At 36.2% G+C, this 55,573-nt stretch overlaps 4 protein-coding genes and 1 pseudogene across 4 annotated transcripts; 2 read left to right on the forward strand and 3 right to left on the reverse strand.

Annotated features, from left to right (window-relative positions):
* The window catches only part of LOC114533755, a 14,294-nt pseudogene extending 9,006 nt beyond the window's left edge, over positions 1 to 5,288 (reverse strand).
* Positions 5,289 to 8,701: 3,413 nt separating this feature from the next.
* Positions 8,702 to 13,143, reverse strand: LOC114533756. Its single transcript, XM_028555349.1, has 5 exons — positions 13,062 to 13,143; positions 12,376 to 12,482; positions 12,248 to 12,303; positions 11,468 to 11,643; positions 8,702 to 9,061 (listed from the first exon to the last, which is right to left on the reverse strand). Exons 1-5 carry the CDS (start codon positions 13,074 to 13,076, stop codon positions 8,702 to 8,704), a joined length of 714 nt encoding a protein of 237 aa, XP_028411150.1. The 5' UTR covers positions 13,077 to 13,143.
* Positions 13,144 to 34,236: 21,093 nt separating this feature from the next.
* On the reverse strand, positions 34,237 to 42,103 carry LOC114533776. Its single transcript, XM_028555371.1, has 7 exons — positions 41,996 to 42,103; positions 37,448 to 37,668; positions 36,772 to 36,865; positions 36,631 to 36,675; positions 35,858 to 36,033; positions 34,809 to 35,157; positions 34,237 to 34,634 (listed from the first exon to the last, which is right to left on the reverse strand). Exons 2-7 carry the CDS (start codon positions 37,538 to 37,540, stop codon positions 34,591 to 34,593), a joined length of 801 nt encoding a protein of 266 aa, XP_028411172.1. The 5' UTR covers positions 37,541 to 37,668; positions 41,996 to 42,103; the 3' UTR covers positions 34,237 to 34,590.
* Positions 42,104 to 45,865: 3,762 nt separating this feature from the next.
* LOC114533778 lies at positions 45,866 to 46,986 on the forward strand. The gene is made up of 2 exons (XM_028555373.1): positions 45,866 to 45,992; positions 46,349 to 46,986. Exons 1-2 carry the CDS (start codon positions 45,938 to 45,940, stop codon positions 46,771 to 46,773), a joined length of 480 nt encoding a protein of 159 aa, XP_028411174.1. The 5' UTR covers positions 45,866 to 45,937; the 3' UTR covers positions 46,774 to 46,986.
* A 5,657-nt stretch (positions 46,987 to 52,643) lies between these two features.
* On the forward strand, positions 52,644 to 54,830 carry LOC114533775. The gene is made up of 3 exons (XM_028555370.1): positions 52,644 to 52,789; positions 53,032 to 53,143; positions 54,229 to 54,830. Exons 2-3 carry the CDS (start codon positions 53,047 to 53,049, stop codon positions 54,651 to 54,653), a joined length of 522 nt encoding a protein of 173 aa, XP_028411171.1. The 5' UTR covers positions 52,644 to 52,789; positions 53,032 to 53,046; the 3' UTR covers positions 54,654 to 54,830.
* Positions 54,831 to 55,573: the final 743 nt, after the last annotated feature.

A 55,573-nucleotide genomic window follows, 5' to 3' on the forward strand; every position in this document is an offset into this window, starting at 1 on the left:
AAAAATGCCTTTGTGTTATTTTTGTCATTATTATGTTACGTCTGTTTTTGCGCAAGTCTGTTTTGGCGCAAAATATATTTAAATAAATCTGCCAATTCTTCAACAGGCCCTCGTACCCAGGGCCTATCTCCCATTAATAGACCTTTTGCATAATAGACCAACTTTTGATTTAGGCGACAAAAAGGAAATTTCCGAAACGTTCATACTAAACTCAGTAAAATTGCCAATTGTTCAATTTCCTAAATCTATAACAACATGCAGTCTTTGCATGAAATATGTTTATTTACAAACTAACCGTTTCACTGTTACATAATTTTTGAATACATTAGTCTTCTTACAAAAGCAAAATTTTCTTAAATGAGGTAGTTCTTTAGCAATACAATCTGGTTCATTACCGTACTTGTTAACCCGGCTAATAGCTTTGCTCACAATAAACCATTGTTTGTGGTAGCGAACAGTTGCTTCATAAATCCCATTATTTGGCGATGTCGTAAATTGGATTTGATAGCGACAAAAATCTTGATGGTTTGGTCGTGATTTGTTGTTGAACACAGGTAAGAGATCGTTTGTCTGTTCAAATGACATCAGTTTATCATTTGGCCGTTCTAACACAGCATAGTTTACACTTTTTAGTGTTAACTTTTTACAGTATTTGGCGCTCTTTTTATGTTTTTCGTTGGCATTGTTTATGAATTCAACTGCGGCAAGTGCAGAATTCTTCACATGACTGTGTCCAAGATCCACGCTCGCCCATTCTAAACATGGACACCAATGTTTTTCCACCCCAGCCTGGGAACACGTACGAGAAATAGGAACTTCTTTAAACAAACTTTCACCACGTTTTAGACCCGTCGGAACGTTTGGGTAACTTATCATGTGACGAAATGTGGCATAAACGTCATACCAAGATGTCAGACGGTCGGTGTTTATCTTTAAATTCTTTGAAATTTCCGGATGTTTTTTCATAAACCACGAAGGAAATGACATTGAAAAAAGTGGAAGTCTCTCCTCAAGTTTTCCCTGCATCAATGCACGTGCTTTGCCATAACGAGGTCCATGATCTCCCATTATTACAAGTAATGTATTATTTAGATGATTGCTCTGTTGTAAGTCTTGAAGAAGTGATAATAGATCTGGTTCAATCTTTGCTGCTTCGCTGTTGGAATCGTGCGCTGAAAAACGATCTAAAAATACAACAATCATTAGTCAACATGTTTTACTCTCATCAGTCCCTTCAATGTTGCTATACACGTTTAGTTTCTGCAGACCTTAACTTTGGTAAAACAAATTAGCCAAAAATTTAGCTAAATTTTACAGGGTGCATACTCATATATTCGTCTTATGCCCGATTAATTTCTTGTTATTGCGATGTTTTTATGCATCAATATGTATGATTAAACACTCCCCACCACCACCAAATTAAGTTGCGAAGTTCGAAATTATTGTAAAAAATTGAAAGAGCTTTCTTTTTTGAAGCTATTGTCTTTTCGTGTTTCAGTTAGTAATAAGAAGACGGGTCTGAGTACCAAAATACATCTCCGTTCCCGGTTGGGCTTATAACGACGGCCCTAATGGTTTCACTTCAACTTACCGTTGAACGAGAAAAAAAACTTTAATTTATTCTTGAACTTTGCAAACACATCACGAATATAGTCAAATTGAACCTTTGATATAGTTTTGGAGGACAGGCACCTGTGTTCTCCTTTCAACGAGCTTTCTGCCCTTAAATAAAATGGCCTGGGATAAAAATCTGTCGGTGGATCTTTGAATCCCATCAATCGCAATTGCCAAGTACCATAGCTGGGCATATCAGACGCATAACCAGTTAAATAACCTCGTTCTAAAACAAAAAATCCGGATATACTATGACGACGCATGGTGCACTGATGACTTATTTACATAACTATACTAAGATAATGAATTTAGACAAATGCTTCGTTGTCAAACGAGCTATTTTGTTAATCTAAGATACATCATCCACCAGTTGGCAAACGTGCCACTTGACAAATTATTGTGGATGAAAATGGTAAAACGCCGATATTTCAAACCTTTGAGTTGTTTGTATATCCACGTCCAGTTGTCTACCGGCTTAGGATTTTTGTGATGGCGTCTTGACTCATACTGTTCTAGTTCTCCTAATCCAGTTAACATAGCGGTCAGTTGTTCTGTAGTACCATCTCCTACTATAGAAAGCCCATTGAAAATAACGGATCCAAGTTCGTGTTTGAGATATTGGTAGACTTTTGGGAGCGTCCGTCTTGCATTTGCATGAGAAAGTGAATCTATACCAATTATTAAAATATTCAAAGGTATTCCTGGAGGTTGTTTAGCACCACGATTTAACAAGTGTTCATGAGGTACTGCTTGGATAAAGATTTCTTTAACACGGTCGTTTTTGTTTTTCACCAAATACTCCACTTCAATAAATTCGTCGGTAATTTTCTCAGCCGTATTAACACCAGGTACAGGTTTACTTGCACCGAGAATATATTCATAATCCCCTCGTCTAGTGATCCCGCGGTAACTGGCTGAGATAATATTCGGATCTAAACAGACGTAGATTATTAAGAATGATTGTTATTGTAAGCATAATTCAACTAGGAAAATCATATTTAAAAATTCACGTAAAAATTGGGGGTGCACAGAGAATCTTATGGTACACAGCACCGTATCATGGTACCCACCGTATTATGTATACAGCACTGCATTATGGTACACAGCACTGTACCATGGTACACAGCACTGTATGATGGTAGGCACTGTATTATGTACACAGCACTGCATTATGGTACACAGCACTGTATCATGGTACACAGCACTGTATCATGGTAGGCACTGTATTATGGTACACAGCACTGTATCATAGTACAAAGAACTGTATCATCACAAGAATAGTGACCATACCTGGGTGATATTTCGAGGAGGAAGTATTCTTACGAGGGTTTGGGGGAATTTACCCTAAGAAGATTTTTAAATTTGGAGTGATAGATTTTCATCTATCACTTTCCTTCTTTTTGGAAATGATATTTATCAAACGCCGGAACTTATCTTAAATAATTTTTGAAAACCTCCTATCAAATATAATAGAAAAAGTCTAACAAATGAACATATAATATACCTCTAACAATAGTGTTTTATTCCTTAGGAGTATCTCGGGGCACTTTAAACATGGCGCCCGAGGCCGTGCAATCTTGAGATAGCCGCGATAATATTGAAATACTCACCCAAGAATTTTATCTTTCCATTTACTAATTCTCCAAATGATTTTTCATGCGAACAACTTGGGATAGAGATTTCATGAAGTAATTTCAACATTGATTGGTGAAATGGATCAATTTTCGGTATCTTGCATGCAATTTCCGAATACTTTGGTTCTTCTTTGAGCAACAGTGGACACTCTCGCTATATTAAAGGATTTTATTAAAAGGTAGAATGCGACTATCGCATATGCAATCGCCACAAAACTTTATTTGGTACCTTTGAATCAATTATACTTCTGCTTATCCATTCATCCAGCCCAACTGCTTTTTCTATATCTTCAGGAACTTTCAATAATGTTATCTGAATAGCATAGTCCCATTGGTTTACAAAGATTCACTTTACAAAACATTACATATTGAAATTTTTAAAAAAATATAACGATAATTATTTTGACGCAAAACAAAATGGTACAAAAAGTTTAGCAATTTTTTGATAATATAATTCTTATATTGACTTACTGAATTATTCACGACTTCGCCTGCATCAAAATCCTTCACATTTTCCTCATCCTTAATATAAAAAACACTCAGTTTGTAGCATTTCGAACTAAAATAGTTTCCTTGTCATTTTATCGATCTAGATTTGTAATTTTCCAAACGCTAGCTCGGTTGTCATGGAAACTTCATTAGTACTATAAATAATTGTAAAACTAAAATTGTAAAATCTCTGTTGATATCGAGCGTTATGACTCGCCCCAAGTTAAATTAAACGGCATTTCGCACTGACTTTAGCCTTGCCGTGCCGATAAATTAAGTGTAGTGTAGATGGGGCTAATGTGTATGTGAAATGAGTCAAATGAGCGACAGCTCACGTGCAGCTACGAATATCGATGGAAGAAAATCTTTGCTTCTCAAACGTGCATGAAACAGAGCATTTTTGACTTTTTGTCTGAAGGTATAACTTGCGTTTCAAATAGTTTTAGAAATTCCAGAAAAAGTGCACTTTTCAAGCCGTGTACATCCAAGTCGTCCTTGTAACAGTTTTCGTCCGGCATGCATGCATGCATTCAAAAGTACTACCAGCGTTCAAATAGGTTTCTTTATAGCTAGTGCTAGTTTCCTCGTAATTTCCGTAAATATTGTCAAGGTGGTTAATGTTAGAATATTGCGGTGTGTTTTTCCAACAATGATAAGTCAACAATGATAATTTAGAAACAGGGAATAAAGACAAATTTTCACCCGTCCCCGTTCACATCGACCATGTGGCCCTAACATATAGAACTAAAGTGGATCGTAAATTATGTAAACCTATATAGTCTAACGTTGAATACGTTTATTCCGAATTTTGTAGCATATTATTTATATATATATATATATATATATATATATATATATATATATATATATATATATATATATATTATATACTTTAATTCCTTTAATTGTCGGGCCGTATATTAAGTCAATGAACTAATGCCGGTTTTCCACTAGCGATATTTTTCGCGCGAAGCGACTTTATTCCTTTGTATTTGAGCAATTTGTTCCAGATGGTTGCAGTTGATAGCTTTGAAACAAAAGTAAAATGTCGCTTCGCGCGAAAATAAACGCTAGTGGAAGACCGGCGTAATACTGACCTTAGGACTGGCATTTTCATTTACAAAATAACATCTTTTACTTTGTCTTCGAACCAAATATGTAACTGCAACGATTGTAACCAATAACATAGCGAGGAAACGAATTCGCAATATTTTTCTCTTCATTGCAATTGTCGTTGTACTTTGTGTTCAGCACGAGACAGTGCGTGCGTGGCGCAAAATTAAGACGTATAATCAGAAGCTCCAGCACTTTAAAAAATGATTAACACAAACCTGTGTGTACAATCTGGAAGCAAGAAAGCTTAATGAATCTTTGTGGCTTGACTGTGGCAGTATGGAAATAAATAAAAAAGCAATAATAATCATTCGCATGCATGCATTGTTGACTTTTGTAAAACGACAATAATGTATGTATATATTATTATATTACAGCGTTTAGTTGTAAATTTACATTGACATTGTGACAGAATACGTTTGTGCCAAAATAGAACTCCATGACGACCCGCAACTTCTATAAAGGCTGCAGCCGGCTGCATTCATTCGTAATTTGAATATTTACTGAATACACTAAAAGTTGAATAATGAAATGCTGTATCGTGTTTAATGCACGGGAACACAGAGACAAAACCGTAAATTTTAAAAATAGCTTTTTATCTACCGCGTTGAATACTTTTATTCCAAATTCAGTTGCCATTTCAGTGCACTTTAGTGTACATTTATCAAGTAAAACTTGAATATCTTTGTCGCGTAAACCTAACTCCCAAATCTTTCTCGCGATTTCGTTTCCGTTTCTCTACTAGAGGGCTATGAGCTAATATATCTCATTTTATTATATACACAAGCGCCAGATGTGAGGTATGCTGCAATCTCATTGGTTGGCTACTAGACAGATATTAGCTCATATCTGTCTAGTAGAGAAAGTAAACAAAATGGCCGAAAGATTTGGGGAGTACAAAGTTTGTGTATATAATCTTTTTCTATCAGCTCATATACGACTCGAGTTCGCAGAATAACTGTTAAATATCTGTCTAGTATAGAAACTATCAGATTGCACATTAATTTGACACACAGATATAGGAGTTGATTGAATCCTCTTACAGACGAGCAAGTTTTCTATGACAAGTTTTTATGTGACAAGTTTTAATTGGCAATTGCACGTGTGTATGTACAACAAATTTTCTATGACAAGTTTTTCTTTGCATGACAAGTTTTATTTGCTCGTGTGAACGTGCAACAAGTTTACTTTGACAATTTAGTTCCCAGCCATCGATGTAATCGTACAGCGGACAACGTGAGCCCGCCATTGCAAAATACTATAGTCCGCTGGCAAACCGCATACAAGTGCTCACATTATGTGACAAGTCTTCTTTGTTGACAGCAAAATTTGAGCAAAATAACAAGTGTACTTCTCATAGAAAAAATTGTCAAAGTTGTGCGTACAGGCGAACATTTAAAACTTGTCATATAAAAACTTGTCATAGAAAACTTGTTCGTCTGTAAGAGGCTTGAGTTCCAAAATATCACATCGACCCGGTCATGACCTTGTCGCTCAGTTGGAAAAGCATTTGGATTAACAAACCAATGATCGCCAACTACATGATAAAGCTAAAATTTTAGCTTGCACGGGACCAGCATGCACCCTCCGCCGAATAGTGATTTTTATAACGAGTGCAAAAATGCTTGAAAAGTAATAAATTGTAGAAGAACTCATGTTCAACAATGCATCAATGTATTAAATAACTTAGCATCGAATGTGGTATAACAACTGCCTAAATAGACAAAACACTTCTCGACGTTTCGACTTGAGGGCCTTTCGTCAGGAGAGTACTATTAACTCTTCTGACGAAGGCCCTCAGGTCGAAACGTCGATCGAGAAGTGTTTTGTCTATTTAGGCAGTTGTTATACCACATTTGATGCTAAGTTGTTTGAAGACGCTGCCACGCTGCTCCTTGGTTGTATTGGAATGTATTAAATACTTAGGGTTTACCTACAACCTCATTTATAGCCTGAACACAGACCTTCGTTTCGCCCGCCTTAAAATTCGCGGGGAGACGCAAAGGTCTGAGAAAAAAGTGCTCGAAAGCGTATGGAAGCGGTCGACAAAGCTGATTGGCTAATTCACAGAAAGATGGAGTTTCACAGAAAGGATATTTTGAAAGATCGTTGGCAATCTTCAGCACTTAGGTGAAATTGAAAAGTATTTATGCTTCTTATATTTGGGTAGAGATTTTACGAATCACAGAAATGAATGTTGCTTGAATACGATCATGCAGTGGTCGGGCTGTGTCTTTCGAATTCGTTTAATACAAAATCCAACCTTACCTCATCCAATCCTTATAATACAGCAACAATTATTATTGCTAGTGAACACTTCTGTGCATGTAAACTAACCAAAAATTACCGGAACAAAAGCCAAGGAGGCGCACTCGCCCAACATACTCCGCGAATGTTTACAAGAAACTCTGGTAAGCATTGAAAGAAGTGTGAATTAACTGTGTCAATCATCAGTGAAATTACTAAAAACAGCAAAGTGGGAAGAGCCTGCTTGAGAGCACTTTTTTCTCAGACTTTTGTTTCGCCTTTCCGTCTCTCGCGAATTTTAACGCGGGCGAAACGAAGGTCTGTGTTCAAGCTATAGCCGCTAGCTAATTTACTGATATTTTTATATCACCATGCAAAATTACAAGGATATTATATTACACATTTTTTTATTTTTAAAACTCAATACTTATAACTATAGTCTATGCTTGCTATGACATAATGGTAATATAGCTATGTATACGGGAGATTAGTGATTATATACCTGGCCCCGTAATCCTCTGAAGATTTGTGGGTTAATCCACAATCAAACAAATTATATAGGTGCAGTTCATGAGAATATTATACAAACTCCGCAATCTAAACACACGTCAACTATCAAAAACTTCGATTCTATGATAAAAATTAAACTGTTTTCTAAGTTCGACACACAAATAGTAGAGCACATCTACTTCACAACAGCCTACACGTCGCAGTTAACGCGAACACGTCGTTTTCGTCGTTCTCATGCAGGACTAACGAAGATAAACTGCGAATACTTCAGAAGAACCAACATTTACTAAAAGAAAATTTAAAAACAAGTAAGTACTTTGTAAGAACAACTGTGCATGGGAGGAATACGTCAGGTCAGATTAAAGAAAAGAAATTTAAAGCAACAGAAATATTGATAGGATAGAAAATGAAAATTAATTGAAAAGTATAATAAGTGTAAATATTCATAAATTCGTCTTATGTCCCCTGCAATGATTTCTTTTTTTGTCTTAAAAATTAAGTAAACGTTAATAGGCACACCCTAATTTTTATCGCTTCTAAATAACACCCATTAAACTAAATTAAGAGCAGAGACTATGGGGAAATATGCAACAAAATTAATAAGCGGCAAAATATGTTGATTGAATGCACTTAGGCCGCCACTAAGGTATTTCCAACGTTACTCCATAGTTAACAAAATATACATGGTATGGAGACTACATTACAATAGAGTTCATTATCTATGTCGGGGGACATTTATGCAAAAAATTGTTCCTTATTCGTCACGTGTCTATTGTATTTTGAACAAATAAACCAATAGTAAGGTCTGAATTAACATGTTTTACAAGTCGCGGTTGAGGAGCTAAGCCAAGCCATTGCTATTGGTTAGTTGGGCTAAAATACAATAGACGTGTTACAAATAAAGAACCATTTTTTGCATAAACCTGGACAATAACATATAATAAAGTGGCCTTCCTACTTAAACTTGAAACATATATAATGAGTTGTATTGTACTTCCATCTAGTCTCCAAACCATGTATATTCTAATAACTGTGGTTACACTGAGGTCTCAAGGAATATAATTTTGCAAACTGTACATGCAAAGAATCTAAAGTCACATTTTTTTACCAGCATCACTCCAGGTAACATTAGTTTCTTTCTTGCTGTAAAGAAACGAAGTCTTTCCATATATTCTCTCCCAGTTACAATCATAATCTCTATTTCCTATAGTTAACCAGCCGCGGTCACCAGGACAATTGGCGTGAAGACGACTGATATAGAAGTCACGGCATTTTGTTTTCTGAACATTACAATCTCCTATAAGGCTGAAACTATTCTTTGGCGTTCCATAAATATCTTTCCAAGGGGAGGATTCAAGATTTGCTTCCTGAAACCAGTGCAAGCTGCCTTTGTTCTTAGCATTGAATGTTAAGACCAAGTCTTCTTTTCCTTCAGAGTACAATACAATACGAGCCTTGTAAACAAATTCAATTAAATAATTAAATACCTTTCATGATTTGATATATATATATATATATATATATATATATATATATATATATATATATATATATATATATATATGAAGGTGTTTTGGTTGCCATGCCTGGTATTAATGTGAAATTCTGTTAAAGAGGATGACTTCTTCAGGCATAAAATAATATATATTTACTCCAAACGTTTCGCCGGTTAGGGCTTCTTCAGTGGAGAATAAAATTTACAATGATTGTGATAGGTCTTATATGTACATTTTAATCAGAGACTACATGTACATATAAGACCTATCACAATCATTGTAAATTTCATTCTCCACTGAAGCCCTAACCGGCGAAACGTTTGGAGTAAATATATATTATTTTATGCCTGAAGAAGTCATCCTCTTTAACAGAATTTCATATATATATATATATATATATATATATATATATATATATATATATATATATATATATATATATATATATATATATATATATATATATATACAGTCACTGCTGAAAAGGTTGTCCATGGTATATACCATTATATGTATCACGTGACTAATTGGTATGCATCAACACGCGTGTGTTTTGTCGGGTAGTTTGCGTGTTTACTCTGGTCCATAACAAAGTGCGCTCGTAACTGCAATAATACGGAAATCACTGCAATAGCCAAGTATCTGCCTCCTAATAATTATTTTCAATGCATGATAACAACAATGGTTGATGGCATTAAATTGGGTTGTGGGTACTGGTACTGGTTGTTTAAATTCGTGCAAAGTTTGCAGTTCAGTAATAGGGCATCTTCGTTCATGTACTGCACTATCGTCTTAGCTGGCTGCATTATGTTATTCGTCGTGTGCCGATTGATTTGAATTGCTCTTGTGAAACAGATCGCCGTGTGACACAGTCACACAGTGATATTATGTTCATGTTATGTATAATACCTTGATTATAATCGCATATACCAAGTATAGAACACGGGGCTTCCTGCGTTTATATGCGGCAAGTGCTAGAGGTAGTCGAACGTGTTCACATTTCAAATAATCGTTAACCAGTCGTAGAATCATTTTGCACCTTGGCGAATAAAATCAGCGCTTCCCGCTCTACATCCGTACCGTATATATATGGCAAAGCTTACATAGCTTAGCACGACCTGATTTGGCACGGTAAAGTACGGCTGAAATTGAAGCTCCCGTTATACGCCTTATTACGTAAATTTTTGCATCGGATCACCGATCATCCGTTTTTTCAAGTAAACAAGCTGTAATGTCATCAAGGCGGTAATGTCCCACGAGTCTTGCAAATACAGGTTACGCCGCTGCATGAGACGTTTGTGCATGATACGGAAAGTACTGAGTTGTTTTCATGATGGATTCAAACGTTGAGGCAGAATCAGTGCATGATTCCTGTTCTCGAAGTTCGTGTATTGGACATTACCAGGAAAACCATGCAGTTTTCGTCTTCAATTTCAGCCGTACTTTACCGTGCCAAATCAGGTCGTGCTAAGCTATGTAAGCTTTGCCATATATATATATATACGGTACGGTTGTAGAGCGGGAAGCGCTGATTTTATTCGCCAAGGTGCAAAATGATTCTACAACTGGTTAACGATTATTTGAAATGTGAACACGTTCGACTATCTCTAGCACTTGCCGCATATAAACGCAGGAAGCCCCGTGTTCTATACTTGGTATATGCGATTATAATCAAGGTATTATACAAAACATGCACATAATATCACTGTGTGACTGTGTCACACGGCGATCTGTTTCACAAGAGCAATTCAAATCAATCGGCAGACGACGAATAACATAATGCAGCCAGCTAAGACGATAGTGCAGTACATGAACGAAGATGCCCTATTACTGAACTGCAAACTTTGCACGAACTTAAACAACCAGTATCAGTACCCACAACCCAATTTAATGCCATCAACCATTGTTGTTATCATGCATTGAAAATCATTATTAGGAGGCAGATACTTGGCTATTGCAGTGATTGCCGTATTATTGCAGTTACGAGCGCACTTTGTTATGGACCAGAGTAAACACGCAAACTACCCGACAAAACACACGCGTGTTGATGCATACCAATTAGTCACGTGATACATATAATGGTATATACGATGGACAACCTTTTCAGCAGTGACTGTATATATATATATATATATATATATAATATATATATATATATATATATATATATATATATAATATATAATATATATATATATATATATTATATATATATATATATATATATATATATATAATATATAATAACATAATTTATATATCATTCTCACTAATATTCATCTATAGTTACTGTCAAATTGGTATATTTTTTATGTATCATAAAGACCGCATCCTGTCCATTGAAGCCAACATAGTCATGTCTACCTGGGCTGGATTAAAAGTGTTCCATTCTTTGACAATTCTATTTTTATAATGACTTTTGAAGTTATTCTCTTTATTCAAAGCTTCAAATGACTCCTCGTTAAATGTAGATTGACTCTCCCAAATTTTATGTATAACTCCAGAAACACCTGCAACGCCTTTAAATATTAGGGTCCAACCTGAAGAAAGTCAGAAGGAACAAATTTTGCAAAACAATTCAACACAATAATATTTAAAAAGTGAACAATATAACCAACGAATCTCGTATCTGTATCGCTCAGGAAAAAGCATTGTCTCACCCCCTTCTTTGTTGTGCATGTGTGTTGTGTGTTGTTATGCATATTTTGGTGTTTTAAGTTTTAAGTAATTAAGGCATATGCCATTAACGGCGCAAAGTATACACCATTTTTTCGTTTTATTATAGTAACAAATTAATAATGGCATGCTATATCGTTTTAACACATTTAAATTGATAATTTCTGTTATGGTTGTAAAATGACATCCAAGCAATCTGCTCATATACTTGCATGTTTGCAAAGTTTAGTCAAAGGCATTACTGACTTGCGCATAAAATGTCAATAAATCCTGCCTACATTAGCTAACTCAGAACATAAAGGTGCCTGTAAGGTCAATTTCTTTTCATTTTTTATTGTATTTCATTATTTCCCTGTTGGAGAATGCAGGCAGGATTATATGCGAATTGTTTAGTTTCAACATTCGAAAAGGAATGTTCACTTTGAAAAATAATTTGCAGAATTTGTAATAAGATCGAGTAAAATATACCTCCATTCATCATATCACACAACACAGGAAATATGTTAGATGCATCTGCAACATGAAACGTTTTGGTAGGTAATAATTATTAAAAAGGAATAAATAACTTCGCATGAATTCTGGTGTAATGTCTATACCAAGTTTGCTTACCCGAATTTAGCGAGATCCAATAAATACCATTGTCAGTGCAGTTTCTGGTTAAAATGTCACGACAAGACGTTCCAGGATGTTCTTTGCTTCCATACTACAGGAGAGATTGCCAACATGTTGAAAGCTGCCGGAAGCATTTTTCGGAGTTTTAGAGCAGGGCATGCACATTCCTTTTACCTTGAAACCACACGAAGCTTAAACCAGACTTTTTAATGTATTAGGGAGCTTTAGCGTTCACTATACCAGTGCGACTACGAGTACAAGATTCGTCATTTTCGCGCCAAGCTCGGTGCTTTCGCCTACGCAATCTGTCGAAACTCGTAGCCGTTTGGTTTCGAGTATGAAATTTACCAACAAACTCGTATTCAAAAGCTCGATGATTACGAGTTTTGGCTGATGGCGTCAGCAAACAACGCGCGAGAACGAATCTCGTACTCGTAATTCCATGCGTGACTGCCCTATATATTTCCAAGGGCATGCATCATAATTATAAAAATAGCCTTTACATTAAGAATTAATACCAAATAGTGAACTCAGCAGTCCCCGTAAGCAATCTGTGGGCAGTAAGAACAGCTTAGGGCCTGGAAAATTTAGACACATGCTAAGACCACTCCTTGGAGTCTCTTGTTGAGCCGTAGTTTTTGTTTTTAAATTTTCACATAATAATGCCTACCTGACACCCAGACATTATCTGATAAAACTGCCATGATTCATCCTTTTCATTGTCCTCAGATGCTAGTGGGATGTCTGTGAGTAAGCAGTTCATTTCATTTTTCTTCTTCGTCTTAAATGAAAATCCTGAACGACATCTTTTTTCCAGACAAAAATGCGCGCAATCCAAGCTTGAATAAACGGAGTAGTTTGATATTATATACTCCCAGGGTAGACGATAACCTGCAAAGCGTTTAGGACATCATTGGTTTAAACATCTAATTTCACAACAGCTGATAAAAGTTAAAGCACCAGATATATTGACTGTTTCATGTACTTTTTTAGCCCGTACGATCATCAAAATATTTAGGATTGTTTCAAAAATTAAAAATTTTTGGTTCAATATTATAGTTTTATATCACATATGCATGAATTCCATGCGATGTCGTGTTTTTTCGAAAAGTTTTAAATGGCTCCAAATTGTTATTATTTCAAAAATAGTCCAACAAATGCATATACTAAGAAATGCATATTTTTCGCATGCGGAGAACTAAATTCTTTCGATTTATTCGCCTGGCTTTTTCAAATATGACATTTACAAGGCTTCACGACTTTTATACTTGCGTGTACGTGCGTATGAAAAACGCGACAGTGGAAAGCATGCAGCCCTTACTATTTATTTTAACCCCGGACTCTGGCCTTTTTTATATATCATCCGGCAACTCATTAAACCTTCACTCGCCCGACACTTCATGAAAAAGTTAAACATTTACAACAACCAGTTTATAGAAATGCCAAATAACCGAATAAGGTCATTAACGGTACGTTTCTCGTAGATGGTAGTGGCACGGCTGTCAAAGGACAATATAATTAACATGCATACATGTGCAACATGCAGCCTTCGGTAATAATCATTTCAGTTTTTAAGCAAATATAAGATGATCAACCTGCTGCATGGGGCAGTTTATAAACTCATCCCACCGCAATGCATACTATAGTGACACTTAAAGACTTAATTTAGCCTTTAAAATTGAAATGTCGAGACCTTTTTATGTCTTCTTAGGCAGCTGTTACATGCATGCATCATGCACATTTGCAGTGAACTTGTTATAGACTGAAGACGCTGCCCCGCATCTTCTTGCATGGTCACGCATAATATTGGTTATACCTTGCAACTTGCGGTTATAGTTTATTTATGTATAACCTGTAGATATGAATATTAGTTAGCCTATACTACGTTGTTATACCGTACTTGCATTTGTATCAGTGCCGTCAAAAGCTAGAATATTTTGCCCGCTGTATGTGGCCGAATGAAAGTGTATCGTAAAATGTAAATTAAGTTACTAACAATAACTTCTCTTCAGATGTTCTAAAATAACTCTCTAAAATAGAAGAAAATCTGTTTGATCATGAGCGCTATGCGTCAATTATAAGACTGCTATCTCTTTGGCCAAATTCCCATGTTCGAAATGTTAGGAAATTTTTTGCGGTTGGCGACCTCTGCATGCACGCATGCATGGATATTATACGTTTTTAAATCGGCTCACCTTTTTGTATCTTGAAATACATTTGCCTTTGTAATTCCCCATAAATCAGTGTTGAAATGCAGAATGCAATCAATATTTTTAGCGTGATCGAAATAAACGACATCTTCCCTTGGTATCGAGAGATGAACATCTGCGAGATCGTAGTTTAATTGTTTGACAGTTTCCTTTATCATGCAGATTGCTTATATACGTTGCCATGTAGGCGCGGTTAAACTTTAACATATTTCTGACCAATTTAATAAAACGTTAAACATGCATTTTTCAAAAATGTTAAACCTAATTTGGAGAACCGCCTTTGGTTGATTATTAATACTTATTTTCAAAACAAAGGACTAATGGGCCAGTTTATTAACAATATACGCCGTCACGAGACGCAATGAAAGCTGAAGTATACTTCTACATTCATTCGTTGTTTTAAAAATTGAAAAAATTAATCTCACTGAGACTGTTGAATTTCTCCTCAATGTGTCGTGTTTCGACCTTGAATTCATTTTGAGGAAATTTATTAACGATATGTGCACTGAAATAATGAAAACTGTAATTCAAATTTGTTTTTACTTAAAATTTTACTTGAAATCTAAATATGAATAGTTTTTCAATTGTTTACATAGACTTAATGGAAAGACATCTAAGAATAAGGAATCGTCTCTATTGCATGATTACCATGCAGCCTGGGTTTTCGGCTGCATGAGCTGACTTTATTACGAACGAATAATCTACTATTCAGAACAGAGTCCAGGGATATGGGGCGATGTGACAGCCCTAATTCTATAAATTATATAATTATGCACGTTCACACAAGCGTCGTTTTTGAGCGTTTTCAAAATCGTTTACACGATCCAGGGAAAAATCTGCTAAATTAGCTTTATTGCCTTGCTTTGATCTTCAATTCATTTTGAGGAAACGACATGTGCATTGAAATAATGAAAATTGTAATTTAAAATTGTTTTACTTAAAATTTGCATTTTAAAGCAATAAATAGTTTTTTAATTGTTTTTTTGACTCAGTGGAACACCTGCATGTAACAATTAAGGAATCGCCTCTCTTAGTAAATAACCAGCCTTCGTGGATTTTGCTGAATTTTCTACTCAATATACTTACGAATATTCTACTATTCAGACAAAAATCTTTTGTCTATTTTATAGTTTAGACGCCCTGCATGTCCACGCGATTCAGGAAAAAATATGTTTAATGTGCCAAATTAGCTTCAACGTCTGTTGTAAATTAACGGTGTTAGAACTTTTTTTGCGTGAAAAGGAATGTGAAAATGCTCGAAAACGTCTTAAAGTCTGTCCGAAGACCATTAATGAGACTATCAAAGTCGGTCTGGAAACCCGTTCGGGACGAAAGGTGTTAATAGAGACCTTCCGCAAACAGGACGGCACCTAAATTCGTAATGGCGTGTAAGAGATGGCGTTGCTTCCGCTTTTGCTGACCATATATATGCAATAGATTAGCAAAAACAGAAGCAGCGCCATTTCTTACGGAGTCTGACGTAATAATATTGGAAAACACGGAGTCACAAATTATGGAAAACACGGAGTCTGTTAAAAATATGGAAAACACGGAGTCACAAATTATGGAAAACACGGAGTCTGTTAAAAATATTACGTCAGACTCCGTAATTTTGACTCTGGAACTCCGGCTCCGAAACTCCGGCTCCGGAACTCCGACTCCGTGTTACCCATGTTGTGATGTGGCAACGTTGAATCAAAGCTAGATATTTATTTTACCCGCTCCCTTGTTGCAAAATAAAGTCATCCTATTGGCTGAACACTCCCGGCCCGACAGCTCAACATTGCTTCTGATTGGACGAGTATAGTAATTTGAATAATATGATTAATTCTTTTCTTTCATTTCTGATGTTCAGGCTCAGGAGAAGAGAATTAATCATATTATTTAAATTACTATGAACGTCAAATCAGAAGCGTTGTTGAGCTGTCAGGTCGGGAGTGTTCATCCAATAGGATGACTTTATTTTGCAGACACGAGGAGCGGGTGAAATGAATAATATATGTGCTTTTGATTCCAGTTTGAGACATCACTTCAGCGCCGGTCTTCGAAGAATGAAAATGAGTCTCCTCCATGCCATGAAAATTGCAACAGAAATTGCTGTCAGATTGCTATCGTCTTCAGCAGAAGAGAAGTTTAATAGAAGTTTACTATCTTTGACAGACTGTCGTTGGTGTAATACCAGGTAATATGCCTTTCCCTTTGCGTGTTTTATCAGCTTGTTTCATCGTGAGCTTTTGGGCTGAGGTTCCACGTGTCTTAGTTCACGTCTAGTAATGCCTCTCCCGTGTTGTGTTCAGCTTCAAATACAAACTTGTATAGCACTAACGTAGCTTTTATTCTTTTCATGCAGAATTTTGACGTATTAAAGCGAAGTTAAACGATGAAATTTGTGAACAAGAGATTGACGACCGATGAATTGTGGCTGAACTGGCTCAAGATAACTCGCCTTTGAAGAGAAAGCAAGTCTAGGCTTTTTCTGGGGAATATTGATGATATGGGAGAGGTAATATACGTCAAATCTTACCGTTGAGCCGCTAACCTTCCCTCTAACCACACGCAAATTACGTTTGAATTGATTTCTAAAGACCTAAGCAGTGAACTAATGCTGCCTTTTATTCTTCCAGGTGGAGTTTGAGAGCCTAAAACCAAACTGAATGAAGTGAAGTGGGCAAAAAGTCCGTTATCGTAGCTGAAATTGCCCGAGACGACTCGCATTTGACTCAAGATAACTCGCCTTTGAAGAAAAAGCACGTCTACGCATTTTCTTGGGACTTGTTGATGATATGAGAAAGGTAATAATTATACGCTAAATCGTATGTGAGCCGCTAACCTTTGCTCCAATCGCAAGCAATTACCTTTGAATTGAGTTATAAAGACCAAACCAGTAAATTAGCATTGCCTTTTGTTCTTCCAGGTGGAGTTTAAGAGCTAAAACCAAACCGAATATAGAAATGAGCTGGGAAAGAAAACCCAGAGCTGAAATTCCCCGAGATGACTCGCATTCAAAGAGACGGCAAGTCCAAAGCTGCTCTTCAACACTTGTTGCTGAAATGAAAAGGTAATCTTGGGTCTATTTTATTCAAAATAGGATGGGAAAACTTGAAACGCTTGATCAGGCATCATGCGTCCTCTCAACTGAATAATCACACCGCAAGTTTTCTCCCGATATTTAAGCTCCATCGAAGGTAAATCCTTGAAATCGCTGTCTATAACAAGCATTCTTTTGGTTTTATTGCAGGTAGCGATTTAGCGGGTCAAGCCATTTGAAACAACGACAAAACCTGTTCATAATAAAACGTGAGTATTAAGCAATTGAGCATTTTTAGATAAACCGAACAATGGGGAGTTTATGCATGATTCAGGTCAAGAACGACAACGACCGCATGATAATTTAATATGAATAATGGCAAGGAAATACTTGAAATCCCAGAGAGGTTTTATAGATGTTGTTTTGGGTCTGTTTACAATCCCGATTTTACGCGTGTTTCTTCTCAATAAAAAATGCAGTTTGCTTATTTCTTTAATCTTATTTCAGGTTGATGGGCTCTGTTGAGCTATTACCGACAAGCCAAATCGACGGCAAATCTACGTCTAAAGCATACAATCTCGACGGCAAATCTACGCCTAATGTAGGCAACCTCGACGGCAAATCTACGCCTAATGTAGGCCAACTCGACAGCAAATCTACGCCAAATGTAGGCAACTTCGACGGCAAATCTACGCCTAATGTAGGCAACCTCGACGGCAAATCTACGCCAAATGTAGGCAACCTCGACGGCAAATCTACGCCTAATGTAGGCAACTTCGACGGCAAATCTACGCCTAATGTAGGCAACCTCGACGGTAAATCTAATGTAGGCAACTTCGACGGCAAATCTACGCCTAATGTAGGCAATCTCGACGGTAAATCTACGCCTAATGTAGGCAATCTCGACGGCAACTAATCTACGCCTAATGTAGACCAACTCGACGGCAAATCTATGCCTAATGTAGGCCAACTCGACGGCAAATCTACGCCTAATGTAGGCAACTTCGACGGCAAATCTACGCCTAATGTAGGCCAACTCGACGCCTAATATACGCCAAAACTACGCCAAATCGACGCCAAAAAGCAACGTTCAGCGATGCCCGGGCATCGTTACAGGTTAGAGTAGCCTGGTGGTCAAAAAATGTGCATGCAGGAGTTAGTCTGTGCATGATTAACTTAACGAAGTTAACTAATTTAGTTAACGAACTTAAGTTAAATAAAGTTTTAGGTTCAGTTAACTAAGTTCTGGCCACCAGGAACATAGCTAATGCATGATGCATGTGAGAAAAGGTTTCTTAAATTCGGTTAAATATTTTAATCGGTTTTGCGCTTAGGACTGCTCGCTTGTGCTTAGGGCTGCGCTAAGGTTTAGGTTGATAATTTGTCTGTTAAAACTGAAAACATATCACAACTGTTACATACACCCATATTTCACCTAAGAAATGGCTAAAAAGCCATGCACATGGCAGACATAATCCCATAGGTTCTTTCCTCTTTCTCTCTCCTTTCTCTCTCCTGTCTGATTGAAATCATCTTCGGCTCTTGAAATCCGGTCAATTGCGGCTTTCGGAATTAACATTGTAAAATGATAACTGCAGGGTCACTATTCGGTCTGGTTGTAAAATCATTTATGTGTAAATACGTTTTTGATTTCTCAGCAAACATTGTAAATATACTATTATATCTTGCTTTACTATATTTTGTAATTAAACATATAATATTGTGTAGTGTATTTATGAAAAAACATGATTTATATCAAAATATGAACAGATACAAAACATCATGCACTATACCTCATGATCTTGTAGCTGCACATAAAATAGACACGCAGACGAGTAAATACATTGATGCAAGCCATGGCCTATAATTATAATGGCTTCTAGTTTATATCTCTTATCTCTTTTATTCACTTAAGGCCACAGTTAATATTCAAGCCAGAAACATTGATTTTACGGCATGTCTTATACTGTCTTGCTATTCTGAAATACATGAATTTATGCAATCAAAGTTAGCACACAGTCACACACATGCTCTCAATTAATGAATTTGGATGTACTTGAAGAAAATAAGGAATGGGTGGGGGGGTGCATGCTGTTATCTTGAAACGATATATATGCTTTATTTCTACTAGAGTTAGAAACCAATTACGAGACAAACATTGGCGGTGGCATTGTAACTTTATTATTTTTCTAAGGTCTCTGTGAGATTTCCAATCATTTAGCTTCGTCGAGCAGTGCTTATGAAAAGTAAGGCGCCACTTTTTGTCTGTACTGTTTGACTTTGCTATGTGGTTCGAAGTGTTAGCAGGTATCTTGGGATATCTAATAACGTTGCAGTGTTATTTTCATTCAATGCTGTTTCTATAAGAACAGCTTGCTTTGGCTATATGCCTTAGCTCTAAAAGTTTTTAAACCAGATTTTGAAAGAAAAAAATGTACTCCTGTGGCTGTTTCTATAAGAGCAGCTTGCTTTGGCTATATGCCTTGGCTTTGAAAGTATTAGTCCATGTTCTCTGAAAAAAATTGTACTCTTGCATGGTGCTGTTTCTATAAGGGCAGCTTGCTCTGGGAATATCCCTTGCATGGTTCAAAAGATGTTGACTGAATTTTTGGAAAAAAAAATTTACACTTGATGCTGCACTTGGTTTCCACAGTTCGTTGCTTTGGCTATATGCCTCAGCCCCAAAAATATAAAGTCAATTTATTGTATTTTTTTCCAAACCTTGTTTCTACAAGGGCGGCATGCTCTGGCTATATGCCTCAGCTCTGAAATGTGCAATGAAGTTTTCAAGGACAATTGTGTATGCCTTCATGCTGTTTCTATAAGGACTCATGAAATATCTTCAAGTTAACTCGATCCTTGAAATAGCTATGTGTGCACAGTTCGACAGCTTAAAACGAAACTATTAGGAGCACTGCCTATGATTTGTCAGCGGAATAATTTTAGTTTTTGGACGAACGTAACTTGAATCTAAGCGCTCTGAACTCAGGCATTTTTATGTATTACAATATTAGTTCGTCGATCTCATAAGCTTTATTCAGCTCTCTACCAGAGTTAGTGGGTTAAGTCTATAATAGAACAAAAAATATATACACGATAACTTAGAAACACTTACTTACTCACATTAATGCATGTTTTACTGATCAGTCTTGAAACATTACTCAAACACAATAGCACACTGTAAAAAGACATGAACAATTTACACTAAAGTATGCCAAAATAGCATTTAACCTGCACTGTTCTATAAATTTAAATGTCAAGATCTTAAATGCACCTACTTTTGTAACCGGTTTTAGATATAATAGTTTAATGTCTTCGTATATTAATGATGTACTATGTAAAGAAAACACACACGCTTTGTAATACATGTTTAGTGAAGTATTAATAAAAATAGGACCAAAATTGTCCGTCTCCTCTCTCTTGATTTCAATATCTTTAACACACATACATTTTGTTGTAATACATGAATTTGTTTTAATAAAATCTCAAACTTGTGTACTTTGTGTTTAATTCCGGCTTTCGGTGAGGGTTTTTCTCCAGGCACTCTGGTTTCCCTCGTAAAAAAACAGTGTCCGTGTGTTCGGAACCGTGTTTACGGTTGGTTCTCTATACGAAAACTAAACTTTTCATGAGTAAAATTGCATGAAAGCTAAACATTTCTGTTAACAATTTATATCCGCATAATTGGTGTCTCGTTATACTCGATAAAAAGTTTAGAATATTTTTGCAACCCAGACTTTAATGTCTGACGTAAACGCCCTCAGAATAGAAAACATAATGGTCTAATGGAAGCTGACTTGTACACACGGTTATTGGGTTCAATTCCCAGAACACTGTTCTTTGTCACGATGAACTTCATGTTCTTCAATTAAAGCATGCAAAGCTTCGTCTTTAGACTATAATTTCACTTGACGTATTGCTGATGAGCACTTTACTGATTTTGAAAAACTAGATACAGCCAAATTGCAATGCAATACTTCCTCATCCTGGTGCTTTATAAAAGAACGACCACATTCGCCAGATACGTGACTTTAAACGTGGAATATGTGTTCAAGACTCCAAGATGTTCTCTTAATCACCACCTCATCCGTATCATTTGGCTAATTCTCAAGATTAAGACGAGATAGTTAAATATCAATGAGAACGAAGAGACAATCCGATTGGCTATAAAGTGATGCTGAAGATTCTTTAGCGACAAAATGATGCGAGCTTGTTTAATCCTCACCTTACCTCCTGCACCTACTGTGAAGGGGCTTCCTTCTAGAACCAGCGCCTGATGCACTGAGATTGCATTTTAACTTTATTAAATAAATATTCTTTTTAGTCCGTTTTGTCACATCAAATCTTGTCTTTATTTATGTTGTCAACTATGACCGCAGGAAAACTGGACGGTAATTGTGATTATTTAAACTGATGATATTTGTACTGGCATATGGCATTTTATTTTCTTATGTTGACGATCTCTGTTGCGGCCATGCTAGCCTTCCTGGACGAAATCTGTCATGCAGTTCAAGTTAACTTTGAAGAGTTTAGGATATCATCGTACAATAACACAGACCTTTCAACACATGCCGTGTTTTATTAGTGTAAGATAAGTTCGAGACGTGCGAAGTGTTTGTGGACATAGTATATGCCTAGACATGTTTCATAATTGGCTGTTAAATCTGGACACGCCCGGTCAGTATTTGCGAATTTGTTTCTTAGACTTTAGCAAGGCCTTTGACCGCATTAACCTTAACATCTTGATCACCAAGTTGTTTCTTTTGGGTGTACGAAGGTCACTTTTGCCCTGGATATGCAGTTTCTTGTCAAATCGTAAACAACGGGTTAAGTTGGTAAATCTTTGTCGGAATGGCTCACGGCGAACGCTGGTGTCCCACAGGGCACAAAATTGGGCCCTATATTGTTTCTTGTTATGATCAATGATCTCGCCCTACGAACCTGCGATTATTGGAAATATGTAGATGATCTCACTGCTTCTGAAGTCATACCCAAACATGGCAACTCAACAATCCAGTCAGATCTTGATTATATATCCTCTTGGGCCTCCGCAAATTATATGAAGTTAAACGTGAAAAAATGTAAAGAGCTAAGGACTTGTTTCTTCCGTGATACGCCTATGTTAGAATCGCTAACTATTGACGGAACAGCAATAGATGTTGTTGACTGCCACAAGGTTCTTGGTACCGTATTAAATAGTTCGCTAAAATGGGCTGATCATGTTAAAATGATTACAAAGAAAGCAGCTAAGCGGCTTTACATTATACGCACCTTAAAGAAAAGTGGTATGACCGCAAATGATTTATTAACAATTTATACTGCACTTATTCGTTCGGTCTTGGAGTACTGTTGCCCAGTTTGGCACACAAACCTACCATCGTATCTTAGCGACCAAATTGAACGGTTACAGAGGAGAGTTCTAAGAATAATTTACCCAAGTTTATCGTACAGTGAAGCACTGTCTGCTGCAGATTGCGGGCGGCTGGATGAAAATAGACAACGTCTGTGCTTTAATCTCTTCCAAAAGATAAAGTTAAATAGTGATAACAAACTCAATGCACTTATACCTAATTCAAGGCTCAGTGAACATGGTCGATCACTCCGCAACTCGGATAGCTTGTCTATTTTTAAATGTAGTACGGACCGATTTAAACGCAGTTTCTTTCCAGTGTTAACCCAATATTCAAATAATATATCCAGTTAATTATAATATTTTATAACGTATGTAGGACATATAGTATATATCCAAATAGTCAATATTTTAACAATATCTATATAGTTATTTATAATCGTTACAACTTTTTGTAACATTTAATGCATGTATGTAGGAGAAAACATGTAAATAGAATATTTATATTTAATTATCCTGCTACTATATATTTGTTTTTAATAGAATTACAATACTTGTAAATATAAAGTATTTCACTTCGGTGCAATTTTATATATTCAATAAGCCTTTAATAATAAACCTTTAATAATAATAATATAACAGTGTCGTAACTCGGTCTGAAATCGCATTTCGTTTGGGCTTGTTTGGTCCAAAATTGTCTCTGACGTTCAGTTGCATTAGTCGTTAGTGGTCCCTTGATGCACACTCTTACAGCTTTCTGGAAAGGGAATTTCTCTAATCCGTTGTCGATCTCATTCGTTTCGTCGACTGCAAGTGCGAATACTTGTTTTACTGTTTTAGCTTCGGCATTACTTTCTGCTGTTGGCTCGGTCACTATGTTTTTTCTGGCCAACGTTCTGTGTTAGGCAGCCAGTCTGGACCCTTCCACCATAAGGTTGCTCCGTCTCCTCTTTTTCTACTTGCAAGGTCAGCTGGGTTTGAGGCTGAAGGAACGTGTCGCCACACAACTCCTTGGTGTTCGTTGATCTTGTTAACTGTGTTTTCCACGAATTGCTTGTACACTCCCCGCTTCCTGTAATCCAATGTAAAATACCGAACTGTCTGACCAACATTGAATGTTCGTTACTGGAAAACCGATCAACGCCGCCTTCACATTTGATGCCAAATTGACTGCCATGTTCGCCGCTACCAGCTCTAACCTCGGTGTCGTTAATCCACGTTTCGGTAACCTTGATCTCGCCGCGACCAGGCCCTGGTTAGTTCCCGATTCTCGTTCAACTACCGCATAAACACACGCAGCAACCCCGTTATCGGTCGCATCTGCGAATGAGTGCAGTTGAATGGCTTTAATTGGCTCTTGATAAACTACCAGGGATCGTGAAGTTTCTACTTGCACTGGAAGTGCACTGTTCCTCTTATTCCACAACCTTGCGAGGATATCTGAGAGTGGTTGCATCCCAGGCGAGCATGGTGTCGCATGCTGCACGGTAGATAAGTTTACCTGAGAGTATTAAAAGAGATATGAAACCCAACGGGTCATATATCTTTGCCAACTTCGCCAGGATGCCTCGTTTAGTCAACACTGTATAATCAGTGGGCATTGTAACCGTCAATGTATCTCATCCCCCTTATTCCACGCCAGTCCAAGCATGCTACTGTCTCCCCCTTCTGGGGTCCCTAATTGCTGTTTCGCGTAGGTAGGATCACCATCTTGAACCTGGGTCGTTTCCAATTCTCCCTCATTCGAGTGCCATTTGTGAAATTTAAACCCAGCATCCTCGAAGATATTTGTTGCTTTCTCTTTAACTTCCGCCGTCTTTCATACGGTTGTTGACCCTGATATCAGATCGTCCACGTACAACTCCTCGCGAAGTTTTAATGCTACTTCAGGCTCCCTTTCTTCCCAGCTACTCAGGTGTGTATCGATAACTCCCCCCAGCAAGAGAGAGATGACACCAGCCCGAAAAGAGCCCTGGTAAATCGCAAGGTCTCTAGTTCTACTTGCGGGTCTTTACGCCAGTGGAAGCGAAGCGCGTCTCGGTTGTTTTCACGAGTATGTAATTGCAAAAAGGCCTTTTACAAGTTGCCCGTTAGAACCACTGGATGAAAGCGTCCCCTCACTAACACGTCTCACAATTTATTTTGCAACGGGTGGCCGGGGTTTAGACACTCATTCAGCGATGGAATGCCGTTACGTGCTTTTGCCGTCATTATTATTATTATTATTATTTGAGGTTTATTAAAACTTCTTGCAGCATAAGCTGAATTACAAGTTGAAAGGAGTAATATTACAAACATATTACATTTCGAACTTACTATTATACGGTTAAAAAGTCCAGAAGGAAAACTAAAAACAGTTCAATTCAGGTAGATCGATGATACCTTAAGGGTTCTACACTATATAGAAAATATAGTTACTTATCAATTGTATTTACAAGTTACGAAGTTTAAAAATCTATCAGTATTTATAGAGTTTAAACAACTTGGTTCATGTATCTGCCGTAAATAATATTCATGGTTAATACCAGCACTATTATTATTATTAAGAATTTCCTTCAAGGGACCAGCTAGTTTATTATCTCTGACGAACTTCTTGCAAATATCTTCTCGTCTTTCTGACAATGTGCGGAGACCAGCTTTGCACAATGACTCCTCATAGGGTAAGCCAGGGGCAATTATTTTCAAAGCTCTTTTTTGAACCTGTTCTATTTTTGCACTTAAGTACTCCGGGATTGCAGACCACACAGGGGCAGCATACTCTAAAATAGGTCTAATTAGGCTGCAATATACCATTACTAGTTCTTGACATCCAACTCTTGCTTTCCGCAATACACGAAGAATGTAAGAACGTTTATTAGCTTTCTTGATGATATAATCACAGTGTAAATTCCACGTGAAATCACTGCTTAGATAAACACCCAGTAGCTTATACGACGTTACTCTTTCTATTGTGTTTCCACCTATTTGTAAGTCTCGCAGTGGCAGTCTATAATGGAGGAAATCGATTACCATCTCCTTACATTTCTTTGGGTTTAGTCGCATACCTCTCGAGCAGGCATACCTCTCGAGCAGGCATACTCCTGTATATGATTAACCAAAAAAGGGGTAACTCTAGGTGAACATCTTGGAACAACTTCATCGGTTGATAAATCGTCGAAAAATTTGATTCTAAGATCTCAGTCACGAAGTAAACTGTTCACCAACACAGCTAATAGAATGGGGCCTAGTTTGGTGCCTTGGGGTATGTCTCCATTAGGGCATTTAAATGAGGATATCGTATCACGAAGTCGTACACATTGTTTCCTTCCCGACAAGAAGTCTCGAATCCATCTTACTACGGGAGGGCGCACATTCAGTTTTTCTAACTCAGCAACTAGGACATTGTGGTCGACTAGGTCAAATCCTTTGCTAAAGTCAGCGAAGAATACCCGAATCGAGCAGCCATACATACATACACACATACATACATCGCCTTTATTTAAAACACGGTAAACCATTCAGTAAAATACATGTAAAGATGATAAATTACTCTAAACTATAGTATATAAATTATGTAACGATATATAAAAACTACTGTTCTACCAGGTTGCCGTGTGGGGGTCGGATTAAGCTAAATAGAATTACAATTAATTCTTAGAGATCTTTTAAATGAAGAAAGAGATTCAGAGAGACGCAAGGGCTCAGGCAAGCTATTCCATATTGAAGCTCCACTAAAACTGAAGGAACGTTTAAGATAGTCAGTTTTAGGTTTAGGAACGAATAGTTTGCCATTTGTATTTCTGAGACTATAGTGATTAACTCTAGTGACAAACAAATCTTGTAAATACATAGGTGTTAAATTGTTCCTGACTTTATACATCAGAATCGCTTTTTGCATTTTACGGTTGACATGCAAGTTATTCCAACCAAGTTTTTCAAGAACAGAGCTAGAGGAGGCATCATAGGGAGAGCAAGTTATAACACGTGCAGCTCTATTTTGGAGTTTTTGAAGTTTGTCGCTCAATTTACTACCAATGCCGTCCCAAACAGGAGCACAATATGAAAAATATGGCTCAATTAACCCCTGATACACTCTAACTGCTGTATCCTGGTTGACAAAACTTCTTATTCGTTTTAAAGCACTTATTCCTGATGATACTTTTTTAGAAATATCGTCAATATGTTTTTTCCAGGTCAAGTTTTCGTCAATAGAAAGTCCTAGTGATTTAGTACTCTCTACCTTTTCGATTTGTTTCTTATCGACAATAACATTAATATCATGGTCATCGAAAGTTGATAGTCTTTGACGAGAACCGATAACCATGAATTCGGTTTTGGCAATGTTCAAACTTAATTTATTAACATTAAGCCACTCTTTAAGTTTTTCAAGTTCAGTATTCATAACTCTTTCGAGGTCGTCAAAGTTATTACTTTGAAAACTTATATTCGTATCATCGGCAAACATTCTTGGTAACCCCTCATTCAAACATTCCGGTAGGGCGTTGATGTAGACCAAAAACAAAAGAGGACCAATAATAGAGCCCTGTGGGACGCCATAAGTTATTGGACAAGTTTCAGAAAGATTCCCATTAACAAAGCACCTCTGTTTTCGATTTGATAAATAAGAGTGAAACCATGTCAAAGCAATTTCATCTACTCCATAGTGTTTTAATTTAAGAAGAAGTATGTTATGGTCTATGGTGTCGAAAGCTTTCTTCAAATCAATGAAAACAACTCCATTTAGGAGACCGTTGTCAATATTGACACTCCAACTATTAGTAGTCTCCAATAGGGCAGTAAGAGTGCTGTGATTTGGTCGAAACCCCGATTGATATTTAGACAATAAATCATTGCTCGTCAGGTAACGATAAATTTGTTCGTGCACTAATTTTCCGAATATTTTGGCAACAGCCGAAATAATTGATATAGGTCGGTAATTGTTTAAATCGTTTCTTGCTCCGTTTTGAAGACAGGAACAACTTTAGCAATTTTCCAATCATCTGGATAAATTCCCCGGTTGAGAGAAAGGTTGAATATTTTTGTCAACGAAGGGGCCAAAATATCAGCAGCTAACTTCAAGATTTTTCCAGGAATGCCGTCAAGACCAGTGGCCTTGTTAGAATTGACGTTTTTAAGTAAACAAGTTACATCTTGAATTTCTATTTCACTGAAAGAAAATACTGCGTTTGTAGGTTTAATAAAAGAGATGGATCAATATTTGAGTGTTCAATGTTGCTTGCAAGATTTTCACCTATCGAAGTAAAGTATGAATTAAAAGCATCCGCAATAACAGGTGGATCAGTTATCACTCTGTCTGGATGTTTAATTTCTTTAACTGTAGCTACGTTACTAATTTTACGAGAACTTAATTCATTTATGATCCTCCAAATTTGCTTCGGATCTCTCTTAGTAACATCAATTTTGTTTTTAAAGTATTCACATTTGGCTTGCTTTATAATATTATTTACTTCATTCCGAGCATTTTTGTATTGATTCCAGTAAAGAGTATTTCGTGTTTTGTCATATTGTTTTTTCAAATAGTCCCTTGCTCTCATTTTTTGGACAACCGCAGAGGTTATCCATGGAGACTTCTTTTTACCTATACGTTTCTTCTTAATAGGGCATGCTTATCTAGGACTTGTGTAAGGTTTGTTAACCATTGAGACCACATAACATTGGGATCGTCTGACGAGCAAGAATTATTCCAATCAATCGTAGATAAGTCGTTCAAGAATATGCTTTCGTTAAAATGCTTTAATTGTCGTTTATGAACAAACGAATTTACAGTTTTTCCCTGCCATGCGGTTTTGCGAACAAGATACACAAGCGAGTGATCACTTATACCAAGCGACTGGACACCCGAGACTGATACCTTGTCCGGGGTGTTTGTAACACAAAGATCAAGTAAAGACTGCGAAGTACTAGTCACTCGTGTTGGTTCCTCGATGAGTTGAGTAAGATTGTAAATGTCGAATATATCCGAAAGCTCGAGGGTATTAGCATTAGGAGTTTGAGTTAATAAATCACAGTTTAGGTCACCTAGTAGATACATTTCGGCGTTTTCGGAATCAATTTTATCAATTATCTGCTGGAAGAGAGAGAATAGACGCTGTGCAGAGTTGGGAGGTCTATACCAAGTCCCTACCAGGAAAGGCTTAGAACGAGGGTTAGAAATCTGGACAAATAGTAGCTCAAGTTCAGAGTTTACTAAATCACTACGGACTTTAAAGTTTAAATTACTTCTAACATACAAACACACCCCACCACCGTTACGACCATGGTGTTGTCTATCACTTCTAACAACGTCGTAACCGGGGATTTGAATTTGATTATTTGTAATCGAGGAATCTAGTTTAGTTTCATTAATTGCTAGTACGTCAATGTTAGACCTTATACTTTGCATATACGTCAATGTTGCTAGTACGTCAATGTTAGACCTTATACTTAGCCTCCTCCATCTAAGGTCTTTAAGGCGTTGTGTAGCAAGAGGACTAATGCTTGTGTTGTGGACCGACCTTTTATTGCGAACTGGTATGGATCGATCAATCTGGTCAGCAATATCGTTTAATAAATGCTCTAAGGTGAAACTCTCCATTACTTTAGCTATCTGTGGTGTTAGTGCTATTGGGCGAAGATCATCTTCAATCGACTTCGGTGGCATACTTTTAGGTATTGGAGAGATAATTGATGACTTTAGTAGATCAGGTATCGTTCCCTCAACCAGAGTACTATTATAAATGTCAGCTATCACTGATGATAACTCAAAGGCAAAGTCACGAAGTACCCTATTAGGGATTTCGTCGGGACCGACAGATTTGTGCGATTTGACTTTCTTTAAGGTGCGATACACTTTATATGGATCAACAAATAAGTCAGAGCATAGGTCAGAGTCAATTATATAGTCATCTTGGGTATTCAGCTCATCGCCAAGGGGAATAAAGTCCGCTGTTAAATTCACGAAATAGTTATTTATGTTCTCAGCCAAATCATTTAATGTAATGGCAGACTCACTCACGCAATAACTGTTCGCACCAGTCGATCTGACTAGACCCAGACCCGAGCTTTTTCACTTCTTTCCACCATTTGGATATATCGCGATCTTTGATATTGTGAACCTGATTATGATAATATGTCTGTTTGCAAGATTTTACCTCAGCTTGGACCTTGTTACGCCAAAATTTAAAAAGGTAGGAATGTTTTCCATACTTTGCGAGAGATGCTTGTCTTTTAGATACAAATCGTTTTAGTTTATTTGACACCCATGGTTTATCACAACAACTCGGATATTTGTAGATTCTGCATCAGGTCGAATAACTGGGGGATGTAGTATTCTCTTCCTACACTTGGCTGTTCAGCTTTTTCGATTATCCCCTCTGAGTTTTTGTTCCTCGATTATCTCCCCATATTTGCTTGTTAAACCCTGACTGACGCTCAAGTCTGTTCGTTAAACTTGTTAATCGTCGCAAACTGTTAGATTCATTGTTGGGCAATGGAGGGTGGTTGCCACGCCACGGGAGGCCTGTCTCGTACCAACCACTTTGGTCCCGGGTGAGCTGTTCCTTAAACTCATCAAACACACAGTACTGGTCATTAGTAGGTGTATCCTTTAAGCCCAAGATATTCAGACGACACCATTACCTTCCTTATACCATTACCTAAGGAAGGTGATTATGTGATCCCAAGTAATAATCGACCGCTGTCACTCCTAGTAATGGTTTCAAAAATTTGCGAAAAGATTGTTTTAAAACAGTTCAATATATATCTAAGCTCTAAGCACGGGCTCACATTCCATCAGAGTGGCAACAAGACGCATCATTCAACTGAGACACTCAACGTCGCAATAATAACCGATGAAATATTGAAAGCAATGGATAAAAAAATGTTGTCGGCAATGGTTTTATTAGATCTATCAAAGGCCTTCGACAGCATCTAACAACTTCCTGTTACCCATGGAGTTCCTTGGGGGGCAGTACTATCCCCCTTACTTTTTCATATATATATATATATATATATATATATATATATATATATATATATATATATATATATATTTATATATAATATATATATATATATATATATATATATATATATATATATATATATATAAATGAATTGCCATCAATCACTCCTACTTGTCAACTGGAATCTTTCGTCGATGACTAGAAATTACCCCTTTCCTTTCCAATCCGTGATGCAAATATGGCTGTAGAAAAGATGAGACAAAACCTGCTAGAAGTCGCACAGTAGTGTGTTATCCATGTTACCATTTCTTACACGCCATTACGAAGATGCCGTCCTGTTTGCGTAAGCTCTCTAATATTATTTTGTGACGAGATTCTGACTTGAATATACTGATGCGCTGTGTAATTAAACTAGGCTAACATAATAAATTATCAACTATAACTTTATAATATTAGAAAATGTATTCAGTTGATAAATTTCAAACATGTCTTAAGTCCCTTAACACTCTTAAGTCACGTCTGTTCCATTGTATAATTATATATCAGTAGTTTGTAGAAATACATGTATCTATCTGTTAATTTGATCGAAAGAAGAGACCCTCCTCCGAAATCTTCATTTCCGAGTAGTCTACAATAAGCTTCACAAATTTTCTACACTCAGAATCCGGAACATATTCCGTGTCCCTAACATGTCCCTAACATGTCCCTAACATTTCCTTCATCGGTACGTCGAATCGAGCAATTTTTGCCATAAAAAATATACAGCTCCACAAAAATTGCAACCTAAAATTTGGTTTCCGCGAAGAAATTTTACAAAAAAACCACCATGCACTTGTGGGGTGGACATTCGTATATCCACTAAAATTATATCCACTAAAATTATAAGGTTTTTCTATCAAATAAAAACTCCGCAGTCGATCCCATAGATCTCAAACTTAGAACAACATCCACATTATAAATATGGTTCTTTTGTAGTACGCTGGTATTTTGTAGTTGTTTGGCACACCGATTCCGTAATGAAGATCCCGCTAATCCAGAATATCAGCCATTTTCTCTCTAACACACATGTTATATCTTTAAAATAAGTGACGACACAACATAACATACAACATAACAACACTGATATTATATTAGCGACCTTAAGCATGTTGGACGCGAACGCGACGACGACGGCTATCAATACAATGGGTCATTGAAAGGAAATAAATGATTAATGACCATTATGGGCATGGTGAAAGTATGAAGAATTATCAGTTAATTGTGGCTTCGCGTCAGGAACTTTTTTTTATCTCAGTTTCTCGCATATTTCCATGCATATAACCGGCGCTAATTTACGACACACAGATATACGAGTTGATTGAATCCTCTTACAGACGAGCAAGTTTTCTATGACAAGTTTTTATATGACAAGTTTTAATTGGCAATTGCACGTGTGTATGTACAACAAATTTTCAATGACAATTTTTCTTTGACAAGTTTTATTTTCTCGTGTGAACATGCCAACAAGTTTACTTTGACAATTTAGTTTGCAGCCAGCGATGTAATCGTACAGCGGACAACGTGAGCCCGCCATTGCAAAGTACTATAGTCCGCTGGCAAGCCGCATGCAAGTGCTCACATTATGTGACAAGTTTTCTTTGTTGAAAAATTTTGTGCTTTGACAATTTTTCTATGACAAGTACATGATGGGTTTACCTACAAGTTAATTTATAGCCTGAACACAGAGTGCTCAAAAGCGTATGGAAGCGGTCGACAAAGCTGATTTGCTAATTCACAGAAAGATGCAATGGACTTTCACAGAAAGGATATTTTGAAAGATCGTTGGCAATCTTCAGCACTTAGGTGAAATTGAAAAGTATTTTTGCTTTTTATATTTGAGTAGAAATTTTACGAATCACAGAAATGGATGTTGTTTGAATACGGCCAGTGGTCGGGCTGTATCCTTCGAATTCGTTTAATACAAAAGCAGAATCCGCACCCTCATCCAACCCTTTTAAAACAGCAACAATTATTATTACTAGTGAACACTTCTGTGTAAACTAACTGAAAATTACCGGAACAAAAGCCAAGGCGCACTCACACAACATACTCCGCGAATGTTTACAGGAAACTCTGGTGAGCATTGAAATAAGTGTGAATTAACTGTGTCAATCATCAGTGAAATTATTAAAAATAACGAAGTGGGAGAAACACGCTTTTGAGCACTTTCTCCTCAGACCTTTGTTTCGCCTTTGGTCTACCGTGAATTTTAAGGCGGGCAAAACGAAGGTCAAGCAGTGTTCAAGCTAGCCGCTAGCTAATTTACTGATATTTTTATATCACCATGCAAAATTACAAGGATACTAGAAATACGAGCATGCAGCAACCCCTCGCCATTTCAAACGAAGCAAAATATTTCCTGAGCTAGCCAGACCTAACCTTCAATATTATGAAATGTCCTAAATGTAAAGCCGATAGCTGATGTTTCAAATATTTCGGAAACAAACACAGTCGTAAAGTGAAGTGAAATCACCCGTTTTCCTGCTGCTTTCCGTTGCATTAAGTTATAGACTTTCACAGTTTAAGTGAGAGTTAATACTTCATTATAGCTAAACCTTCAAAACATGAAAACAGGCCAAATATAATAAATAACCAAGCAGTGAACGTCGAATGTTGTTTTTCGATTATTAGATTCATGCAGTGATTGCAGTCGACTATATATAAACCTTTAAAGTGATATTTCTTATATTAAAACTCCGAATTACACTTTTAAGGACTCTTTTGGAAGTTAAAATGATGATGTAAAGCCTTAAATAGTCGGTCACGTCTTCGCAAAACCGAGCAAAACGACATACTGTACCAAGGTCATAAAATGTATTCGTACAGCAAACACGAAATAAACCTCGAAATAAACAAAATAGACTCCTACCATTTCAAGGATTATAATCGAGTTGTTCCTTTTCACCGCTAATTCCTCCAGTTCTGATAATATTTTAAGCTCTTCCCAGTGTTTTATCTGTTATTTGATTCCACATTTCATATTTTGTTTTCAAAATATTTTTTTAAAAAATAGTTTAGAAAATGACAGTTAAATTGCTGACGTTTTTTACTGAAACACAAACGTTTCGTCTTAGCCAATCAGGAAGTTGCTGATTACCAGTCTACACTCGTTCGCATTTCGCGCATGCGCACAAGTACCATGACCATTGAACGTCCATGACATTTGGGCAACTTTGGATTCCGCTATGTTCTCCCGGGTTCCGGGTGTAATTCCTAATCTCCGGGCGGAATTAGTATCCTCGCACGGTGCTCCGCACCGGCTCGGGGATTATCACACATTTTCTTTATTTTTAAAACTCAATACTTATAACTATAGTCTATGCTTGCTATGACATAACGGTAATATAGCTATGTATACGGGAGATTAGTGATTATATACCTGGCCCCGTAATCCTCGGAAGATTTGTGGGTTAATCCACAATCAAACAAATTATGTAAGTGCAGTTCATGAGAATATTATACAAACTCCGCAATCTAAACACACGTCAACTATCAAAAACCTCGACTCAATAATAAAAATTAAACTGTATTCTAAGTTCCTCACACAAATAGTAGAGCACATCTACTTCACAACAGCCTACACGTCGCAGTTAACACGAACACGTCGTTTTCGTCGTTCTCATGCAGGACTAACGAAGATAAACTGCAAATACTTCAGAAGAACCAACATTTACTAAAAGAAAATTTAAAAAACTATTAAGTACTTATAGTAAGAATAGCTGTGCACAGCTATTAGCAGGTCAGGAAAATTAAAGGAAAGAAATTTAAAACAATAGAAATATATATATATATATATAATTTTGCAAACTGTACATGCAAAGAAACTAAACTAAAGTCATTTTTTTACCAGCATCACTGCTCCAGATAACATTAGTTTCCTTCTTGCTGTAAAGAAACGAAGTCTCTCCATATCTTCTCTCCCAGTTACAATCATAATCTCTATTTCCTATACTTAACCAACCGCGGTCACCAGGACAATAGTAGTGAAGACGACTGATATAGAAGTTACGGCATCTTGTTCTCTCATGATTACAATCTCCTATAAGGCTGAAACTATTCTTGGGGGTTCCATAAATATCTTTCCAAGGAGAGGATTCAAGATTTGCTTCCTGAAACCAGTGCAAGTTGCCTTTGTTCTTAGCATTGAATGTTAAAACCAAGTCTTCTTTTCCTTCAGAGTACAGTACAATACGAGCCTTGTAAACAAATTCAAATAATTAAATACCTTTCATTATCTGATTTGATATATATATATATATATATATATATATATATATATATATATATATATATATATATATATATATATATATATATATTTTAAAAATATCAGATCGAGGTTTTGACAGTACGGCCGGAGCGATAGCGAGGTACGTACATAAAAGACCGAGGTCTGATATTTTTCCAGTACGGACCGAACGTATTCGGTTAATAAGGGATTTATTATATGGCATACAGTATTTAGTTTATTTATTTATACAATGCGCTGCAGCATTTTTGCCGGCTCTTTCGCCAACCAGTCGCCAAGCATGCACTGAAGTGGCTTTCAAAACTTTTTTTTACTCGTTAAATAAGAATGATACAGTAATATAGACAAAAATCAAAGATGAATAAATATAATATTCACATGTACTGAATAATGCTCTTCTTCGTCCATTCTCCGTCGATATTTTTCGTGTCAAAAATAAAAGTGCAAGCTTGTTTTTATTCAAAAATATGAGAGTTAAACGGTTACTACGGCAACGGTCTAATACTGGGGGATCCCAGCCCAGCAAAGAACCAATCAGCGCACACCATTTCAGTCACGAGACCGCGTGCCATATAATAAATTGGTATATTTTTTGATGCATTATAAAGACCGCATCCTGTCCATACAGCCGACATAGTGATCTCTACCTGGACTGGGTTAAAAGTGTTCCATTCTTTGACAATTCTATTTTTATAATGACTTTTGAAGTTGTTCTCTTTATTCAAAGCTTCAAATGACTCCTCGTTAAATGTAGATTGATTCTCCCAAATTTTATGTATAACTCCAGAAACACCTGCAACGCCTTTAAATATTAGGGTCCAACCTGTAGAAAGTCAGAAGGAACATTGTAAAATAAATCCAACACAATGATATTTAAATAGTGAATAATAGAACCGACGAATCTCGTATCTGTATCGCTGAGGAAAAACCATGCATGTATGCATAGTCTCACCCACACAATTAAAAACGTTCTTTGTTGTTGATATGCATATTTTGGTGTTTTAAGTTTTAAGTAATTAAAGCATATGTTATTAAGGGCGCAAAATGTAAACCATTTTTTCGTTTTATTATAGGGACAAATTAATGTTATATCGTTTTACCACATTTAAATTGATAATTTCTGTTATAATGGTTGTAAAATAACATCCAAGCAATCTGTTTATTTACTTGCATGTTTGCAAAGTTTAGTCACCGCCATCACTGACTTGCGCATGAGATGTCAATAAATCCTGTCGGCATTAGCTAACTCAGAACATAAAGGTGCCTGGTAAATTTCTTTTCACTTTTTATTGTATTTCATGATTTCCCTGTTGGAGAATGCAGGCAGGATTATATGCGAATTGTTTAGTTTCAACTTGCAAGGAATGTTCACTTTGAAAAATAATTTGCAGAATTTGTAATAAGATCGAGTAAAATATACCTCCATTCATCATATCACACAACACAGGAAATATTTTAGATGCATCTGCAACATGAAACGTTTTCGTAGGTAATAAATATTAAAAAATAATAAATAACTTTGCATGAATTGTGCTGTAATGTCTATACCAAGTTTGCTTACCCGAATTTAGTGAGATCCAATAAATACCATTGTCAGTGCAGTTCCTGGTTAGAATGTCACGACAAGACGTTCCAGGATGTTCTTTGCTTCCATACTACAGGAGAGATTGCCAACATGTTGAAGGCTGCCGGAGGCATTTCTCGGAGTTTTAGAGCAGGGCATGCACATTCCTTTTACCTTGAAACCACACGAAGCTTAAACCAGACTTTTTCAGTAATGTATTGGGGAGCTTTAGCGTTCACTATACCAGTGCGACTACAAGTACAAGATTCGTCATTTTCGTGCAAAGCTCGGTGCTTTCGCCTACGCAATCTGTCGAAACTCGTAGCCGTTGGGCTTCCGAGTATGAAATTACCAACAAACTCGTACTCAAAAGCTCGACGACTACGAGTTTTGACTGATGGCGTCAGCAAACAACGCGCGAGAACGAATCTTATACTTGTAAATCCATGCGTGACCCCCTATATATTTCCAAGGGCATGCATCATAATTATAAAAATAGCCTTTACATTAAGAATTAATACCAAATAGTGAACTAAGCAGTCCCCATAAGCAGTTTGTGGGCAGTAAGAACAGCTTAGGGCCTGGCAAATTTAGACACATGCTAAGACCACTCGTTGGAGTCTCTTGTTGAGCCGTAGTTTTTGTTTTTAAATTTTCACATAATAATGCATACCTGACACCCAGACATTATCTGATAAAACTGCCATGATTCATCCCTTTCATTGTCCTCAGACGCTAGTGGGATGTCTGTGAGTAAGCAGTTCATTTCATTTTTTTTCTTCTTCTTAAATGAAAATCCTGAACGACATCTTTTTTCCAGACACAAATGCGCGCAATCCAAACTTGAATAAACGGAATAGTTTGATTTTATATACTCCCAGGGTAGACGATAACCTGCAAAGCGTTTAGGACATCTGGTTTAAACATCTAATTTTACAACAGATGATAAAAAATTAAAGTACTAGATATATTGGCTGTTTCATGTACTTTTTTAGCGCGTACGATCATCAAAATATTTAGGATTGTTTCAAAAATTAAAAATATTTGGTTCAATATTATAGTTTTATATATTACATATGCATGAATTCAATGCGATGTCGTGTTTTTTTACGCGCGGAAAATTTTAAATGGTTCCAATTGTTATTATTTCACAAATGGTCCAACAAATACATATAATAAGATATGCATATTTTTCACATGCGGAAAACTAAATTCTTTCGAATTGTTCGTCTAGGGCCGGTTGTTCGAATGGCGGATAACGCTATTCACCGAATAGTGTTTTTTTCAATCGCTCTGAAATTGCACGTTGTTTGGCATAAACTAGATTAAATCTTAATATTCTAAAGTTTGGGATCTCTTTCATAACTTTCGGCTCCAAATCTGTAATCTCATCGCTTTTCAGTCATGTTTAAAACGGTTGAAAAAATCACTATCCGGTGCTCAGCGCTATATCCGTCTTTCGTACAACCGGCCCCTGGCTTTTTCAAATATGACATTTACAAGGCTTCACGAGTTTTATACGTGCGTGTACGTGCGTATGAAAAACGCGACAGTGGAAAGCATGCAGCCCTAACTATTTAGTTTAACCCCGGACTCTGGCCTTTTTTATATATCATCCGGCAACTCATTAAACCTTCACTCGCCCGACACTTCATGATAAAGTTAAACATTTACACACATGCAACCAGTTTATAGAAATGCCGAACGACGGAATAAGGTCATTAACGGTACGCTTCTCGTAGATGGCACGGTCAAAGGATAATAATTAACATGCATACTTGCGGAACAGCCTTTGGTTAATCATTTCTGTTTTTAAGCAAATATAAGATGACCAACCTATTGCATTTGGCAATTTATTAACACTTCCTGCCGGAACGCATACTACAATAGTGACAATTAAAGACTTAATTTAGCCTTTAAAATCGAAACGTCTCGACGTTTTTATGTCTTCTTAGACAGCTGTTACATCATGCATCATGCACATTTGCAGTGAACTTGTTATTGATAATAGACTGAAGACGCTGTCCCGCATCTTCTAGCATGGTCACGCATATCGGTTATACCTTGCAACTTGCGGTTATAGTTTATGAATCTATATTGTAGATATGAATATTAGTTAGCCTATACTACATTGTTATACTGCACTTGCATGCATTTGCATCAGTGTCGTGAAAAGCTAGAATATTTTGCCCGCTGCATGAGGCTAAATGAAAGTGTATCGTAAAATGTAGCTAAATTAAGTTACTAACAATAACTTCTTTTCAGATGTTCTAAAATAGACAAAAATCTGTTTGATCATGAGCGTCGTGCGACAATTATAAGACTACTATCTCTTTGGCCAAATTCCCCTGGTTCGAAATGTTAGGAATTTTTTTGAGGCTCGACCTCTGCACGCACATGCGTGCATAGTCATTATAAGTACGTTTTTAAATACGCTCACCTTTTTGTATGTTGAAAAACATTTGCCTTTCTAATTCTCCAAAAATCAATGTTGAAATGCAGAATACAATCAATACTTTTAACGTGATCGAAATAAACGACATCTTCCCTTGGTATCGAGAGTTGATCACCTGCGAAGTTTAATTGTTTGACAGTTTCCCTTATCGTGCAGATTGCTTATATACGTTGCCATGTAGGCGCGAATAAACTTTTAACATATTTCTGTCAAACATGCATTTTTCATAAATGTTAAACCTAAATTAAGGAACCGCCTTTGGTTAATTATTAATATTTATTTTGAAAACAAAGGACTAATGGGCCAATTTATTAACACTATACGCCGTCACGACACGCAATGAAAGATGAAGAAAACTTCTACATTCATTTGTTGTTTTAAAGTTGAAAAAACTAATCTCACTGAGACTGTTGAATTTCTCCTGAATGTCTCGTATTTTGATCTTCAATTCATTTTGCCGGGAAATTTATTAACGATACGTGCACTGAAATAATGAAAATAGGTCATTTAAATTTGTTTTTACTTAGAATTTTACTCGAACTTCTTGTTTACATAGATTTAATGGAACACAACAAAGAAAATTAAGGAATTGCGTCTTCTCCATGATAAATTACCATGCAGCCTGGGTTCTCGGCTGAGTTTATTACTACGTTGCTTCCACTTTTGCTGACCATATATATGCATAGATTAGAAAAGCGGAAGAAGCGCCAATTCGTACACGCCATTACGAAGGTGCCGTCCTCTTTGCGTAAGTTCTCTAATATTATTTTGTGACGAGCTTCTGACTTCAATATACTGATGCGCTATGTAATTAAACTTTAGGCCGTAACATAATATCAACTATGACTTTATAATATTAGAAAATGTATTCAATTGATAAATTTCAAACATGTCTTAAGTCCCTTAACACTCTTAAATCTGTTCCATTGTATAATTATATCAGTAGTTTGTAAAAATACAATGTATCTATCTGTGATCGAAAGTAAAAACCCTCCTCCAAAATCCTCATTTCCGAGGATCTACAATAAACTCAGTCACAAATTTTCGACACTCAGAATCCGGAACATATTCCGGGTCTCTAACATGTCCCTAACATGTCTCTAGCATGTCCCTAACACACATGTCCCTAACACCTATGTCCCTAACACACATGTCCCTAACACGCATGTCCCTAACACGCATGTCCCTAACACGCATGTCCCTAACACGCATGTCCCTAACACGCATGTCCCTAACACGCATGTCCCTAACACGTCTCTAACATGTCCTTAGCATGTTCTTAACATGTCTCTAACATATCTTTAAAATTTCCCGAATATGTTCCTAAAATGTCCCCCAACATGTCCCTAACATATAAATTGATATCAACAGGATCTTGGCATTAAACCGAACTCTTTGCCTTCATCGGTACGTCGAATCGAGCAATTTTAGCCATAAAAAATATACAGCTCCACAAAAATTGCAGCCTAAAATTTGGTTTCCGCGAAGAAATTTTACAAAAAGAGCACCACTTGTCGAGTGGACATTCGTATATCCACTAAAATTATATTCACTAAAACTAGGTTACCTGCAAGGTAGGGATTGCTGCGGGCATTAAAAACAAATTGAACCAAATATCATATAAGAACAGGATTGGCAAAACTGTACAATTGCTAAATGCTAAAAAAATATTACAAAAGCGTTAAAATTTGTGAAATATGTGTCACACGATCACGTTGCAATTAATTTAACAAAGGACGTGTTAAGGTGAAATTTTTCTTGCAACTTGGAATTCTGCTTGTAATCAGTAAAGTCAATGAAAATATGCCATATGGATTGGAAAAATATCAACGCAAAACACGTGCTTTGGCATTCTACATTTCTCAAGAGTAGAACTCTAAAGTTAACAAAATAAGAATGTAAGTGACTCCTTCTGCAGGGCAATCCACCTTTGATGTATTCGGCGACCCTTCGGCATCGTCGTCTTGCCTTAAATAGTTCAAGGAATTGCTATACTCGTTTGCTGTATTTTCGTATATGGCAGATTGCCCAGACCCACTGTGACATTGAAACACGAGGCTCAATGACAAAGATGTAAAAATAAACTTGGATTATCAAACTAAACTGTGGTCTAACAATAAGATAAAATAGGAAATACTATCAAGCGCAAAGGTGCAAATGAAATCGAAGATATAATCAGTTCCTTCAAAGAATTGCTACTCATTTACTGTATTTACATGCGGCAAGCGACAACGAAACACGAGCCGCAATGACAAATATGTAAAACATAACACTTGGATTTTGAATTTTAAACACTAAATTGCCGCTTTTACTGAGCTTTTTACCCCTAATAAACGTCACACTGAATTAAGCGCAGTACCGTAGTGCAAATGAAACCAAGAATAGCTACAAACAGTTTAATCGGTTCGAAAAAAATGAAATTCGAATACGGCAGACTGCCCAGGCACACTATGAAGATGAAACACGTGGCGCAATGACAAAGATGAGGAAATAAACTTGGATTATCAACACTGAGTCAAAATAAGTCCAAACAGGCAAAACAATCAACAATAAACTTAAAATACGATTTGATAGTCAATGCTGTTTATCGCGCTTCGTACGATATGCTAAACGAAAAATCTAGACATTAATGTGCCAATATTTATATTGTGAATCAAAACAAATTACAGTGGAAAACAGGCAAAACGACAAGCAACTGTCAACCTTATAATAAATGAAAACAAAGGCGAATGAAGAACAGAATGTATGTTAAATCTGGACTGGTACCTCTTCCAGACTTGGACGTTTGACTTTTAAGTTTTAATCCATATTGGTATTTAATCCATATCACTGAAACGTGAGATTAATTTGTGCACAACTGCGCATACAACCAGGCCTGATACAACTCCGTCACTGCGCACAACCACAATGCAACGCAACCCTAAAAATTTGCTTTTCACTGCCTACTACGCCAATTAGACTGTTGCTACGCTCGCTTGCTTCAGGCTCGCTCGCTCAGCAGCAATTATAAGCCTTTTCTATCAAATAAAAACTCTGCAAAGTCGATCCCATAGATCTAGAACTTAGAACAACATCCACTGATTATAAATATGGTTCTTTTGTAGTACGCGGATATTTTGGAGCTGTTTGGGACACCGATTACGTAATGAAGTTCCCGCTAATCCAGAATATCAGCCATTTTGTCTCTAACACACATGTTGTATCTTTAAAATAAGTAACGACACAACATACAACATGACAACATATTATATTAACAGATATGCGACTTCGTGTGACGTATATATTTATACTGCTATGGCTGTGATATGGTTGTAATTTTAAGATGAGTAGCCAGATTCATTATTGATCACGAACTGCAATTAAGAAGATCAAAAGCCAAGATGCGGCACAATGCCACATATCCTACCAACCTAGCACGTATACCCAGGATATCCCTATAGCCCTGAGATTATAATTTAAATATTATGAACTTTGATTATAAAAATACCTTATCTAGGTTTCAAAATTAGCATTCATCGGTGTTTAGCAAATATGTATATATGACCTTGCATATGTGAACAAGGTCACGTAGCCTCTACTAAATTTTTTTACTGTCATAATTTCCTAAGACCTTACAATAGGATTTGATAATGCATTCAAACATGTTGGAGTTTAATCCTGGTGATTAGTTTAGTTAGGATTAGAGATTTAGGACTAGGTCTTTGAGCGATTCACGATTAACTCGTTTCCCCAATTACTACAACCTAATCTGAGTAATCTCAAGGATTCAGTTCATGTGTTTAGATGTCCTTGTGATTTTCTTTTACAAATTACCATTTTATCATTTTAATTAAATGCGCATGCTTGTCTGAATCTTGTCCCCAATTTCTGGCAGTTAACTAATTATAATTCGACATTTTGATTCACATTCAATTTATTTCACTAAAAGTAATATAATGACAGTGAAGACTCAAGAGGGATTTCCTTTATACTTACCATGCCTAGAGTGCGGTGAAGCGTAATTAGTTTCAGTCAGATTATTGATCAAAACCTAGCAGATTCTGATCAAATAAAATAAATCGATTTATTTCCAATAAACAAAAAGCATTTCAAATAATTATAATAACAAGGTAACGAAATATAACAACAACAATATAACAAGGCCAATATAACAAGGCTATTAATAATAATGTTGAACTCCTTTGTTCTTCCATATTTGCATGATTGCCAATTCTTCGCAATATTTTTGGTAGCCTTTCCAATCCAGTTTCCAAGGTTTTCTGAGGAAAGCAGAATGTAGCACTCAACTGGAAATCTAACTCGATGCGCATATATATCTTATTTTTCACCGCGACAATTTTGACATGCAAACACTTGACCACATGCATGCTTTTATATTTGACCAGAAACTATGGCGGCAAAATGCTTTGGAGACGGGATTCTTACGATAATTAGCAAGCTGAAATGACACATACATTTTTCAGGCGGCAGACGCTATCCCACGCTATCCCACGCTATCCCACGCTATCCCACGCTATCCCACGCTATCCCACGCTATCCCCCCCACGCTAACCCCATCCAGTGTCAGTCTCGCATAGCTTTACCTACCGACGATGAACATAGCCACTTCGGCTTTTCCGCGCTCTGGTTTATTTCTTTTCTTTCGTTTACAAATTACAACTAATTCACAAGTTTGAAATCTATTTCAAAATCTTGTTTTCGTGTACGTTATGGATCATCGAAATTTAAGGAAATCAAGTTTAATCAAGCTTGATATTTTTCAACATCTTCAAAGGTAGCCAACAATCATCATCGTCAAAATGTTACGGAATGACTACTTAGATTAATAACATAGACAACGCGATACTAGGAAAACGAATGGCGAATGCGTGCAGTATCTTGATGTGAATATAAAGGTGATTAAACTATAAGGTGTGAGTATATTCGTGAATGCAATTGAGGGACCGTTTGGTAATTTATCATAATTGACAAATTGTATTATCTGTGATTTTTGTTTCTCGTCATCAGGATGATTTTTTAAGCACACCATTATGGTGGCCCAGAGCTGCCATATAGGTGATTTTACTTTTTAACACAATTTTCAAAAATATAATTTATTTAAAAAAAATTATTTCAAAGTTATAGTACCATAGTACTGCGGTTTCATTGTATGCGAATGCGTATAATTAGTAATTAAATTATCTTCCATGCATGCATATCAATTCATTAATTCTAATCTCTCTGATTAGCCTTTAGAAGCTAGTGACATGTTCATTCCAAAATCACAGGCAACTCTTCGCAAGAAAAATCATAGTTCGACTTCATGCATGCAAGCATGTTAATTGTGTAAATTCTGCAGCAACTTATATCGATCTGGTATTTTTCACAAATAGTTTTGACACTGAAAATATTCAAACACTTGAACAACGCTGTTATTAGAGATGTGATACATTCCAGGTAGTCTAACAACAAAATATTTGAAGGCTCTCAAATGCTAAGGGAGATGCTTTCCACTTATGCGTAACGTCAAAAAAACCATATTATACCAAATCATCAACAGAATCTAACCGTATATGCATCCATATCGTTTAAATGATTTTAACTTTCCCGTGCGTATACGTATATACAAAAAACGGCTAAAACGCGACAGTGAAAAACAGCCCTTATAGTTATATAAGTTATATAAGTTATATAAGCGTGAAGTGCCTGCCAAATCAGCACGTGGTCGTGTACGCATGCAGTTGTAGATATTCACTTCAGTGAGTTTTCTTATAGGCGTTATATATAGTCTTGATATATGCATGCAGCCAGTTGTATAGATCAGTTCAGTGAGTTTTCTTAACTCCTAGATGTATGTATGAAGTTGTAGATCAGTTCAGTGAGTTTTCTTAACTCCTGGATGTATGTATGAAGTTGTAGATCAGTTCAGTGAGTTTTCTTAACTCCTAGATGTATGTATGAAGTTGTAGATCAGTTCAGTGAGTTTTCTTAACTCCTAGATGTATGTATGAAGTTGTAGATCAGTTCAGTGAGTTTTCTTAACTCCTAGCCACTTCCAGGAAAATATACTATGCTCACTAAAAAACACTAAAATTTACATATTTCATGCTATTCCTTGTATATATCATATAACCTTTCATACTGTAGTTAGACTCACATGTGTTTCATGTTTCACTGTTAGCGTCCTTCTTTGAATTTATATTTTCTACCCGTTGAAGGCTATAGACTGATAACCGAAAGCTTGTAATAAATTTTAATATTTCAACCAGAGAACGTTCTATATTTCAATCCTGGTTGCACATCTACGATTTTTTCTATAATATATATATATAACATAACATATATATATTTCGTATGATCTTGCTATATATTATATTCATAATTCATATAGTGTCGTGTTATATAACCTTCATGACTCTATCTGCCATTATAAAAAACATTTTGGGATCACGTCCAGTAGAAGAAAGTAATGAAGTATATGTAAGCATACTTAAACCATTCATAATGATTTTGACATATTCCAGATAGCTTTGTCCATGATCCTCAAAATATTCAATAATAATGCCTTGCTTTGTCAATCAAATATTTATTTTAAATTCAGAATGTATATAAATGAAGTGTTGTTGGCAAATAATTTCAATTCAGCTGGAAAGCCATAATTCATAAACGAAGCAAAGCAACTCATCCCGAAAGAAACTCGCCACTGAATAATTGTTCACGAGAGCAAAGATGCTGAAACAGTTATTTTTGTTTTTTGTCGTTTCCTCATTCTTCTCAACACCAGGTTTGTACGTGAAAGATTATTTATCGTGAGTTCATATTTGTTGTGGGTTGAGAAAGAGGTTGCAGGTGGCAGTGTGTATTTTGTTGTGGGTTGAAGTGAAAATCTGAGTTAAAAAGTGGGAAATATTGCTTGCATTTGTTATTTGAGTATAATATGGACGTGCAGGTCTGTGAGTTCGGTCAGATCAACAATTCAAAGCAACTCTGTGCGCTGTGATGAGATCAGGGACACAAGAACCTGAAGGCCTATGCTTATTCTTACAATATATATGATTACATATAGTAACATATATGTAGATATATTTAAACAAACATTCTCTATTTCTCACGACCGTATTATTATATTTTTTCTTTCAGAGGCAAAGGTAGAGGAGAAGGAAGTGATTACACTCACAGACGTCGACAACTCTGCTGTTCCCAAAAAGGAATCCAAAGTAGAGCAAGAACTAAAAGATGCCAAATTGGAAGAAATTGGTTTCTCAAAAAGCTACAGATACTCCAAGGTGAAAGAAAATGGCGTTGTGCGGCGTAAGAAATTTATCAGGTATTCTAAAACGATCTTGTGTGTGAACGAGAAAGCAGAACGAAGAGAAATGGAGAAACGACTTCCAAAACACTACATTTCCAGAAAATTGAACAAAGATCTCGACAAGGAAATGAAGAAAAAACCAGTCGCCAACCCAAAACAAAAGTTTTGCGACTTGGGCATCGAAATTGAGCTTCGACCAAACGGACGAAAGAGATTCTTCTTCTTCTGTATTCATGTTCACTTTCTGTGGTGAAATTACTATTCCTGGTTTCGTGTGCTATGTTAGAAGATGATTGAACTATAGGAAACCTTCTATCCTTATCATATAATACTGGTAACAATTTAATTCTAGTAGGCAATAACTCGATTGTGTAACGTTTTTGTCTTTAAGATCAAGATCATTAATTAAATAAAGCGTTAAGACTAAAACAAACCATACTGTATTAAATACTATACAAACAAATACCATACCAAGATGTTATTCTTCGCTGATAGGCTTCTACAGGCTATGTTTTCTCTTGTCACCATGCATTGCATGAGTAATATTAACAATTAACAGTAAAAGCAGTTTTCGCCCAAATAAAGCCCCCGTTTTGGGGTGGACGTGTAAAAAATTATTTAGGAATAGTGTCTAAGTCTAACGTACGTTCTGGGACAGGCTTTCATACAGGAAAAGACAAGTCGTATAATTTACAAGCACTGAATGCGTGCGTGTTTAAAATTTTTGGTGGCGTTTGGCATTGAACGAGTAAGTTTTTGAAACGGGAAATAATTTTAGAAGTTTTTTTTCGGTTTATAGATTGTAGTTTAGTTAGTTTTCAGATAGTATTGATTAGCCACAATTTTTTTAATGAATATTGCATTATTTACAGTCAAAAACTCTTTTCGGCCGAAACCAAAGAGTTGGTACACATCTACTCTTGGTGGGGCGATATGTACATAGACGATTGCCGAATATGTGCATATATAGTCGCATAGTCCCATACTGCTTAGTAACCCAAGATCTGTGAACATTTAAAAAAAAACATGGGTACCGAGTACGTGTCCTGCGAATGTGCAATATTCAATTTTTAAAATGATTTTTAAGAATTCTATAAAATGAGCCGAGAACAGACTTCCGCTTTAATATCGTAGTGGAATATTTGGTCAAATACGTGACCTCATGAAACAACGATTCATAGCCATAGGATATATCATCCAGCATTGTCACATTCTCGTGACCTCGCTGACTTGCGTTGGCAACAAAAACAACATTGTTTAAAACCAGTGGTGTAGCTAACATCGATAAGGGCGGGAGGACAATATTAATATCTGTGAAGTGACTGTAAAGACAATACATTTCTTGAATATACTCAAACACGTGCAGCAGGGTAATCTTTTCCCACATAGGCATGTAGCTATATATCAGATTTCTCTAATCCTCATTATTGAATATCAAGGTTATGTATTAAACATTGTGCCTGCTAAGCCTAAGGGGCTGTTTATACTTAGACCGACTAACGATCAAGATCCACGAATACATTTCCTAATAAAAACTTCTGAGCGTTTATATGGACAAGCGGTTGGACATCCCGCTCGAAAGAGGCGAGATCTCGTGTATTGCGGGATGAAAATATTTTCATATAAACATCCCAAGCGGGCTGGCCCGGTGCCGAGATAGAACCAATTTTTATAATTTTTGATGTTTCTCAGCGTTTCTTTTTATAGTTTTAAACACGACATGATTAAAAATGAACAAACGGTGGCAACGTAGTTTAATAGATGCTGATATTAATGTCATATGACCTTTAAACGCAAAGCCAATAAAGGCGTTGTAAATAATCTCTATCCCAGCAAGCGGGATGAAATGCACTCATATAAATACAGGAGAAGTTTATCCTGTTTACCGCGGGCTGTCTAGCTGACCGAGCCAGCCCGGCTCCAATATAAACAGACCCTAAACTGAGTTCATCCCTGTTTAAAATAACTTTGAAAATTTCGAAACATATAAAGACACATTGATTTCTTGAGACGTTCTCTGGTTGAAAATATTTATTGTTTACGAGCTTTCGGCTGCCAGACTGCAGCCTTCAACGGGTAGATATAAAATACAATGACTATAAAGACGATATGGTAATATAAAGACACAATTATACGATAAATTATTCTGGCTTTCGTTATGCATAATAAGTATACTTTATAGTATTATTAGTATATGAATTAGTAACTCGTAAGACCTTTATGAAGAATTGAAATATAGAACGTTCTCTGGTTGAAATATTAAAATTTATTACAAGCTTTCGGTTATCAGTCTATAGCCTTCAACGGGTAGAAAATATAAATTCAAAGAAGGACGCTAACAGTGAAACATGAAACTACATGTGAGTCTAACTACAGTATGAAAGGTTATATGATATATACAAGGAATAGCATGAAATATGTAAATTTTAGTGTTTTTTAGTGAGCATAGTATATTGTCCTGGAAGTGGCTTAGAATTATTGTCAGCTTGATCTGATAAAGCTGTATGCCATGACTCTAAAGTTTTCCGACTGCGGAACTCTCCTTTGTCAATCACCTTCGCTTTCTCAAAATCAATTACATTTAGCGTCCCTCTTTGAATTTATATTTTCTACCCGTTGAAGGCTATAGACTGATAGCCGAAAGCTTGTAATAAATTATTTCAACCAGAGAACGTTCTATATTTCAAATATGTTTAATCCTGGTTGCACATCTACGATTTTTTCTTTTATGGAGAATGTTACCAAAATACTGCGCATTGATTGCAAGTTATACGTATATATAATTATTTGGATTACTGTTCGGCCGAAACGGCTGTACTGTAGTTTTAAATTTACTCAAAACGTATGGTTTCACCATTTGCGGAATGAACACTTTATTATATTAGATATATACGCTCTAGAAGTAAAAATTTAAAGCAGGATTGATTAACAGCACCGTGACAATGGACAATCTAGTAAAGTGTACGTGACTGTATTGAAGAAACTTTTCTTAACCTGCCGAGCAATTATAAGTATATACAGCCAAACTGTCTGTATAACATTGTTTAAAACCAGTGGTGCATGTAGCTAACATCGATAAGGGCGGGGGGACAATATTAATATCTGTGAAGTGACTGTAAAGACAATACATTTCTTGAATATACTCAAACACATGCAGCAGGTAATCTTTTCCCACATAGGCATGTAGCTATATATCAGATTTCTCTAATCTTCATTATAAATATCAAGGTTATGTATTAAACGTTGTGCCTGCTAAGCCTAAGGGGCTGTTTATACTTAAACCGACTAACGATCAAGATCCATGCGAATACATTTCCTAATAAAAACTTCTGAGCGTTTATATGGACAAGCGGTTGGACATCCCGCTCGAAAGAGGCGAGATCTCGTGTATTGCGGGATGAAAATATTTTCATATAAACACCCCAAGCGGGCTGGCCCGGTTGCCGATATAGAACCAATTTTTATAATTTTTGATGTTTCTCAGTGTTTCTTTTTATAGTTTTAAACACGACATGATTAAAAATGAACAAACGGTTTCAACGTAGTTTGTTTACCTAAACTGAGTTCATCCCTGTTTAAAATAACTTTGAAAATTTCGAAACATATAAAGACACATTGATTTCTTGAGACGTTCTCTGGTTGAAAATATTTATTGTTTACGAGCTTTCGGCTGCCAGACTGCAGCCTTCAACGGGTAGATATAAAATACAATGACTATAAAGACGATATGGTAATATAAAGACACAATTATACCATAAATTATTCTGGCTTTCGTTATGCATGATAAGTACTTTATAGTATTATTAGTATATGAATTAGTAACTCGTAAGACCTTTATGAAGAATTGAAATATAGAACGTTCTCTGGTTGAAATATTAAAATTTATTACAAGCTTTCGGCTATCAGTCTATAACCTTCAACGGGTAGAAAATATAAATTCAAAGAAGGACGCTAACAGTGAAACATGAAACTCCTGGAAGTGGCTTAGAATTATTGTCAGCTTGATCGGATAAAGCTGTATGCCATGACTCTAAAGTTTTCCGAATGCGGAACTCTCCTTTTGTCAATCACCTTCGCTTTCTCAAAATCAATTACATTTAGCGTCCTTCTTTGAATTTATATTTTTTACCCGTTGAAGGCTATAGACTGATAGCCGAAAGCTTGTAATAAATTATTTCAACCAGAGAACGTTCTATATTTCAAATATGTTTAATCCTGGTTGCACATCTACGATTTTTTCTTTTATGGAGAATGTTACCAAAATACTGCGCATTGATTGCAAGTTATACGTATATATAATTATTTGGATTACTGTTCGGCCGGAACGGCTGTACTGTAGTTTTAAATTTACTCAAAACGTATGGTTTCACCATTTGCGGAATGAACACTTTATTATATTAGATATATACGCTCTAGAAGTAAAAATTTAAAGCAGGATTGATTAACAGCACCGTGACAATGGACAATCTAAAGTGTACGTGACTGTATTGAAGAAACTTTTCTTAACCTGCCGAGCAATTATAAGTATACAGCCAAACTGTCTGTATAACATTGTTTAAAACCAGTGGTGTAGCTAACATCGATAAGGGCGGGGGGACAATATTAATATCTGTGAAGTGACTGTAAAGACAATACATTTCTTGAATATACTCAAACACGTGCAGCAGGTAATCTTTTCCCACATAGGCATGTAGCTATATATCAGATTTCTCTAATCCTCATTATTGAATATCAAGGTTATGTATTAAACATTGTGCCTGCTAAGCCTAAGGGGCTGTTTATACTTAGACCGACTAACGATCAAGATCCACGAATACATTTCCTAATAAAAACTTCAGAGCGTTTATATGGACAAGCGGTTGGACATCCCGCTCGAAAGAGGCGAGATCTCGTGTATTGCGGGATGAAAATATTTTCATATAAACACCCTAAGCGGGCTGGCCCGGTTGCCGAGATAGAACCAATTTTTATAATTTTTGATGTTTCTCAGCGTTTCTTTTTATAGTTTTGAACACGACATGATTAAAAATGAACAAACGGTGGCAACGAAGTTTAATAGATGCTGATATTAATGTCATGCATATGAACTTTAAACGCAAAGCCAATAAAGGCGTTGTAAATAATCTCTATCCCAGCAAGCGGGATGAAATGCACTCATATAAAAGTGTAGGACATGTTTATCCCGTTTACCGGGCTGTATCTAAGAACAGACCCTAAAACTGAGTTCACACCTCTTTGAAATAACTTTGAAAATTTCTAAACATATAAAGACACAATCATACGATAAATTATTCTGGCTTTCGTTATGCATGATAAGTGCTAGTTAAAATACGGCGGATCTGTTTTGGTATTTTACAATGGCGAGCCGTGAGTATACCACGAGCCATTGGCGTTTGTAAATCCCTTACAGATCGGCCGCGAATATTCTTAGGTACTTGTGAAATGAATAGAGCTTAATCCATGTTACGGCATGCGTGTAACAAATTTTTAAATACTAATAAATTAGTTGTATCAAAATTAATATATGAATTGGTAATTCGTAAGAAGAATTATGAAGAATGTGACAAAAATAGCAGGCATTGATTGCAAGTTAGATCATATAAATCATCGTTATTTATTGTCCTTCGTATAATTATTTGGATTACTTTTCGGCTGGAACGGCTGTACTGTAGTTTTTAATTTACTCAAAACGTATGTTTTCACCATTTGCGGAATGAACACTCTATTAGAGCAGATATAGACGCTCTAGAAGTAAAAATTTAAAGCAGGATTGATTAACAGCACCGTGACAATGGACAATCTAAAGTGTACGTGACTGTATTGAAGAAACTTTTCTTAACCTGCTGAGCAATTATAAGTATACAGCCAAACTGTCTGTATAACATTGTTTAAAACCAGTGGTGTAGTTAACATCGATAAGGGCGGGGGGGCAATATTAATATCTGTGAAGTGACTGTAAAGACAATACATTTCCAAAGAAATTGATAAAGCAGAGCATGAATATATATACTATATATGAATAAGTATTAGTCTATTCGTCTGTTATATAATTCAATTGTATTATTAATAATACTATTCGGCTGTTATATAACTATAACAAGAAATCTTGTATCGTTCTTGTTATTGTTGTTTATAAAAACGCTTGCGACATCTTCAGTTGATATCATTTATCACAGCATCAGAGCCGAAGAAACAGCAGAAGAAAAAAACGGGAAAAAGAACAATTGGTTAAAAGCTCGTTGACACAAAGATATATCAGTCCCCAGAAAGTAAGTACTAAAAGTTCACGTCTCTCAAATTTGCTTATTCATTTTACATGAAATATTTCAAAGTAAATTTTACGTTAACTTCTTTGGAAATACCTTGATTTTGATTTGACAATGTTTATAGTTTCTTTAGGGTTCATCGCGTGCATGGTTGACTTTCAAATATCATTAAGTTATGTATTCTAAAAAAATATATAGCTAGAGTAAAATTGTTTCGTCATCTTTTCACATTTACCAAAATATAGATTTGAAACTTAAAAATGAAGAAAACGTTGGTTACTGTGGTCATTTTGGCACTTTCTGTTGCTTTGGGGAGCAGTTTCAAAGTCGAAAATCGCTTTCGCCGGTCAGAGAAAGGTAAAAGATAATTCGCATTTCGCATGGACAGATTAAAATCACTAACTAGAATTATGCTACAATTATTGCGAAGTTTGGGCATGCAATTTTAAAATTGGAAAGATTAGATATATATTATTTTGATGGTGATCAAATTTGGGTCCTTCGTTACTCAAGAGCCTTAATTTGTAGTAAGTGTTGCCAATATAATGGAATTAGTTCTTCCTGCATGTGACAGCAAGTTTGCGTATATATATATATATATATATATATATATATATATATATATATATATATATATATATATATATCAGCTAAATATAATGCTGAATATCGCCCGGTGATATGATAACTGTTCAAAAACAAGGAAAGTAAGTATTTTCAATACCTAATTATCGCTTTTTTTATTTTTTCACACACCTTTTGAACATGCAACATGTAGCTGACACGATAAGTACACCTTACTACGTTACTGCGTGATTGATCGTGATATTAATGAATGTGATCACGTCTAGCATGATGAACGAAACTGAAGAGGTTGACGCGGTGGCTGTGTGTATTTTGTTGTGGGTTGAAGTGAAAATCCGAGTTGAAAATTGGGAAATATTCACCATTTTCGCAATGTTTGGCTTCAGTCCCATATATTTTAATCAGCTGATAATATAGTTTTAGTTCTATTCACAATAATTATCGATGAATGCAAATAATTTTGTTTTTCTGATATGAACAGTGCACTAGGCAACTGCGACGCTTGCACATGCACCCTTACAATTTTTATCTGCATGCGTGGAAATGGCGTATGTTATACTGACAGCCGAACTTTAAACTAAGCGAGACATTACATGCACTCGCATTGATTACCATTAATCCGCAGTATAATATCGACGTGTAATTTTAGTATAATATATGGACGTGCAGGTCTGTAAGTGCGGTCAGTTCAACAATTCAAAGCAACTGTGGCTGTAATGAGATCAGGGTCCAGGGACACAAGAACCCGAAGGCCTGTGCCATTGTTACAATATTACATATAGTAACATATATACAGAACATGTTTAAACAAACATTCTCTATTTCTCACCACCGTATTATTATATTTTTTCTTTCAGAGGCAAAGGTAGAGGAGAAGGAAGTGATTACACTCACAGACGTCGACAACTCTGCTGTTCCCAAAAAGGAATCCAAAGTAGAGCAAGAACTAAAAGATGCCAAATTGGAAGAAATTGGTTTCTCAAAAAGCTACAGATACTCCAAGGTGGAAGAAAACGGTGTTGTGCGGCGTAAGAAATTCATCAGGTATTCTAAAACGATCTTGTGTGTGAACGAGAAAGCAGAACGAAGAGAAATGGAGAAACGACTTCCAAAGCACTACATTTCCAGAAAATTGAACGAAGATCTCGACGAGGAAATGAAGCAGAAACCAGTCGCCAACCCAAAACAAAAGTTTTGCGACTTGGGCATCGAAATTGAGCTTCGACCAGACGGCCGAAAGAGATTTTTCTTCTTCTGCATTGGTATTATTTTTGTGTGGTGAAATCACTATTCATGGTTTCGTGCACTATGTTAGAAGATGATTGAACTGTAGGCAACCTTCTATCCTTATTAGTACTGGTAGTATATATTCGGCTCCATTCAATTACAATTTAATTACGTAACAATCTAATTATAGCAGGCAATAACTCGATTGTGTAACGTTTTTGTCTTCAAGATCAAGATCATTAATTAAATAAAGCGTTAAGAGTTAAGACTAAAACAAACCATACTGTATTAAATACTATAGAAACAAATGCCATACCAACATGTTATTCTTTGCCTTAAGGCTATGTTTTTTCTTCTACCATGAATAATATTATATTAATTTATATATACATAGAATTAACAGTAACAATTAACATTAACAATTAACAATTAAGATTGACAATTAACAGTACAAGCAGTTTCCGCCCAAATTAAAGCCCCGGTTTTTGAGGTGCACGTGTAGAAAATTTAAGAACAGTGTGTCACGTTTTGGGACAGTCTTTGATATAGAGAAAGACAAGGCGTATAACTTACAAGCAAATGCTTGCGTGTCTAAAATTTTTGGTGCCGTTTGGCATTGAACGAGTAATTTTTTGAAACGAGAAATAATTTTAGAATTTTTTTTTCGGTGTATAGATTGCAGTTTATTTAGTTTTCAGATAGTATTGATTAGCCACAATTTTTTTAATGAATATTGCATTATTTACAGTCAAAAACTCTTTTCGACCGAAACCAAAGAGTTGGTACACATCTACTCTTGGTGGGGCGATATGTACAGAGACGATTGCCGTATATGTGCATAGTCGCATAGTCCCATAGTACTTAGTAGCCCTAAATCTGTGAACATTTAAAAAAAAAATGGGTACCGAGTACGTGTCCTGCGAATGTGCAATGTTCAATTTTTTAAAATGATTTTTTAGAATTCTATAAAATGGG

The sequence above is a fragment of the Dendronephthya gigantea genome, unplaced genomic scaffold, assembly GCF_004324835.1.
Source record: "Dendronephthya gigantea isolate DGI-Jeju-01 unplaced genomic scaffold, DenGig_1.0 000094F, whole genome shotgun sequence".
NCBI lineage: Eukaryota > Metazoa > Cnidaria > Anthozoa > Malacalcyonacea > Nephtheidae > Dendronephthya > Dendronephthya gigantea.

What these genes read in the sequence shown, in the direction of transcription:
- LOC114533756 (XM_028555349.1), bottom strand. An exon ending in GTGTGATATGATGAATGGAG is followed by an intron (nt 11,644 to 12,247) that starts GTATATTTTACT and finishes GACTTTCTTCAG; the next exon opens with GTTGGACCCTAATATTTAAA. An exon ending in ACACTTTTAATCCAGCCCAG is followed by an intron (nt 9,062 to 11,467) that starts GTAGACATGACT and finishes TTTGTTTACAAG; the next exon opens with GCTCGTATTGTATTGTACTC.
- LOC114533778 (XM_028555373.1), top strand. Translation starts at nt 45,938, where the DNA reads ATGCTGAAACAGTTATTTTTGTTTTTTGTCGTTTCCTCATTCTTCTCA. An exon ending in CTCATTCTTCTCAACACCAG is followed by an intron (nt 45,993 to 46,348) that starts GTTTGTACGTGA and finishes TTTTTCTTTCAG; the next exon opens with AGGCAAAGGTAGAGGAGAAG.
- LOC114533775 (XM_028555370.1), top strand. Translation starts at nt 53,047, where the DNA reads ATGAAGAAAACGTTGGTTACTGTGGTCATTTTGGCACTTTCTGTTGCT. An exon ending in CTTTCGCCGGTCAGAGAAAG is followed by an intron (nt 53,144 to 54,228) that starts GTAAAAGATAAT and finishes TTTTTCTTTCAG; the next exon opens with AGGCAAAGGTAGAGGAGAAG.
- LOC114533776 (XM_028555371.1), bottom strand. Translation starts at nt 37,540, where the DNA reads ATGAACTGCTTACTCACAGACATCCCACTAGCGTCTGAGGACAATGAA. An exon ending in AGATAATGTCTGGGTGTCAG is followed by an intron (nt 36,866 to 37,447) that starts GTATGCATTATT and finishes TCTCTCCTGTAG; the next exon opens with TATGGAAGCAAAGAACATCC. An exon ending in TATCTGGAGCAGTGATGCTG is followed by an intron (nt 34,635 to 34,808) that starts GTAAAAAAATGA and finishes ATTTTCTTTTAG; the next exon opens with TAAATGTTGGTTCTTCTGAA.